We start from the raw sequence: 68,006 nt of genomic DNA, 5'->3' as shown, positions 1-68,006 counted from the left end.
CCCAGATTTAAGAGACGTGCTCATCCAGCGAGGGTTTCAGCTGGCTTTATTTGCTCTCCCTGCTCAGCAAGCAGTTTTGCATGGCAAATAAAGTAAAGACGACGTGAAGCTGCTTGCAGGGAGCCGGTATCTGGTGGGGGTGATGTGGTGACAGGCACGTGGTGGCAGTGCCCTGGCCCCAGATGTGGCATCACCTGCAAAGTGTCCCCACTGCCAGGCCAGGAGCTGAATGTCCCTGGGGAGATGTGCCCAGCACCGGGGGCAGCATGAGTGTGGGGGGGACACCAGGGAGGGAAAGGGAGCAGGGAATGACCCCCACACACACTCTGCCCTGTTGCCCTGCAGAATGTGAAGGACGACGGGCAGCACGCTTGGAGGCTGAAGCACTTCAAGAAGCCTGCCTACTGCAACTTCTGCCGCACCATGCTGCTGGGTGTCCGCAAGCAGGGCCTCTGCTGCTCCTGTAAGTCACGTCCCCAGGACCTCCCAGCACCCCATCCCTGCCGGCGCCCAGCAGGGCACTCAAGGCTCACACTCACCTCTTCCTTCCCTCCTGCCAGTCTGCAAATACACCGTCCACGAGAGGTGCGTGTCCAAAGAGATCGCCTCCTGCATCAGCACCTACGCCAAGTCCAAGAGAAACACCAATGTGAGTAGGTGGCTGGTGCACAGCACGTCTCTGGCCCTTCCATCTCCTGCCCCACGGTGTCCTGCATGTTTTGTTGTTTTGTTTTGTTTTGTTTTGTTTTCTCCCTGGGGTTTGCAGCTCTTGCACGTTCCCAACCTCGGGAGCCCCATCCCTGACATGGTTCTGCAGGGGAGCGGGTGCTTGGAGGGGGCTGGTGGCCCCGGTATGCTGCGCAGGGCAGCAGAGACCTGTTATAGCTGTGTCGGGGGGTGCTTTGGGAAGGGCAGTGCCAGCCAGCACCCCTGTGAGAAAGCCCCCCCAAATCCCAAATCCAGGAGGTAGCCACAGAGCCAGAGAGGAGGCTGGAGGGCTTGTGGCTGCCGCCTCGGCCCCCCCCCCCCCAGGTGATGCAGCACACCTGGATCGAGGGCAATTCCCCCGTCAAGTGTGACCGGTGCCACAAGAGCATCAAGTGCTACCAGGGCATCACTGGCCTGCACTGCGTCTGGTGCCAAGTCACTGTGAGTGGGCAGGGGCAGGCGGGCTGGTGGGCTGCACCATGATGCCACCTCCGTGACGCCGCTCCCTGCCTCCCAGCTTCACAACAAATGCGCCTCTCACGTGAAGCCAGAATGCGACGGGGGCCCGCTGCGGGACCACATCCTGCTGCCTTCCTACATCTGCCCGGCGGTCCTGGTATGTGGCCACCTGGCCCCACGGCCCCGCGCCCAGCCCGCTGCCCTGTCCCCACGGCCTCCCCACCCACCCCTCACCTCGTCCACCAGGACCGGCAGTCCCACTGTCGGAGGTCTGAGAGCGACTCCCCGGCTGGCACCAGCCCCGAGGACAGCCAGAGCTTCAAGTTCAATGCTACCACGGCGGATGGGCAAGGTCTGCAGGTAGGGTCCACCACCGGGCCACGGCCAGCCCTGCCGGGCCAGCCCCCACGGGGGCCAGGTGTTTGCAGCCTTCGTGCTTTCTTTCTGCCTCACAGATCAGCCCCAGGCCCGGGACGCACCCCCTGCTGGTGTTTGTGAACCCCAAGAGCGGAGGAAGGCAAGGGGAGCGGTAGGTGTGCCCCTGTCTGGGGACAGCATCCCTCCCTGGCCCCACCGCTGGGGTCTGTGTCCCATCAGGATGCCCCAGCCGCCAGATGTGGACTCTCCTCCGTGGCATCCCTCACTCTCTCTCTTTCCCCAGGGTCCTCCGAAAGTTTCACTACCTGCTCAACCCGCGGCAGGTGTACAACCTGGACCGTGGCGGGCCCACTCCCGGGTACGGAGGTGCTGCAGCCACCAGCAGCCGCCCCAACCCGCCCCGGCACCCCCCTGCCCTGCTCCGTGACCGCCTTTCTCTCTTCGCCCCATCCAGGCTGAGCTTTTTCCGGGACACTCCAGATTTCCGCATCCTGGCCTGCGGAGGGGATGGCACCGTGGGCTGGATCCTGGACTGCATAGGTTAGCAAGCAGCAGGGACACCATCTGATACATAGCCTGGCTCCTGCAGAGCATCCGTCCCCGTATCCCCCGCAAGAGCTGTGCCTGGGTCCTGCCACCTCAAACAGCCCCTGGGCTCTGCTGGCATGAGGAGGGACATCGAGAGGAGCAGGGAACAAGCCCAGCCTGGGTGCTGCCCCTCCAGCGCTGCCCCAGACCTCTTTCTCCTTGCTCTGCAGACAAGGCGAACCTGCTGAAGCACCCGCCGGTGGCTGTGCTGCCCCTGGGGACAGGCAATGACTTGGCCAGGTGCCTGCGCTGGGGAGGAGGTGAGGCTGTGTGAGCATTGCCCTGGAGGGGATTCAGCCCAGGGGTGCCCCCGCATGTGCCCATGGGGTGCCATCCCAGGGCAGCACCTCGCTGGTGCTCCCCCACCAGCTCCAGAGCCATGCAGCATGGCTCTGCTCCCCTTCGCCCTCCTCCATCCTCCTCCAAGGCCTCTTCTGTCCCGTCCAGGCTACGAAGGAGGCAGCCTGATGAAGGTCTTGAAGGACATCGAGCACAGCACTGAGGTGATGCTCGACCGCTGGCAGATAGATGTGATTCCCAGCGACAAGGAGGCCAACGGAGACCCTGTCCCCTACAGCATCATCAACAACTACTTCTCTATTGGGGTGGTGAGTAGCAGGGCCATGCGAACGAGGCTGGCCAGAGCAGGAGCCCAGCAGAGCGCCCCGGCACAGCCACAGCCCCCAACCTGCCTGGATCAGGGCTTTTGGGGTGATCCCGCCGCCCCTGGGAAATGCTCCTCATCTGGAGCGAGGCAGCCCAGGATGCCAGTTCCCACCACCTGTACCCCCCTACTCAACCCCAAAAAGCTCTGAGGCAGCTAAAAACCCCTCTGGTGCTTTGCTGCCCAGGTAGGGGCCCGGGGGAGCCACCGCCGGGTTGCCTGTGTGAGGGCACTGCTGGACCCAGGCTCCTCGCTGCGCCCAAAGGGACGGGAGTGCCATGCTCCCCAGAGCCCTGTGCCATCGTGGCCAGTCCCCAAAAGCCAAGCTGAGCACAACGTGGGAAAGCAGGAGCAGGGAGCAGGCATGAGCTTCCCATCGCCTCCTCCGCTCCTGGTGCCGGGTGGTGGGCAGGGAGGCTTTGGGTTGCAAATGGCCCCCGCGCTGGGTTCAACCTTGGGCTTCCCCGCATCCCCCCGCCCTCTCTTGGCAGCATTTCTACTTGGAGGCTCCATGAGGAGGGACGGAGGCCAAGTGTGCTAATTGTGCCTTGCTTAACGAGCCCATTCAAAGCTCTCTGAGCAGCCCTGGCTGAGGCTGCCGTCTCAGTTACATGGGAAGCGCCCGCAGAGGTCCTGAGCCCCTCTAACAAGCCGCCACCTCATGCGCTTCCAAGGCCCACGTGTGGCTCTGCAGCAGTGGTGGGCATTCCTTGTACACCCCCAAAATGGTGCCCGCTAGCCTCGGGAGCCTCATCCCAAAGCCAGGCCCCTTTGTCCTGCTGGAGCGGTGCCCGGCTCCATGCCGGGGCTGCACGGCCTCGGGTGGTGCGACTGGGGCTGCCCTGCAGAGAGCCACGTGCTGGGGGCAAAGCGCCGAGCTCCTGCATCCCATTGCGCACACGGGGAGGGGGGGGCTCTATTTCCCAGCCCTCTCACTACCGTGCCATGGGTATCTCTGCCCTCCTCTCTGTGCAGGATGCCTCCATTGCCCACCGCTTCCACGTCATGCGAGAAAAGCACCCTGAGAAATTCAACAGCAGGTAAGCGCTGCCCGGCTGCCCTGCCACCATCGTGGGGCTGCCCGGTGTCCCCCAGCGCTGAGGGGACGTGCTGGAGCCCCCTCCCCTTCCACCACCACCATGGGCAGGCTCCTCTCGCCCCTCTCCCCGTGGAACGGGGCAGTTCACATGGCAGGCTGCTCCAACTTGGCAGCGCGTCCACTTGCGTTCATAACGCTTTGTAATTAGCGAGGAATTCTGGACCAGCAGGAGCAAGCCGTGCGGCGAGGGCAGGGCAGGGAGCAGGTCACGGCTAGCCATGGTCCTGCCAGAGCTTCGCAGAAATGGTTCCACTGGGGGAGGCCAGGGGAGGCCGGGGTGGCTCATGTCCCCATCATGGTGGCTCCAGAAAGGGTCTTGCAGCCCCTCTCGCTTCTGGCTGCGGGGCGGGGGCGAGCTGGCACCCCCAAGAAGGTTGCTCACGCTGCTCCTTGCACCCCAGGATGAAGAACAAGCTGTGGTACTTCGAGTTCGGCACGTCAGAAACTTTCGCCGCCACCTGCAAGAAGCTCCACGACTACGTCGAGGTGGAGGTGAGTTTCCAGGAAGATGGGGCATTTCGGGAGGTTTCGCCGAGGTCTCTCAGTTGGTGTCTTTGGAGCTTCGGGGATAGGGTGCCAGGACAGCTCTGACACCCCGGGGTGGTGGCAGGACCTCGGTGTCCCCCTGTGGGACAGGTGTGTACAGCGCCCAAACCTCTGCAGCCCCTGCAGCCAGGCTGATAATGACCAAACTAATTAATTAATCAAATAATTCATCATTAAATTATCAAAGAGCAGGAGCAAGAGTTCCCGATTGTCCAAGCTGAAGCGTCCCACAGACCTGCCACCCACCTCAGCAGCCCCCTGTGCTGAGTCCCCTTGTCCCCTGCCCTCTTTGCTGGCACGCCGAGGGAGCAGCCCTCAGTGCTCCCGTGGGATGTGCTCAGCGGCAGCGTGTTGGGGAGGGTCTCCAGGGGCCGGGCACATCCAGGGAAGAATTTTGTTAAAGTCTGTGCGTCGGTGAGGCAGCCGCTCTTCAAACACAGCCCCACATCTCCAGCGAGGAGCTCGCTGCAAGGCCAGCCAGCTGCAGGCAGAAGAATAGCCCTGTATTTTTCCCCTTCCAGCTGAATTTGAGAGTGTGCCTGGAATATTCTCTCTGTAAACTCCGTGTCTGCTCACAGCCGTCTTTGGATTACATGGAAACAGCCTTTAATTAGAGGAGGGAGGAGGGACCGCTGCGTGCCAGCGGTTGCTAAGAGCTCTGTCATTTTGCAGTTTGCATTGGTGGGGTTTGTGCTGGGCTTTGCTGCAAACTTCCGGCTCGCCTTATCTCTGCATAAATGCCCCCTTTTAGAACTGATTCTTGAGGGCTACTGAAAAAAAAAAACAAAAAACAACAAAACAAAACAAAACAAACCACAACTGTTGCTGTTGTGGGTCTGGCCGTGCTGCACACGGAGCTGTTAGTGAGTGCAGCGTGGGCATCCCGGACGGCCAGGAGAGCTGCCGAGTGTGAGGAGCGTGTGAAGAGAGGTTTTGAAGCCTGTGTCTACACGGGAAGCTCCAGCCCCTCCTAAGTCCTTCAGAGCTCCAGCTCTGCCCTCCAGATGAGACGGGGCAGGAGCTCCTGCCCTGCACTGCCCCATCAGCTGCTACCGCCATGCATGCGGCTGCCTGGGAGGGTGAGACCCCAGCCCCAGGGCCAGGGGCTGCTGTAGGATGCCCCTGGTGCCTCTGCCGTGCCGGCAGGAAAGCGTTAACCCGGCAGCTTTTTAAGTTGAAAGTAGCAGCAGCCCGTCCTCCCTCCAGCTCCGAGGCAACTGTCATCCGTGCAGAGAAATGGCAGTTTTGTTTTGGAAATTGGCACTCGCTGCGGTACAGCTCCTGGAAATGAATTTGCTTTTTCCCCAGCTGCAAATTTCTACTTCCAGCGTCGCTGCCAGCACGCCGTCAGCTGCCCCAGCTCAAAGAGCCCATTGTAGCACGCTGGCATGCAAACAGAGGAGGGCTGCAGAGGGAGAAACTGCTTCTGCTCGCCGGCCCAGCGCCAGGGTGCGGGTGTGCGGCAGCGTGCCCGTGCCCGCAGCCCCACGGGACTGCACCCGTGGAGGTGCCTGTGCCATCCCCCAAGTCCTGCGATGGACTCGTGGAGGTGCCACTGCAGACGGGGTGCTCAAAGCCCCCGGGAATTAACGCCTGGGGTCGGGGAGGGGGCGAGGCTCTGCCCGGCCGGAGCACGGAGTGCGTCGTCCGCAGCGCTGCGAGGAATCATGGAGCGCTTGCTCAGCATCTGCTGCTCGAGGCACGAGTCCCACACATCGTGGTGTTATTAAAATGTGTTGGGAAATAAGTGAAACCCAGCCTCTGAGTGACATTTTTTTGCAAACCAGGAGATGATTCCTGCCTTTTGCTTTCACGGCAAGGCTAAAAATAAGATCACTGACTCGAGGGGAGGCAGAGGAGATCTGAACAAACAGAGATGCTCCCTTGTGTATGCGCCCATCTCTGCCGGCCAGCAAGCTCAGCTACTGAGGAGTGCTTATAGAAAGTGTATTAAAAATAAGCTTGAAGCCTTCCCTCAGCTCAAGCAAAACAACAGGAGTCAAAGCAGCACCGGGGTTTTATCAGCCAACTCACATTTCTCTTGGCAAAGCAACACAGGGAGCAGAAATTCCTTCACATCACCAAAATGCAGGGAAAAATGTGCCGGTGTTTGCTGAAGTGTAGCCTAGCAGGTAGGGAGCAGATGCTTGGAAAGAAATACAGATGCTTCAAGGAAAATACAGATGCTGTAGCAAAAATGGAGTTGAAAGTGAGAGACGGCTGCTTCCTACGGCAGTCCTGACTTCAGAGGGATGCAGACAGAAGAGCTCTTGTTTCTTCAGACCTAAGGCTCCATCCTTCCTGGTGGAGGACGAGGTAAATGCCATGTGCTGGGCGTCCTGAACAGACGACCTGCAGTGAAGGGCTGCGTTGCCACATCTGCTGCCCCCAGCTGTGCAGGGCAGCCACAGCCACCAGATATTTCACCCTTTTTAGGGTGCTTTCAAATCCATCAGTCTTGCCGTGTGAGCGTGAAGTGCCAGACACAGGCCTGTGCACCAAAACCTGACATTTTTCCTCTGTCACCTTTCTTGTAATTCCCCCCGGAGTCATTTCTAGTTTCTGACAAGGCGAACTGTTTGGAGCTAGCCTTGGGGCAGCCACACTCTGGGGTTTGCAGAGCTCGGGTGGAGCAGGGGGAAGGGGAAGGCTGGTGCTGGAGAAGCTCACGAGGTTTTTGTGGGGCCGGGCTGGGCTGGTGCTACTTGATCAGCTGTCTTGTGTCTGGCAGTGTGACGGGACCCTGCTGGACCTGAGCACCACTTCCCTGGAGGGCATCGCTGTCCTCAACATCCCGAGCATGTACGGCGGCTCCAACCTCTGGGGCGAGACCAAGAAGCAGCGCGGCTACAACCGGGTGAGCAAGAAGGCGCCAGAGAAGCTGCACGCCACGGTGGTCACCGACGCCAAGGAGCTCAAGTTCTGTGCGCAGGGTGAGCGGGGGTGCCCAGGGAGGGGTCCCTGCGAGCTGGGGAGGGCAGGGGGCTCTGCCCACCCCGGCCTCACATCTCCAGGGCCACTGGTGCCGAGGAGGGCAGGAAGCTGCAGAATTGGCACAAAAGGATTTTTTTTTAAGCTTTCCTCTGCCACAGTGCCATCAGCCTGGCTGGCTTCTTGCAGGAGCAGCTCATTAGCTGCGAGCTCCAGCTCCTGGAGCCAGGACACCTGCAAGTGGCAGAGGGAAAAAAGCAGCCCTGCAGTCCCCGGAGGCACCGTGCCCCCCTCATACCCCTGCCCAGCACCGTGCCTGTGCCCTGGCCAGCGTCTTGCAGCTTCTGCCTTGTTACACCCAGCACCAATGTGCAAAGGGCTGGCGGGGGGCTGGTGCTGGGACCCGGGTGCTGTTTCAGGCAGGGAGACTTACACTCTCAAGATTTTGTGGGAGCTGCCTGCCCGACACGGGGCACTGAGCCTATCGGCCAGGGGGGCTCGGGTGAGCTTGGGGGGATGGGTTGTGTGCGGGAGCCCTCAGGCTGCCCATGAATGAAAGCCAGACGGGTTCAGGCTGGAGAGCTCAGACTCGGACGGTTTCCTGGGCCGGAGGCAGCCTGCCAAACCCGTGGGACAAAGCAGGAGCTTTGCTGCAGGCTCTGCTCTGGAGCCAGACCCGGTATTTTGCTGCTGTAGGCAGATGGCTGACTGTGCCCTCCTCCGGCCAGCGCTGCCTGCTCACAGTCCAGCTCCAGAGGGGGGCTTTTTGGCACTGGGCTTGATGTTAAATCACTTTAAAAAAAAAACGAGCACGCTCTCACTAGCCACCTGGGGAGCATCCCGGGGAGGGGGGCGGGGGTGGTGCTGCCCCAGGGCCCCACCATCAGCCAAACAGGCGCAGAGGGGATGCCCCAAGCGGGGATGCAGGGATGTGACGGCTCGGCCCCAACTCATGCCCCTCTCTTGCAGACCTCAGCGACCACCTGCTGGAGGTGGTAGGGCTGGAGGGCGCGATGGAGATGGGGCAGATCTACACGGGGCTGAAGAGCGCAGGAAGGAGGTTGGCCCAGTGCTCGTCTGTCACCATCAGGTATTTGTCCCTGTCCCGGCAGAGCGCCCAGCAGGCAGCAAAAGCTGGCACCTGCGTGACCCTGCGCTCCCTCTTGCAGGACCTCCAAGCTGCTGCCCATGCAGGTGGATGGTGAGCCCTGGATGCAGCCCCCCTGCACCGTGAGTCCCTGGGGAAGGGGCAGAGGGGCTGGGGGTGGCTCAGCTCCTGGGGCTTGGTGCAGGGAGGCTCCGTGCCCCTGCTCCTGGGTGCTGAGCTGCTCCCTCTCGGGCTGGCTGGGGTTGCTCCGTGGCGCCCCCGAGCCGGGGGATGCTCGGTGCCCAGCCAGAGCATGACTCACCCCTCAGCTGGTTGGGAGCTGCTCGCCGATCTGTGCTCTTTGTTTATTTTTAGGTCAAAATTACACATAAAAGCCAAGTGCCAATGCTGCTGGGCCCTCCCCAGAAGAGCAGCTTCTTTTTCCTGAAGAGGAGAAACCGAACTCGAGACTAACCCATGCTCAAGGAGCTGCAGTCCAGAGGCACCCGGATGTCCCAGGCCTCCCGCGGGCTGGCAACCTTCATCTCCGCGCCTCTCCTGACCCCTCTCTCTGCTTTGGAAACGCCGCCTTGGAAAGCAGACCCAGGCTGCAAGGGGCAGGAGGGGCTCCTGCTCACCCCCAGCCCCCATGCCACGGTGGGGGGACGAAGCCACCCCAGCCCCGTGGGGATGCTTTGCCCTGGGAAGGGCTCTGCGGCTCCTTCCCAGCCACCGCGGGTGTTTTCCACAGCCGGGAGCGGAGCGATGGGCACCGGCAGCCGGGCGTGCAAGGAGCGCGTTCGCTGGAGCAGCGTTAGGACTGTGTTGTTTTGTTTTTTTTTTTCCCTTAATTTAAATAACTGCCCCCTTCCTCCTGCAGAACTGCAAACGAACGTGCTCCTGAGAAAAAAGCCAAGCTTCACTTATTTATTTGTAACCCTCTCGAAGGACACTTGGTGTTTTGCTGCACTGGCTTTCTGTCCACCAGACCTGCGCATCCGAGAAGTTATTTATTTTCATAGCCCAGGGGAGATGGCATCCTGACCCTTGCTTCCGTCGCTGCCACCAGAGCAGGCTTTCCATGCCTTCGGCTAGCTTTTCTGGGTTGTTTTGAAGCAGATGCAAATGCGGTGTTCGCTCTCAGCCCTGGAAGCTGCTTTGGAGCCCACAGCCTGTGGGGCAGGTTGTGCGGGGATAGACCTCATTTGGGACCTGGGATGAGCCCAGGGCAGAGAGAAGGAGCAGGCGTTGGGGTGTGGGAATGGCCAGGAGGGATCCCCTGGGGAGCTGCCAGCCCCCAGCAAACCCCAGCTCCGGGCTGGACTTTGCATCTGGGTTTGTATTTCTGTATTTATTTAACACACTTGGGGCAGGGGGGAGGCTCCAGGAGTCGCTTCCCTTTTATGAGGTGAGGTTGGACACGAATGCCACCCCCTTTCTTGCTGACCGTCCTGCCAGTGCCCTGGCATAGGCTGCATCCATGGTGCCTCCTGCCTCGCTCGGGGTGGCTCAGCGGGGAGCTTCCCATTGCCCCAAACCTCCCACTTGGAAGTGTCCCCTTTTTGCACGTCCCCAGCTGCTTTGCCAGGACAGTGCCCTCCCAGTGGGGACCAATGCTGGGTCCAACACTTGGACACTGCTGCGTTGCTGCAAGGAGCAGCGGGAACAGCTGGCCCTTGGTTTTGTCACAGCCACATCTCTCCCTGGGCCACCCCAAAGCCAAGGACGCAGACCTGAGGCCCAGCTCTTCTCCCAGAACGCAATGGGGACCAGACAGGGGACACGGCCATGGAGGATGCCATGGTCTGGGTGCATTCCCTGGCTCACAGTGGCAGGACCAAAGCCCAGGAAGGCTTGCTGCTTCACCTGTAGGCACCAGCTGCCCTGCACAGCGGAGCGTGGCTCCCCAAATCAGCCTCCCCTTCCCAGCAGCTCCCCCAGGCCTGGTGGGGTGCCCTGCTCTGCTGCCATCGTTAAGTTTCAGAGTTAACAGCGAGCTGAAAGGGAGTCGTTCGTCATCCTCCTCGGGTACAGATGCGGTGGCTGCAGGTCCCGTGCAAGCCCCTGGGTAGGAAGCGATGTCCAAGGGCAGCAGCCAGCGCACACGAGCGTGTCCCCCGCAGCTTGTAAATGTGCTCCCCCCCTGTAGCCAGGGCGGCCGTTAATGAGTAGCCAGGTGGCAGTGTACGGGATGCGCGCCAAAATAAACCCCAGTTCTCTTGAAAGTGAAGCCTCCATTTCTCCATGCCCCTCCTTGATGTTATCTGGGAATCTCAACACTGGCATCTGGGGAGGATTAAATCAAAAAACAACAGAAAAAAAAAAAAAAAAGAAGAAAAAAAGAAGAAAAAAAAAAAACACCAAAACCTCCGCCGGCAGCCTGGGCAACGGGCGGGCCCTGCTTGGTGTGCTGATGTGAGATCAGGGGCATTTGTAGAAGCAGATTTGGCTCCTTTTCCCTGCCCGCTTGGTCTGGACCTGTTTATGCCGTGGCTATGTGCCTGGAGGAGAGCAGCAGGTTTTTTCTCTGCAGACCTGATCCTTGCACCCGGTCCCGCTTCGCTGGGCTCATGCTCTGGGCAAAGAGCAGCACGCGGGCCGTCTGCTGGGCTCTTTTGCTGGCGGTGGCAGCGGAGCTGAGGCAGCGGTGCTCTTTTGGCTCCTGTGTCCCACAGGACACGATGAGCCTCCTGTGTCACTGCGATGGTGACGAACCAGCACCGGTCTGCCAGGGCTCTGCTGGGGACGACCTCTCCTGGTGGCAGCGAGGCGGTCCCCAAGGGGGCATCTGCCCCACAGCAGTGCTCCTGGGGTGTGCCTGAGCCCCAAGCCTGCCACCTCCTCCACAGGACGATGGCTTGGGTCTGCTCCCACTGCCATGCCAAGGACATGAAGCAATGGGGCCAGTGGCTGACCAGTGCCTGAGGCCAGCAGCACAAAGGTCTGCCCCTGGGGGCCCCGCAGGAACGGGGGCAGCAGCCCGCCTGTGGCAGCGCAGAGGAGGAACACACTGCTTGGCCCTTCGGGCCCCCAAACCCTCTGTCCCCCTCAGTGTCACCCCCATTGGTACCCCAAAGGCTGCAGGACACAGTGGGGTCCCTGCCCTCCCCCAGGGGAGCTCCAGCCCTGGGCTCCCACCACATCCGCAGCCCGCATGGAAGTAGCGTGGTGCTCGTAGCGGTGTGCGTGTTGCCGTGTTTGCCTGGCCTGCCGCGGGCTTCTGTCCAATAAAGCTGGTGACGAAGCACTGCCCGGTCCTGAACGTCATGTCCCCGGGGCCTGGCCAAGCGTGGGGGCCCCACTTTTGGGGAAGCAAAGGGGCTGTGCCCCACTGAGGGCACCCGTGTGGCGGGATTTCCTGCGGCACGACAGAGCTGCGCAGCTGAGCTGTGTTCGTCGGGAGGTGCGATGGGCTAAATCTGGAGCCTGTGATTTGTTTTGTTGTGTTTTGTTTGTTTGTTTGTTTCCTGAGTAGGTTCTAAATTTAGCAGGCACTGGTTACCATCCCTCTCTCGATCGGGGCTGCCCCAGGGGCTTCAGCTTTTCCCAAGGCACCACGAGGAGACCCCAGGGCACCCCGGCACCTGGCCCGGCTCGGGTGCAGCCGGGAGGGAAGGGCAGGGCCAGGTGGGCCCCCAGGGTGCTCCCCCTCCACTGCAGCAGCCACCAGGGCTGCCGGGGCTCCCAGTTCTGCCCATGTCTGCCTGCCTGCGACCCGGCTCATCCCCAGCAGCACAGCGTGCCGCCTGCCTGTGCTTTCGCTGCCTGCCCGACTGCACGTCAGCTGCTGGTTTTACCAGTGGTGATTGAATCCTTCTTGCCCATACGTGGGGGAAACATGAGAGCGCCGGCTCCTGCAGAACCCCCCAGGAGCACCCCCCACACGTGTCCCCAGCATGCAGGCACCTCGCTGCTGGGGCATCGTGGCAGCTCCCACGCAGGGCACGGAACAAGACAAAGCACCTGCAGCTCCCAGCATCATCCCTGGGGAGCAGTGGTGGCCCTGTAGGATTCCAGAAGCTCCCCAATATGCCAACAGCCACAGAAAGATTCCTGAGATGTGCTGGGCAGCCATCCCGGGGCACCTGCAATCCCGTGACCCCCTGAGGATTTCCAAGTGGCCAAGGCTACGCCGTGCGGAGAGGCACCCAAAGGTCTGGGCACCCTTCTGGGATGCAAGCAGGAGGCTCCACTCCTCCCCAGTCCAAGAGGGACGGCAGCTGCTGAGCTCTCCCTCCCTTTACCTTTCCCTATCGATAAGGGATTGTCTGTCTTGCTCTGCAACAACAGCGGACCCTCGCACAGGTCGTCAGGGGTTGCGGAGCGTAGCAGCAGATTGCTGTGCAAACGGCTAAGTCGAAATGGGGAAACTGAGGCACCTGGTCGGGAAATGCTGAGCCCACCCAGGTGGGAATTGCTTCCCACGGGCCCCTCCAAAGGCTCCTTCTCAAAGGCAGCCTTGGCTGCAGGCTGCCTGTATGGAAAAAAAAAAAAAAAAAAAAAAAAAAAAAAAAAAAAAAGCAAAAGCAGGCACTCGGAGTGGCTCAGGCCAGGCTCACGGGAGGGGGCTGGTAGGGGGACCCCTCCTGCAGGGAGAGCCCCCCGCAGAGCATCGCCCCCAGTGCGCGGGGGGCACACATGCAGTGTGAGGCCTGCAGCCCACCCAACCGCAGGGCTCTGCGGCAGGTGCTTGGGAACGAGCTATGGGCATCCCGGCTCCGGCCCCCGAGCTGTCTCACCGGCCCCCCACACCCCCGTGCCCCCCACTTCGCTCCCCACCCCCCACCCCGGGGCAGGCGGCGGCCCCTTTAAGCGCCGAGCTGCCCCCGCCCCGCCCGCCGGCCCCTTCCCCCTTTCTATTTTTTTATGAATGAAAAACGGCCTCGGCGGGGCCACGCAAATCGCGCCGCACCCATTGGCTGCCGCGCGCCCCTCCCACCCCGCCGGCCTCAATGGAGCCCTGGGAGCGGCGCGGGGGCGGGCTCTCGGACGCTCTCCGACCAATCGAAAGGCGAGGACGCCGGGGCGGCGGCGCCCCATTGGGCGGTGCCGAGGGTAAACAAGCGGCGCTGGGCGGGGCGTGGTGGGGGCCGCTCGCTCGGGGGCTGGGGGCCGGCGCAGAGCGGCAGCGAGGTGCCCGGTGCCCGGGCGAGGAGTGGCGCTTCCCGAGGCTCATTCCGGCCCCGGCCCCGGCCCCGGCCCCGGCCCCGCCTGCAACGGGTGAGCCCACGACGGCCCGTGCAGCTCCGCGGGGCCCGGCGCGGGGCGGGGGCGGTGTTTATGAATGGCGCGGGGTGAATGGCGGGGGGCGCGCGCCAGCGAGGGGAGGAGGGGGAGGGTAGGGAGGAGGAGGAGGAGGGGGAAGAAGGGGGGGGCGGAGTTTATGAATGGGGCGGCGTGGGAACGGGCCCGGCTGCGGCGCGGCCCTGCAGCGCCGAGCATCGGCGGGGCCGGGGGGAGCCAACGGGGGAGCGGCGGCGGCGGCGGCGGCGGAACCGGGAGCTTGGGGCCGCCCTGCCCGCGACGCGTGATGTCACGGCCGTCTCTATAGAAATCCGGTGACATCACGCAGCGGGGGGCTACGGCGGGCCCGCACCGGCCCCCGGCCAGCCCTGGGGGCGGCAGAGTCGGGAACGGGTCCTGAGATCTCCGCTTTCCCCCCCCCTTACCCCGCAGCCTCGCACCTGCCGGAGCCCAGGCGGGAGCCCCCTTCCCGGGCTGGTGTCGATGCTGAGCGTGCCGGGGGCACTGTCGGCCTGCCCCACACCATGGATGGCTTCTACGACCAGCAGGTTCCCTTCATGGGCCCCGGGGTAAGTTTGCCCCGTGCCCCCCTCCCCGGTCCCTGGGGGCTCCCGTGGCTGCCCCCCTCCCGGGCCGCTCACGCCCTCGTCCTTGCAGAAGTCGTGCACCGAGGAGGGCCGAGGCCGGCTGGGGTCCGACAGGAAAAGGAAATTTTTGGAGACCGACCTGGCCCACGATTCGGAAGGTGAGCAGGGCTGCCCGCGGGTCCCTGTGCCCTCGCTGAGTCCGTAGGAGACAGCTCTCCTTGGGCTTTGTTGGCTTAGAGAGATAATTCCGCAAATAGCGGCCGTTTTATTTATTTTTCTGTCGAGTGCCTAAGACTTTCACTCTGTTCCAGAGCTCTTCCAGGATCTCAGCCAGCTCCAAGAGGCCTGGCTAGCTGAAGGCAAGTCTTCACCTCCGCCTTTTGCCATGTAAAATCTCTGCACGAGCATTTTTTGAGAACCGAAAGTGCTATAAAACCTTTATTTTTTATTTTTTTAGCTCAGGTCCCCGACGACGAACAATTTGTCCCAGATTTCCAGTCTGACAACTGTAAGTACTGCTTACGGCTTTTGTTCTCGGGGGTGGAAGCGTCGAGGTGCCTGTGCAAAACATTGCGCTTGCGTTGGGGTCGCTTCCTTGGGGAGAGGCTGCTGCCGAATCTGAAACCCTGAAGCTCTCTGCCTTTGGGGAGAAAGTATGTGTGTCTGCGCTGCTTGGGCTCACGAAGACAAGGCTCGCAGTGCCCTGCATCTCATAACGGGGAAAACTATACCCAACTGCAGGGAAATATCTCTAACTGATATCTGGGCTCCTCTGAGACTCGCTGCTTGTTCCTAGTAACGTTGATTTGCTTATAAATGCTGCTTTTCCTTTTCAAGTGGATGGGAGAGCCTGTGCTGGGCTTGTTGGTTAGCCACAATCTCTGCAGTTTCTGGAGCTTTTTGCAGTCCTGGCCTAGCGCTGTTGGCAAGAGCAGACCTGAGCGGTGAAACTTGAGCTGCTTTAAGCAGCATTAATCTCTGGCAAGCAAGCACGTTTAAAAAAGGAGGCCAGTGAAAATGCAGTCCCTCTTGAATTGCATAATAGGGAGCGAGCTTTTTCCTAGTCGTGGTTCATTGCCCAAACCAGTCAGCGGCCAGGGCAGGGGCTGGTGTGCAGTTAATGGTGTGTCGGGCTTGCAGCAGGCTCGGTGCCGACAGTCCTGGCACTGAAGGCTTGAGGGGGGTCGGGATGTGTTCAGTTGTTACCTGGAGAGCAGAAGTAGCAGCCTAGTGTTCCTAGCTGCCTTCTGCTGCTGAACCAGACAGCCACAGAACTTAAAGGAAATCAAATTTAGCCTGCAGTCGAACAGATTTCTCATTCCAGCTTTGTCACAGCATGCAGCAGAGTATCTTATACTACAGTAAACGCATGTTAATTATTGCCCTTTGATTACTTCTGAGTGGGAAGCTTGCCATTAAACTGTTCCAGGCAGCCCAAGTTTCAGATGCGCTTTTTTTTTTTTTTTTTTTTTCTCCCCCCTTTTCTCCCCTGAGATAAAAGGCAAGCCCGGAGTCAGAAACGCGGCTCGCTGTTGACATCCTGGTGCAGCCCGTCAGCTCTTGCTCGGAGCAGTGCAAACTGCAGCGTGCGTGGGAGGGTGGCTCGGAGAGCTGGAGCTGTTTCCAGTGCCTTTTGGCAGTCTCTTGTTTCCTTGTAACCTGAAGAGCTCAGAGAGAGGAGACAAACTTTTCTGGGCGATGCAGGGAGGAAAAAGCATTTGGTCGAGGCTTTTAAACATTCTTTTAACCTGCTCGGCCTCTGCAGCCCCGGTGTGGAAATGATGTTGTCGCTTGGAAGGCGATGTCCCTGCGAGACTTCCCACTCCGATAACCTTCCTGAACTCTCCTGGGGAGATAAAGCAGACGTTTCCCTTGCTGTCGGGCCGGGGGGAGTTTGGCTGAGTGCTCCCACACACAGAGGCTTGTGGGGCTCAGCAGCAGCTCCTGGGGGGCCTGGTGGTGCCCTGCCAGGGAGACGGGGAGCCCAGCTCCTCTGAGTCCCTGACCAGTGCTGCAGCTCAGGGGGTGACAGTGCTTGAGAGCACCTGCAGCGGGGGCACTGCGAGGGACGGGTCCCGCTCAGCTCTGAGCCTGTGGCCCACGTGTGCTGGGCCGGGTACCGGCGGCGCTCCGAGCTGCAGCACTGCTCTCACCCTGCTGAACCCCCATGCAGTGCGCTGGCCGCCTGCTCGCGGGTTGGGGCTTTCTGCAGGAACGGGCTCGGAGCTGGGGTTTGGTACCAAGGCACACACGGGTGGCAGGCAGCACATCGTCGCCTGCAGCCCCTTGTGCTGGGGAAAAAACGTGTCTGTGGGGATTGGGAAAGCAGGGCTCCTTTGAATAAAGTGTGTGTTGCCTTTGGTGCCCTTGGTGGAGCTGCGAGAGGCTGGGTTTGGTGCTTTTTAAGCCACCCAGGAGATACAGGACTCCTCAGAACTGCCCTTTGGGTGCTGGGGCATCCAGGTGGAGGGGCAGCTCCTGTTCCTGGTGGGCAAAACCTCCCTGGCCAGGTGTAGGTAGGGGCTGGCATGCAGGCTAACACGTCCTGTGTCCCTTGTCCTCTGTCCTGTGTCCCTGTGTCCCTTGTCCTCATGCCCTGGCGAGAAGAATATGTGCATGGTGTACTATCTTGATCAGCTGTTAAGATAACCAGGGAGAGATAGGATTGTGGTGTGGAAAGCAAGCATTGAGAGGCTTCCCCCCCCCGCAGATGCAAGGTGTGAAGGTCTTGAGGGGTGTCCCTATTTTTTGGGGGTGGAAAGGTTGGTTTCTGGGGACTTTTGTCCCCCTGCAGGGATGGTTTGTAGCTAAAGTGGGTGAGCAGGGCGTGGAGTGGGTTTTCGTACACGCCGAAATTAAAGAAGGAGGCTTGTTTCCGAGGAAGGATTGTTTAAACAAAGGAGAGCAGGAGCACAGCTTCTATTTCTGGCTCCTCTCCTGGCGTGACCTTGGGTGCGTCCTGCTCCAGCAGTGCCTGGCGCGGTGGGACGGAGGGGCTGGCGGAGAGCTCCGTGCCCACGGCAATGGCAGGAGTGGGTGCCGAGGTCTCTGAGCCAGTGGCTGTGCTGGGAGTGGGGCTTCTTCACTTCCCATCTCCGTGGGCAGCGGGTGCTAGCAGCAGCAGAGCTGCTGTCCTCGAAGCTCACCGCGTGCCATCCAAATCAGTGCTCAAGGCTCAGAGCCCTGACAGCCCCAAACAGCTTTGGGGTGTCCCCTCCACATGGCCCAGTCCCGGAATGGGTGAGCCTCCGGGCGGCTCCCTCTGTTAGCTTTTTTAGCTTTTAATTGCAGCGAGGAGTGGAGGAACCAAGAGGTTCAGAGCGCTTGTGCTCCTGCCGTGCCTTTGCGGCACTGGGTGCTGGGGCAGGGTGTACCTTTCCCACTCAGCACCCAGAAAACCGAGATCAGTCATGGCGTGTTCTTCCTTGCCAGAACCAGAACTCAGATACCATACCCCGTGGGCTGCTTGGGCTCTGGGGCAGGAGAGCAGCTCCTGGCAGGGCCGGGGACCCGAAGGCAGCTCGGTGCGAGCCGTGGCTGCGTGACGCTTTCCCCGAGCGGCCGCCCGCGTTTATTTTGTCTTTCTCCTCGCTCCCCGCTCTCGCCGAAGGGCGTTCCGGCCCCAGCGCCTTGCACAATCGCCTGGGCTTTGAATGAACTTGGCGGAAAGGCAGCGTGGTGAGGAGCAGCGCGGGCCAGCCCCGCGGTGTTTGTGTAAGGAATCCAAACGTTGCACAAAGTCCGGGCTGCTCGGCGCAGCCAGCTGGTCTCTGTTATGATCTGAAGGATCGTTTCCCTTTTCGTGAATGGCAGTGCTAAGCTCTGGGGAAATTTTTCTTTCTTTTTTTTTTTTTTTTTTTTTTTTGTTTTTTTTTTTTTTCCCCAACCGCATGAATGGAGCGCTCCAAATTGTTTGTGAATGGAGGGTGGTGCCCGCGGAGAGGGTTTTTTTTTTTTCTTTTTTTTTTTTTCAATGAATAACCAGACCCCATTGTGCGGCTGGCGGAAAAACAACCCTGCTCGAACAACACGGAGACTGTTAGGGAGAAACATGCCCGTGATAGGCAGCTGGAGCCCTTCCAAAGCAAGTTTCCCCTCTGCTTTCCCGTGCCTCGCGGGGTGCCTGGGCTTCACAGCCTCTGCGCTGGCCCCGTTAACACCCGAAATGCCCGGGAGCAGCCCGGCCTTGCTCCCGGGGAGGGGCTGGGGGTTGAAATCTGTCTCCGGGGGGGGGGGGGGGTTCCAGGGAGCGTAGGGGCTGTGCTTGCTCAGCCTGGGCTTCGTGTTTCAAATACTCCCTGGAGTTTTTTATGCCCTTGGTACCAGCTGTGCTGGGCTGCCTGGGGGGGGAGGGGGGGCTGGGGGAGATCAGCAGCTCTTTAAAGGTTTTGACAAATTAGGGGAGCAGCTAATTACCTGGCAAGCTGTGAACAGTTGTCCTGGAGCTATTCGCTCCTCTATGGCGTAACTGGGCTGTGTTTAGACTTCTCACGAAGCTAATACTCTGCTTCCGATTCGTCTTGGCTCTCCGGTTCAGGCATGGTTTAGGTAAAGATCTCGGCCACGCTTTCCCTTTCCTAGAGTGCCCGCTTTTAGATTAAAGAGGTTAAGCATATATTGCCCCATTTGAAATGTGTATGGATAGTGAGCGGGCCTGGCGGTGCTGTGGGAGCGGATGTCTTGGAGTTTAACAGCCCATTTGCCCCTCGGACTCATAACACCCTGTCTCTCCTCCCCTGTCCCCTCGTGGTCCTGGGGCTGTGTCCCCTTGGTCATGAGGCTGCACCCAGGAGGTGTGGGGCTGCCAGCTGGCTGCTTGCCACTCCTTGCCACAGCTCTGCCTCGCTAGGTGGGAGCCAAGAGAGCTTGTGCCAGCTTTCCCTGCCTGCATCTCCCACTCAAACCACGAAGCTACCGAAGGTGCCGGTGGGAGCAGAGCTCGTGCTCGTTGCAGATGCAGCGTGCAGCAGCCGAGGGGATGGGCAGAGGGCAGCGTGATGCTGCACTGCAAGGCTCGTTGCCCCTCAAGGGAGGGGTTTGGGTCTCGATGCCCTCACTGTGGGGTTCGTGTGCTGGCAGCACCTCTGCCCTCCCAGCCACCACAGCTTGGTCCGCTGGCATGCATGGGTTGGGAGGACGGTCCTGCAGGGCCTCCAGCCAGCTGTGGTGTGATTATCTGATGCTCCCGGCCCCGAGGCTGTGCTGTCTGAGGGGGCATTGGCACCTGAACCCCCAGCACCCAAGAGGATGCTCCCCAGGGCTGGCAGCACCCATTGCCTGCTCCCGCTCTGGGTCAGAATCCGTGGTGGTGGAGCCAGGGCTGGGAAAATGTGGTGACTGTGTCCTCCTCTTCCTCCTCCTCCTCTCTCTTGTTCCAGTAGTCCTGCACGCCCCACCTCCGGCCAAGATCAAGCGGGAGCTGCACAGCCCTTCCTCAGAGCTGTCGGCCTGCAGCCACGAGCAGGCTCTCTGTGCCAGCTATGGAGACAAGTGCCTCTACAACTGCTGGTAGGTCGCCGGAGGCGAAACGCCTCCAGGCAGCACAGGCTGCTTCTGGCACCCTTTCAGAAGCCCAGAAGATGGGGCTGGGTGGCAGGGAGCATCCCATCTGCATGTGCCCCCCACAGCACTGGATGTCTGCACTGGAGCTGGCAGAAATTTGGGTCCCTTGTGGCACTGGGAACAGAGGGGGAGCCCCTTGTGGGTGGTTGAGCTATGGGTGCTGGGAGGGGGAGGCCTGTACTGAGGCTCCCTCAGGGATGCCACCCGTCCAGCCACATTAGCTTTACCTTGGAGCCACCAGCACCATCGTCACCGTCCCCTCTTGCACCCTGCAGTGCCTACGACAGGAAGCCCCCTGCTGGGTTCAAGCCATTAACGCCGCCCGCCACGCCGGTGTCCCCCACGCAGCCAGGATCCTCCCTGCCAGCCCCGGCAGTGCAGGCGGCTGCCCATGGCACCCCGGCGGCCCCGCTCCGCAGCGCTGTGCCCGCCCCGCGCCCGCTGCATGAGCAGAGGCAGCAAACCTTTGCGGTGCCGCGGCCGCCTCACCAGCCCATGCACATGCCAAAGATGATGTCGGAAAACCAATACCCTGCAGAGCACAGGTAAGGATCGGCAGCCTTCCAGCTGTGGGGAGGGAGGTGGGACACCCAGCCCCTCGTCCCCTTGCTGGGGTTGCAGTGTTTTGGGGCTCCTAGGAACCGGTGCCATGGGGCTGGGGGTACAGCCATTGCCCTGGTGCAGGGTGTGCGAGGTGCTCCGCACCAGGATGCGGCCGAGGAGCAAAAAACTGCTGCACCAGCAGCCCAGGGCACAGGTTGTGAATCCTCGGCTGAGATCTCCCGCCCCCCCAGTGGACTGGCTGGATTTGGGTGCCATCTTGGTGCAGGGGATTTCTTGTAATTTTTGCTCCCACCCGGGTTGGTGCTGCAGCCCCTCAGCCTCGTCAGTCAGGTGCAGGACGGGTGTTGTGTTGCCCTTTAAGGTGACTTGGAGAGGGGAGAAGAGGATTTGGGGGCTGCAAGGGAGACACCCTGCTTCCCCCTTCCTCATGAGCTGTGGCTTCATCCTGTGGCAGCACCATCAAGGTGTCCCCTCAGGGCATGCAGTGGGTGCCCAGGATGCGCATCCCTCCCCAAGCAAAGGGGGGCAGCAGCTGGCCCCAGCACGGAGCTCGGCTCCGGGCGACCTTCGAGCTATGCGGGGGGCTGGCCGTGACCCATCTGGAAGCGCCATACCATCACAGGGCTTGGGTTTCACTCAGGAAGGGCAGGGGGACGCGGGTCGGAAATGGAGTAATCCCAGCCCGTCAGCTGGGGGGGATCTGGTTACAAAGCCAAATGGTGCGCGGCGGCCCCGAAAGGACCGGGCGCGCGGAGATAGCCTTTCAAGGTGCTGGGCTGGGCAGGGGATGCAGCAGCAGCACCCCCTCGGGATGGTCCCGTACCCCCGTGGTAGCACAGAGCCTGGGCGGAGGGCACCGGTGCCTCTGGCTGAAAATAGTGCTCCCGCCGCCCAGCGCGAGGTTTAATCCCAGCAGATTAGCGGCCAGCTGGCTCTGCGGCGCTGCGCAGGGGATTTGGCTTTGCGTAAGCGCCTGCATGGCTGCAGCGTCCTCGGGCCCTGCGGCTCTGCCTCACCATGGTGCCGCCCCACTGCCTCCGGGCTGGGTTTATTTCTAATTAACGGGGGTTTGGTTTTGTTTACCGTGCTCTTATCCAAGCATCCTGTCAGTCCCTCACGTTACCTGATGGGTGTGGGGTGTGTCGGGGGTGGCCCCTGTGCCTTCCTGTTCACCCAGCTGAGGGTCCCCATCCCTTGGCCGGGGAACCCACAGCACTACTGCGTGATGCCCCCATCCCAGATGGGTGTCCCACTGGCCGAGCTGTCAGCGGTTGCCCCACGCACCCCAGGTGCCCCTGTGGTGCCCGCCACCACCCCTCTGTGACACTGTGTCCCTTTTCCCCCAGGTTTCAGAGGCAGATGTCTGAGCCCTGCCACCCCTTCCCGCCACAGCCCACTGTTCCTGGGGACGGCCGCCCCGTCTACCACCGGCAGCTGTCGGAGCCCGTCGGCCCTGCCGCCCCCCACCCCGCTCAGGGATTCAAGCAGGAGTACCACGACCCGCTCTATGAGCACGCCGGCCCCAGCCTGCCTGCCCCCCCCGGGCACAGCTTCCAGTCCCCCATGGGCATCAAGCAGGAGCCCAGGGACTACTGCATCGACTCAGGTGGGTGGCAAGTGGGGCGGGCTGTGACGTTGGATCTGTGCCCCGTGCAGGCAGGGAACAGCAGTCCTTCAGGGTTGTCTTTTTCATTTTTCCCCCTCTTTTCTTTAAAAGGGAGGGGGTGATGCAGGCATTCCCCAAATTATGTGCGCTGTGACTGTGCGCTCTGTGCTGCAGCAGGGGGGTGTCCCCAGGGCCTGTGCCCACCCTGCTGCAGTTTCTGGTGGCTGGTGCTGAACCCCACGAGCATCACGGAAAATCCTCTAAGCGCCTTAGGGCCTAAAAATACTGTGACCTCAGGCTGGCGGGAGGTGGTTCGGTGCAGCCGAGCAGATGGCAGGGGAGGGAGGCAGCCAGAAACCCTGCGCTACTCATGGGCTGTGGCTGCCTCCGTTAGCACATGGCCCAAATCATTTGGTGGAAACATGCACTGATGTGGACTGTGCCACCCGTGGTTGCTCAAGTGCCCCCCGCCCCTGTAAATTATACTGGTTTCTCCCCAAAGATAGGCGTGAGGTGCCACAAGGCAGTCTGGGGAGGGACAAGATGCCCAGGAGACAAGGTGCTGTGAGGCTTACCACTGCCTTTTCCTCCCTTGCAGAAGTGCCTAACTGCCAGTCCTCGTACATGAGGGGGGGCATCTTCCCCAGCAACAACGACGGTGAGTGTGCCTCATGGCCGGGGGCTGATAACTTCGGGATGGGTCCCATTGCCGTGTCCCTCCCCAGCCCTCCATCCTGTCCCTTGCAAGGGCCTTGGCAGGGTCTCTCTGTGCCCAGGGTTTTAGGGTTTTCCTTGTGCCAAGCCTCTCCCCACGAGCAGGGATGGGAGTGGGGTGAGGGCTCGCTCGGCTCCTGGGGACCCTGGTGCAGTCCAAGCATGGGCTCTGTCTCGGGGGCTGATTCAGTGGTGAGAAAGGTTCATGGCCACCCAGTAGCTAAGGACATGTCCCCAGCAGTGCTAGCAGACCCCGTGGCTCCTCTCCCACCACCCAATCAGGTCTGGCAGAGCCACGGGACACCCCAAAAATACCAAGAGCACCATGTCACCTGTGAGGGACATGATCCACCTCGCGCCCTGGCACCGGGAGTGCTCTGTGAGGGCATGGGAGCAACGCGCCGCCCCATGTAATCCGGGATAACATGCCCAATATAGCTGCTAAGAGGGTTTTGGTTATTCCAGCTCCTTGGGGTGAGGGGAGGACAGATCTGTGCTGTGCTCAGCTAGCCGGACGTGGCAACGAAGCCGACGGCGTGGCCAGAAATAACCACGGAGGGGGCAGCTCCCAGCCTTGGGATGCCAGGTCTCTGAGCTGGCTTGGGCCCAGCCAGGTGTCCTGAGGATGGGGCAGGGGCCCCATGCTAATGGGAGGGCTCTCTCCCCTAGGATTTTCGTATGAAAAGGACACACGATTGTACTTCGATGACACGTGTGTGGTACCGGAGAGACTGGAGGGTAAGCAGCCAGCCAAGGGGCGGCGGGGGCAGGCTCCGCACCCAGGGGTGCCCACAGAGGAGCCGTCGGGTGCAGAGGCCGCTCAGCGTCACTGCTGTGCCCTGGCGGTGCCTCTCCCGTGGGGCTGAGCGTGGCCCCATGTCCCGGGGCTGAGCCAGCCGTCTCGCTGTGGGCAGGTAAGGTGAAGCAGGAGCCCACCCTGTACCGTGAGGGCCCTCCCTACCAGCGGCGGGGGTCCCTGCAGCTCTGGCAGTTCCTCGTCACGCTCCTGGACGACCCCGCCAACGCTCACTTCATCGCCTGGACCGGCCGTGGCATGGAGTTCAAGCTGATCGAGCCCGAGGAGGTATGGGGTGGGGGGATGCAGAGGAAGAAGCTGTTTGGGAAGCAATTGAAAGCAGCTGCGGCAGCGAGCCGCATGCTGTGGGTAATTACCCGTAATGTCTGTTACGCCTTGCATGGAAATTGCGGTGGTGAAGCAGCTTTTCTGGCAGGCTCCCCCGAATCAAACGGCTTTTGATTAGGCCTCTGGTTCTGCGCCGGCTGCGTTGTGGCAGCAGGAACCACCCGAGTGCCCCTCGCATCCATCACCCATGGGCTGGGCTCAGGGGGGCCGGGGTGAGGCCGTGCCCTGGCTCCAGGCCCTGAGCAGCGTCCCGGGGCGGGCAGAGCCTGTGGGCTTCGGCTTTTGGGGGGGATCTGTGCCCAGACACGGGTTGGAGCTGTCACGGCTGTGGCCTTTTGCTCTCCAGGTGGCACGGCGCTGGGGTATCCAGAAGAACCGTCCGGCCATGAACTACGACAAGCTGAGCCGCTCCCTGCGCTACTACTACGAGAAGGGCATCATGCAGAAGGCAAGTGGCCCCGTGCCCAGCCGGGGGTGGCCGTCCCCAGCGTCACCCCCCCATCCTGGCATGCCACAGGAGGGGCACTGCCAGTACTGGCCTGGCCCAGCTTCTCGTTCCTGACCTCTGATGCTCGTTCTGCTTGCAGGTGGCCGGCGAGCGGTATGTCTACAAGTTCGTCTGCGACCCCGACGCCCTCTTCTCTATGGCCTACCCCGACAATCAGCGCCCCTTCCTGAAAGCGGAGCCCGACTGCCACGTGAACGAGGAGGACACGCTGCCGCTGACGCACTTCGAGGACAGCCCCGCGTACCTCCTGGAGGTGGATCACTGCGGCGGCCTTCCCTACGCGGAGGGCTTCGCCTACTGACTTGGCCGGCCGGCACAGCGACGAGCACTAGCACCTCTGCTTTGGGCAAATAAGGGCAATGGTTTTGTAAAGAATACTTTTTGCCATTTCTTAAAAAAAAAACAAAAAACAAAAAAGCAAACAAACAACGAAACACAAAAGGAGATGAAACGCGTGTGCGCACACACAGACTGGCCTTTACCTGTAAGCGCCGTTGGAGCAAGCTAAAAGCCCCGGTGTGTGTCAGCGCTGAGTCCACAACCTTACTGTCCAAGGGCTAGTGCGTAGGACTGCCCGTGGCTGGCACCTCCCGCCAGGCATCCCAGAGGTGTTTTGGGGAGAGGGGAGCTAAACACCAAGTCTCTGACCCGGGCCACGTTTCTCATGAGCAAGCGACGGCCGATGGCTTCAGCAGCGCCCGTGAGACTGGTCTAGACGGTGTGACTGTGTAGCGAATTGTCACGACAATCTGCTTTGCATCGATCACAATATGCGTAGCTGCCTTGTGTGTTGGAAAGGGCTTCGATTTGCACAGGCGAGGGGTGTCTGGGGGGGGCTCGGGCAGGGGACACACCGTGCCCATGCCCCAGGGCTGATGTGCATGGTGTCCCACCCCGAGCTGGAGCTGCCTTCTGCCTTCTTCCTGGACAACACCTCCCCGCCCCACCTCGTTCCCCTCGAGTGTTGCTCTCTGATGTAACAGTCCCTTAGCCTTCTCCCCCCCCCCCCTTTCCTGTGTCCCCCTAAATTCTCTTCCCCAGCTCAGGCTCTGTGCGATGGGTTTAATTTCAGGGGAGGAGACCATGACACTATCTATCTTCCTCCCTTTTTTTTTGGAATGTTTTAGGAAAAAAAAAAAAAGAATTTCTAAACTTTTTTTCTGTAGATTTTTTTTTTTTTTGTATTTTAAGGCAAAGCTCTTTTCTGCAGCCCTGCTGCTGTGCCCTGGGGCAGCTGGCAGTACATGGGGAGCTACCCCAGCTGTGCACGTGCCCCCACGGCACTGAAGTTTCTGGTCCACTCCATTTCACTGCTCGAGTCCTTGCTCCTGGGGGGGTCCAAGACTGAAAGGGCAAGAGCTCAGCCTCGTTCCCTTCTGAGCACAGTGGGGCTGGACTGTGGGGCCCCCCCACCCACTGCAGCTCTCCGCACTCCTCCACCTCTCATATACGCGTAACCCCACCGGCTACATGTTTTTGTTGTAAATGCTGTATAGGATTTTTTTTTCCTCCTCCTTAGTTAGCTTTGTTTGGATTTTTTTGGACTGAATCATTTTTTTTTTGGGGGGGGGGGGGGGGGGGCGGGAAGTATGAAGATTAACTCCCGGTAGGCTTGGTTGCTATCCCTGGGAGGTACCAAGTGGCCCATGCTATTGGGAAGCATTGGATCACGGGATCCACACCCTGGGGACAGCTGTAAGCATTTGCTCAGTGTGGCAGGTCTACGGTGCAGGAAGGGGTTAATCTGAGGACTGATTTCAAATAACCTTTACTTGAGCAGGGCTATGTATCTCCTGCAAAGCTGCATTACGTTCTGTACTGTGTACAATAAAGGATCTTGCTTTCTGTTCCTCCTGTCTGCTGGGGCTGCGCTTGGCATGCGCCGTGAGCTGGTGGCAGGGCCTCCGCTGCTGGGAGGACTGGGGCTTCCCAGGGAGGGGGGAAAAGGATGGGTGGGCTTCTCAACCTGCTTTTGAGGCAGAACCACATGTGGGGGCTGTGTGTGAAGCCCCTGGGACCACTTGGAGGTGTACAGGGCATGAGAGCTGAAACCCCCCATACCTGGCTCTCCTGCCCCATCCCCATCTCCAGGGCTCACAGCACCTTCACAAAGCCACGTCCAGCTAGGGGATCTGATCGAGCTGGGCCAATTCCTGCCTTGTAGGCACTGATTTAATACAGCCTGCTCCTGAGCACTGCCACAGGGGAGGTAAGGCAGTGTCTGTCCCCTTTGCTCACCCCCGGAAACCTGAGACCCCACCAAGGGCACCAGGAGCCGGAGCACACAGCTCTCTGTGCTTCTCCTTGGGCTTTTAGCAGCTTGCAAGCTGAGTAAGCTGCTCCATGTAAATCAAACCTGGGGCCTCTCATTTGTCACCTGAGGACTGGGATTTGTGATTTGCGTGGGTGCTGCAGGGCATGATGCCTCCCCCACGTCATCCATGCATAAAGCCACGTCTCCCACCCCAGCAGTGCTGGCCGAGGTGGCCCTGAGCTGACCGAAGTTAGCCAGCAAAACCAATGCAACCTGCACGAAGCCTTCCACAGAGTTAAATGGGCTGCTTAGTCCCTGAAGGCACCTCCTCTTGCTGCCTGGAGAGCTCCGTGGCACCAGCCTTGGTGTTTTAGCCTGCAAGTGCACTGTGGGATCCTCCAAGTGATGCTCAGCTGCAGCCGTCCAGACACGGGGAGACAGCCTGGAGGGAAGGAGCATCGGAAGGGCTTTAGTGCAAGCTACTAAATCAGATCTAATGTCAAAGCAGGCTGCTCCATGCTTCAGACAATGGGGGTGGGAAGGTGCAGGGCCAAGCTCCCTTCAGAGCCCCCACCTGCCTGGGGTCTGGTACACATCCCCCTCCCATCTCCAACAGGCTGAGACCCCTCCCGGAGGAGGCATTTGGCCACAAAGACCTGGGCAGGGGGGAATTTCTGTGTGCAGTACCTTTCCCTAAGGGCACAGACACCCACAGAGATGCACATACTCTTTGCCAAGCTGTGGAAAGCCAGCCTCCTGCTGAAAATCTCAGCTCCAGACGCCGATGCCCAGTAATCGCATTTTAACAGGGATTGCAGCAGACTGAGCGCTGGAGCTCGGGACAGAACAAGGGAAAACCAGGGCACGGGCAGCACTGCAGGCTGGGCAGCTGGGAAGCAGCTGGCCCCAGGAGGCAGGACCTCGACCCAGCAGCACAGTGAGCGAGTGAGTCCCACACGTGTCAGGATGTGACTACCAGGAAAGACTCCAGCAGCTTCCCACTGCTTCAGCAGCACTGGACCAGCTGCAGGAAGGGGTGCACCCGGCACTGACAATGGGGAGAGCACCGGACTGCACCCCATGGCTCTGAAGTCCCAGGTGTAAACACACAGAGAAGTGCAGATTCCGGTTTTCCAAGCTGCTGCCCCATCACATCTCCTGCTGTGATCCCACAGCATCCCCAGCGACATTCACCCCCAGGACTTGCCCCAGTGCCTCACTGCACCACCCGCCTCCCCCCACAGGGTAAGAGCTTGGTTTCACCAGGTAAAGAGCTCAAAAGCTGCTCAGATGTGAGGCGCGCACACATGATTTTTTGGAAAAGAGGGGGCCATACAGGGGAGAGCATCACTATGGCCCTACGCACATTCATAATTTACTGCGTGTGTTTTTGCTCTCCCCATCACTGATGGATATAGCTAGACTGGAATATGTTCAAAAAGCAATAGGGAAAGCCAAAGGTCTGCAATGTCTTTTATAGAAGGGCATATAAATAGGCTAGCACTTTTTTTTTTTTTTTTCCCCCTCAGGAACTTCACATTTAATAGCCCATAGCCCACAATGGAGTTTTCCATCCCTTACTGGAAAAGCATTTGCAGGAAGTGTTTCTGTGCCCTGGGAGAGGCCTCAGGGGCATGGTCCCCAGGGCCAGGTCCCCCCTAGGTGCTGTGCAGCCGGCAGCGGCTCCGCACCAGCGTGGAGGTGCACCTTCAGCCAGCTCCGAGCCTGGCTTTGCAGCTCGGGCGTGCAGCTGCCTGCTGGTGGCCCTGCCCGAGGCCACTTCCCCGGCAGCTCTTCTCTTCCCCAGCTCATCAAGCACTCGGTTTTAAAACGATTGCCTTCGCTTGGCTTTTAAGCACCTGCAGCAAAGTGAGCGGCGGCACTTGAGAAGTCAACTTCAAGGTGAGGAGCTCCGGGAAAAGAAAAAAAAAGAAAAAAAAAAAAAAAAAAAAAAAAAAAAAAAGCAATAATTTGAGTGAGGCGACTTGAGGAGCACACACCCCCAGGAGCATCCCCAGGGGTGAGGAGGGATGCGGCTCCATTTACATCGGTCTGGCACCACCTCGTGGATACCCATCCTCGGCTCCTGGCCCCTGTGGCACTGCGTGGACCCATAGCATAAAGTGACAGGGCAGCCAGAAAGACCTTTGGTCCCCAAAATGCGGCTGCATTTGTGCTCAGGTTTCCGGGCACACGGCAGCACCGTGCTGCAGAGCAGCAGCCGCAGCTGGACTGCGTTCAGGACGGAAAGCACCTCCTCCTGGGCTCGCACTGGGAAGAAAGTGAGGGCTTCTTGTCCCCACAGTGTGACTTTTTCCTCTCTGCATTGAAAAAGTTCAGGAAAAAATGCGAAGGCGCTTTGAAAAGGGGAGGAAGGGGCACCCACAGCCGCAGAAGGGGGCAGGGAGCCGGGGCCAGGCTGCCGGGACCCTTCCCGAGCCCTCGGTGCTTGTCTGCAGGGCTGCACGAGGAGCGGCTCCCCGGGGCGAGCTGCACCCCTGCTTGCAGGAATTTCTTTGGAAAAACTCAGCTTTTGGCTCGGCTGCAGCCTCGGAGCCAGGAGAGGGCAGCAGCAGCCCAGGCTGCCGCTCAGCGAGCCGCGCAGGCACTCGTCTTCAGCCCATGAAGCTCCGAAAAGGCTGAGAAAGAAAAGCAATGTGCGCAGGCAGCAAGCAGAGAGCAAAACCACGCTGGGCAGTCAAGCGGTACTCTCAAGGTGCTCAAAATGGCTTGGTTTTAAGGGGGAAAGAAAATGACCCTTTGAACTCAGTCTGGAAATGCGGAGGTTTCTGCAGCCTTTGCCAAAGCTGCTGCGGGTTTTTCACCAGCCCTGCTGCAGGGCCCTGTGCTGGAGCTCTTGTGGCTTCGCCCAGAGCACTGCAGCATCACGAGAGGCACTTAAAGCACTGCATGGTCAGGCTGGCTTCTCCTCTCTCAGCTTTCTGCCCCTGCAAGGACAGACCGGGGACGCTGGGGGATGCTTTGGCCCCCACTTTCCATTGGTCCCCCAGATGCAGGCTCCCACATTTCCCTCCTGGCCCAGCCTGAGGTTGGCAATTATACCACAGTGAAAATCCTCCTGCAGATTTCCACCCCAGCACCACCTTTTTACATCAGGACTTCCCCGTCTAGACTGGCCAGACTGGTAGCACCCTCCTGCTGCGGGGTGATATCACGGGGCGTGAAGGCTCCCTGTGCCCAGCCCTCTGAGGCGAGTCCCAGGGCTGGTGCGTGGCAGGAGGACATCCTTACGGCCGTGCTGAAACCCTCCCTGCTGCTCCCACGCGTGCCGCTCAACCAGCCCAGGTCCTGCTTCCTCTCTGCGTGCTTCCTGGTGCACGGGGACCACATCCCTCTCCTGGCTTCGGGCACAAGAATGATCCCACTGCTGCATGGCCTCTGCCATCAGCCAGGCTCACCCTACTTCAATTTTTGTTTTTCTTTTTTAGTTCACACCGTGTGCAATCACAGCAAAGTGTGAAGTTGTTGCTCGCTGAAGCTGTTCTCCTGAAATGAGTCACCAAAGAGGAGTCTCGTAAGGTTGCCAGACACATCCTGTTTGCCTCTCTCTGAGCGTAACGAGACATGAGACGGCGGTGCCAGCTGGGCCCCAGCCTGCCTGCCCCTTGGGGCTCACCCTCCGCCGGGACAGAGCAACCCCTCGCCATCCCCACCTCCTCTACCAGCCAGCTGACCAGCCCTTTTCACCCCAGGTTAGGATGGAAGCTCTGCGTGTCCATCAGCTGGCTCTGATGACAGTCCTTTTATTGAGCATGAAAGCAGGAGCTCCTGCGTTTCTGTGTTGGGCTTGGAGCGCCAAGCAGCTCCAGCAGGGAGGGCTGCAACGAAGATTTTGGGTGTTGGGAAAGCCTCCGTGAGCTTCTGAACTCGAAGCTTTGGGCTGATGAATGCAGTGGTTTTCCATGTTTGTAGGTGAGCTGCATTTGGTAGGTGCAACAACAGTTTGGTGATGCCATGCTTTATGCCAGGCTGGAAACTTGGTTCTGGAGGTACCAGACCTAGTTTACATCCAGCAAACTGTTTCACCAAACTCAGTGTCCATTTTTCCTTCCCATGGGCTGTGGGAGGAAGGAGCATCAATACCTTCAAAATCGTCACAGTTGGTGCTGCGGTCACACCAGCAACTGGCAGGCATTGCTGGACTTGCAGCAAGACTTCTGGACCAGCAAGGGCCACACGGTTTGTACACTACTGACATTTTTTTGTAAGTGATATAGAGTTTTCATCCACCAGGCAAGAGGATTTGACAAGCTCTGGCTGGATGGCTCGCTAATAATTTATTTTTTTCTTTAAAACTGCTGATGGTTTGCGGCGCAGCTGGGACACATCCTCAGCTGCACGCCTGCAGGCGGTGAAGGCTCACCAGCCTCAAAGCATGCCCACATTTCTGAGGGAGCGTTTCAAAATGATTTCATACCTTTGTTATGGAAAAGCCATAAATGGACAGGATCGGCAACGTGATCGTACTCAGAAGCACATGAGCCAGCCTCAGGGCGTCCTACGGTGAAAGCGGTACGGGACGAGCAGCAGAGGTGCCATACTGGAGGGGGCTGAAGACGGGGAGCACCACATCGTGTCCTGCAGCAGCCCTCAGGCTGCCAAAACGGCACCTGGACCTCCCTAGAGCCAAAAATCAAGAGCCAAATACCTGAGCATGGCATGGGCCATATACTAGTCAAAAGACATGCTGGCCATAAGACCAGCAAAAAGTCTCCCTCCATTTCGCCATGGCAGCAATTAGACAAAATGTTTAAGGAAATTGCTCTAGGAGAAACTGAAGGCAAATCTGGAGGACAAGATGCAATGTTAGCTACTGCTCAGTGCTAGCCTGGCAGCTGGTCAGCAGCGGGATGAACTGGAAAGTTTGTGGCTCTGAAAGCTGGAAAGGAAGAGCTGCAAGGCTGTGACAGGGTGCAAGAGATGCCCCGTGTTCCTGGTGCCTGGTTGTGACGGAGCTGTCAGCCAGGCACGCGGTATTTTTAGCCTGCTTTCCAAGAGAAACAAAGCTTCAGCAACCACATTCTGTCTCTCGATTCCCCTCTGTGACTTTATTGTGGTGGCTGCTTTCAAGTATATTTTTATTTTTTATTTTTTTTGGCAGGGAGATACAGCTAAAAAGCATCTGGCGCCCATAAACTTCATCAGAAGCATCCAGTGTCCTGCCCCTGGGTAGGGGTACGAACCTATTTCCTCCCAGGCTGATGGCGAAGCTGCCTCTTGAACAAGGTGTCCTCAGCCCTTGCGCTGCAGAAGCCCCATTCACACTCACGTCTCCTCTGGCTCCATGCTCCACGTGCACAACCCCAGACACACGGGCTGCGAGGAGCTCCTGCAGCCCCAGCACGGCCCATCCCTCCCCCTGCGTCTTGTGCACAGACGTAGCCAGCTGCCAGCAGGAGGAGAAACTTGTGGATTTGCCCCCAGAGTAAAACTTGTGGATTTTGCCCCCTTCTTTTTGCAGCAGAGAGCTGGGTGGGCTCAGTGATGTCATTTTTGTTCACATGCAACATTTCTTGCCTGTGGTACGGATGAGCGAGCACGCAGCTGTAATGGCTGGCGGGGAGCGACCAAGTATCTGAGCCTTTACTTCTGAGGGAAAAGAAATCTGTTCTGCTGTTGCCCCCAGCAAGCAACATATGAAAAAGGCCAGCTTTGCAGATGGAAAAAGAAAGGTGACATTGAGAAATGGCCGTGTCTGGGACAGAGGGCAGCCCCTGCAGGAGACCCCAGAGCTATGGGGTATCTTGAGCCTGAGCATAAATAGCTGAGCCTGACTACCAGCACAAGCTGTGCATAAAAGGGGCCTGCCTTTTTACACAGTTACGTCTTCTAACCTTGAAATATTATTCTACTGCTGCCTAAAGCACTGATGTATCCAGACACAGAGATTTTCTTTTTAACCCTGCATTCATTATCCAACTACTCTGGCTGATCATGTGTTCGAATAAAGTACCATTTCCTCTGGGACAAGTCCAAGCTAAACGCAGTGGGGTTTTTGCAGCAACACAGAATTTTTTGTAACCAGATTCCATGCACCCATCCAGACCAGAAATGTAGAATCGTCCACATCCACCCTGATAGCAATAAGGCGGTCACCACCGGTGCCCAAGGACCCACCTGGTGTCCTCCTGACTCGGCGGTGCGGCTGGAAGAGTAGTGCTGCTGGGTGAGCAGCCTGGCATCACTCTCCAGTGCTGTTTCACCATGATACAGAAAACTGCTCTAAAGGCTCCATCCCCATAGCTCAGCAGTGGTTTTTCTTCCCCTTTATGACACTGGCAAGCTCATCTCCAGAGCCCCATGCTTCCCAGTGTGGTTACATGCATTTGCCCAGGCCATGTGGCTCACTTGCTTTCCAACCAGGGGAAAGGACTATAAATCAGAACAGCACTCGTGGGAGATGTGACGGGTTCTCCTCTCCTAAAATGATACATCGGTATTTGCAGAGATAGTTCATAAACCAAAAAAACAAACAAACAAACAAAAAACTCAGCATGCAACAAGAATTGCCATCAGAATAGAGGCTGGAGTTCTTCTGGCAGCAGCTGGCAGGAGGTCAGTGGCACTCACATCACTTTTGCTGTACCCTGCTCTGCATGCCTGGTCCGACATGCACGAGTACAGCCCTGAGCCTTCTGTAAACCTTCACCAAACCTCAGTGGAGACCTCTGTTTTGGCTCCCAAACTAGGAAAATTCAGTTCAGCAGTTTTGTGGGCACAAAGGACGGGCTTTCCTCTGCCAGGCTCTGCTCCCTTTTGTTTGAGCTCTACCTGTCTCTAGGCCCTTCCACTTCTGCTCTGCAAAGAAGCCCTAGCAAACAACCTTTTGGGGTTATTTTTGTACTTTTTGTGTCTCTGAACAAATTCAAACTGGAAAATTCCCTGCAGGCTGCTTTCGTGTAGGACATATTGCAGCTGCACAGGTCCAAGAACAAGCTCTGATTCTTGCACTTTAAACTCCAGGCCTGACCTCATAACTATAGGAATGCGGTCACTTTTATGGGCATGTCTTTTATTTTTTTATTATTTGATATGGATATTTTATTTTGTTTAGCTTTTTACTGGGTTTTGGGTCTGCCCTTCAAAGGCGACCACAGCAATAATTGAAAAATCCTGGCAGACTTTAAACATAAAATAAAATAGAACAAAACAATAATAATAATTAAAAATAAAATAAAATAATAATAATAATAATAATAAAGATTTCTGGGATTTCCTCATAGCTTCCCAAGGTTTAGCCAAGCAATTATGCTGCCTCGCTGCCCTCACGCAGGTGTCCCTCCTGTGCCTTTGAGCACCTCGGCAGCTAGCTAACTTTCCAGGGCACCCATGTGAGAGATTATTTAACCAGGTCAGGGGGAAAGACAGTAAAATAGGTTATGTCTCTTAATTGTGAGGGTTTGTTACTTTAGAAATGAAGAATCAGTTGATGTCCTTTGTGCCTTGCTTATGCACAAAAGTGCCATGTAGAAAGCTCCTTTGGGGTTGCACACTCGCTTTTATGTGACTTGTACATGCAGAACTGCTCCTCGCTGAGCCCCAGGGCCACAAGCCACCCCCAGCACCTCTTTTCTTACTATAATGCTGTCTTTGCTCTGCTGAGCCCGCCTGCCTTGCTGGCTTCCAATGTATGCTCTAACTTGAGCAGGATTCAGACTTGGTGCTCTAGGATCACGAACTCTCCCATGCTTTCCCAAAGCCCCCTTTATTTAATGGCTTTATTTAAGGGTTTTGTTTTTAATGAATTATAGGACAGACGTCGCTGCTGACGGAGCTCTTAATTACAAACATTTTGAAGGTAAATGAGCCATCTCGCCATGCGTGGGTCCGCTCGGCATCCCTGCTGCTACCCGGAGGGCAGCGCTGAGGAGCAAGAGGGGACATCAGGGGGACATCAGTGGCCTGGCCCCGAGGGCTGATCCTTACCCCCTGTGGGAGGCGGTGTGTCCGTGAGCATGCATTGTGCTGGCACCTGCCCACCACTGCAGCCCCTGATATTCAGACAGGGTCTCAGTGCTGCCTGTGCTTCCCAGAGAAAGTCAGAGTCAAAAAGCCTCAGCCAGCTCCTAGTCAGATGGTGCTAATCCCTGAAAAGCTTTTGTTCTGTACCACGCTGCTTAAAACCTCTTTTATTTTGCCTTTTTATATCTTTTTTCCAGCACTGTTGTAGCAGTAAGAGGCCAAAGTGACGTACCTCCTTGCAAACACCCCAGCCGAATTCCCACAAAACCACAGCAAGTCAGCAGTCCCACAGGCCAGCCACCAAAGAGTAGATAAACAATATTTAGGTCCTGTGACAGCTTTTAGCTAACACATTTTCAGGAGGTTGAGCGGTTGCTAAACAAGGAGAGGAAGGTGTCAGGTTTATTTCCAAACACACAGTTTATGTTCTCCCATGAGTGCCTGGAGAACAGGCACACTTTCAAATATTTTCACTCTTCTGAGCCGCTCTTCTCCATCTTCTGTGCACCCTTGATGCTCCTGGAAAGCAGGTCCAGGAAGCCATGGCTGTGACCCCCCTTGTCTGTCTCATCCCATTCACAAAACAGCACAGCTACATCACAGGAGGCATGGGATGTAAATGGAGTAAATGTGCTCCCATCTCAAGGTTTTTCTTGGGTCAAAGCCGCAAGCTGTTTCTCAAAGTGTTTTAAACACGCACCCGAGTAAAATTATTTGTTCTCACCGTGGTGTATAGCAAAGATGACGAAATGTTGACTCATGAGTTGTTTTAGCTGGCCTCTCGGGAGAGCTGCAGAAAGCCCGAGGGAGTCACAAAGCCATGTGAGGGGCTGGCTGCAGTTTGAAGGAAAGAAGCAGCTCAGAAGTCCAAGGGTGGGACATGCAGGACCCTGCCAACCCCCTGCTTTCAGTAGTTTTCCCTTCACACCATGTATCCAGACAAATTGCCCTAACTTCATCAGCCTGAGGTATCCATTAGCTACAAAAAAAAAAAAAAGAGGAATTTTTTTGAATGAACCTCTCCTTTATTTCCTCTTAATTCTACCAGTCCTTCCAGCGTTCCTTTGCGAGGGATTATGGTTTTCCGAGTGTGGCTGAGCCCCAAGGCTTATCTCACTGGCACGGGGGGGGTTATACCCACAGCACCCATCCTTTAAGCACCCTATGTTTGCCCTGCACGCACGGAGGAAGGCAGGCGAGTCGGCTTGCCGGCCCCATCAGAGAGCGTAACCCGGAGGCTTGGGGCCGCGGTGCTCCCATGGGACCTGCGAGGAAGCACGTGGTGGGACAAGCTGCTCCCTCCAGCTCCCAGGGGAAGTGGTGTTGGGCAGCGAGAAGGGATGCAGGAGGACGGATGCGGGATGCCCAACCAGCACCTTAGGAAGTGCTGCAAGCGCTCGGATGTCTGAGACCCTGCCTCTTGCCTCTGCTGCTGCCCGGCAGTGCTGCACTGGCACCAGAGGTCTTGAGGGGCTGCTTAGAACATTTAACAAGTGCTTAAAGCTGTTGTTGCATTTCCTTAAATTAAACTTCCAAGTGGGATAAGGCACGGGGACTTCGTTTGCATGCAGTCCTGCTGCTGGCCCTGCAGCTAGACTCGGGCAAAGAGGTCGAGGCTGCAGGGATGAAGGCATGATGTTCCCCGCTGCCTTAGGGAGGGGGACGCTGGGGCAGAGCGTGTCACTCATGGACAGGACCTGGAGGGACTTACAGAGAGACAGGAGAGACAACAGTCCCTCGCGCCTCTGGCAGAGACAAGGACAATGGTGCTGCATCAGGGAAACAACAGCTCAGGTACAGGGAGCAAGTTCTGAAATTTCTGCTGCAGAAAGTCCAGGTGACAGGTCTGGGGAGCCTGGGGACAAGGCGTCTGTCACGCAAAGACCTCCAGCTCACCACAGCTACCTTTCAAAACGTTTTCTTGAGAAAAGCCACTCGGTATTTCACTTCTTCAAGGCCTGTGAGGGCTTGGAGAAGTTGCTGCAGTAGAATGGAAACACTTTGCTTAGTCTTTTAAGTGTAAAATAGCAGGATTAAATTCAGCTTTTGATGTCAGCCTCAGCTCCATCTTCAAGGGCAGTGCCGAGTCCCCTCCAGCCCTGCCTGGTGCCTCCGTGCTGAATCACTCCGATGCTAATGTAAATACAGCTCTTTGAAAAAGGGCAAATGTTTTCTCAGCTGCTCTTCTTCCTTTTAAAAGACGGGGTGATTGGAATTTTTATGTCTGCAGACATAAATACGGACAACCAACAAATGCTTCTCGGTAAGAAGCTATCTTCGCAAGATAACTGCTTTTTGGAAAGCACATCGTGAATCCCTGGGCACTCTTGGAAAACACTGTTCTCCTCGGGCCTTCTAATTCTCCTTTCCTTCAGTGCCCTACATTCCGTGAACTCCTAAATGAGCTGATCAAAGCAACTACAAATTAATCTTGCTTAGCACGTTGTCACTTCAGGCTCCCGATGTCCCCAGGACCTCGCTTCTGCTCAGCCTCACGGCTGTGCTCGGCAGCAGCAGGCACCAGCAGCTCCTCAGGGCACCATGGGGGGTGTCTGGAGGGCTGAGGCACTGGGGCCATGCTTGGTTGCCCTCTGCAGCAGCAGGGAACAAGAGCTGGAGCTGGGCAGTGACGGGGCAGCCTTCCTGCTGCCCGTGTGTACTGGACTCGGGAGGTCTGGCCGCTGGGAACCACAGCTCTGCTCTCCTCTGCCTTCATTGGGAACTAGACTTGGGCACTCACCCCCCCAGATCCCAGGTTTTCCAGCCTGAGAAGCCAGGCCGGCCCCATCCTGAGGCTGTGCAATGCAGATGGGCTCACAGCCTGCCCTGCTGGAGGGCTGGCGTTGGTGCTTGCAGGTGGTGGTCCCTGGGCCACCCCTCCAGGCCGTGGGTTAAAGCCCACTCTTCCCCCGTGCTCTTTCTCTTGATGGCTCACAGGGTGGTAGCATGGCTTTGAAGGATGCCTTGGAAATGTCCCCAAGCCTGAGGCATCCTCCTCAGAGGACAACCCATCCCGACCAGCTTGGATGTTTGTCCCTGGATGCAGCACTCATGGCCATGTCTCTTACCTCCCCTTACGTGGCCTTCTTGGCACCAGCCAGGTCCCCATTTCACAGCAGCTCACTGCAGCAGAAATTGGTGTGCTTATCACAGAGACCTCCCACTCGGCCACCCCACACAGCGTCCTCATTTCCACCAGCCATCACTCCTACAGAAAACCTCAAGAATGTGAACACGATGTCAAAATAACACTGGGGATGCTACGGACAGCACTTATTTTTTTCTTAATTAATCTGCTTAAATTTAAGCAAAGCTGCCGTGCTGTTTTTGCAGTTTTCCCACCGACATGATGCAGACTGTGTGAAGGATGGCTCCTAATTTAGATCCAGATAGCTACAGACTCCAGTAGGTTTACTGCTTGTAATAATATACAGCCTTGGCTTCGCTTAGTGTCTCCACTGCTCTCCCTCAGAGATAAAATGCTATATTGACCGTGTAAGTATTTTTAGCAGTGCTGTTCTTCTCCAGTTAAGCCATAAAAACCAAGGGTGCAGACACTGGAAGTAATGTCTGTAATTTACCATGAACCACAGCCCCCTGGCTCACAGCAGCCCGCTAATACCAGCCAGGGACCAGCAGTGTGTGCTGAAACCCCGAGGGCAGGCACTGCTCAGCAGGCAGGAGAGGCTCTGAACACAACACACTGCTTTCCCTGTTGTTTGCTCCCTTCCCAATTCCCGTCCTGCTCTCTCCTTTCTCACTCTATATGAATGCATGCTGCTGGCCCTAATAAAGGGCCTAAAATGTGCTGCCTCATGGGGCCATGGCTTCAATACTGAGCTGTGAGGAGTGTCCAGCTCTTCCGCAGCACTGATTGCTTTGGGGAGAGTTGCCTCCTCTGGGAGAGAAAACAACCTGCTGAGGTACTGGGGTGGCCACGGGGGCCAGACACCCTTTCCTGGGAGCTCTGGCAGCAAACTCGCACCTAAAGCACCAACAAGGACAGGAATTTCACGCGTAGAGGCTTGCCAGGCTTCAGAAGGGCACTTGGGCTGCCTCCTGGCTGAGAAACTGTGAGCAACGTCCTAGGAACTTACCGATGATGTGATTTTTCTTTTGAAGTGCCAAGGAGATCAAAAGAAAAGGCTTTTTTTTTTTTTTTTTTTTTTTTTTTTTTTAATCTTCAGATTACCAGCAAATTCAGGCTTAATTCTGGTGGGAAAGAAAGAAATCCACCTGTGTGGTGAGGCACCGACACGAGAGGGTTTCACCCTCGCCCTTCTGGTCCCTCTCTGGGCACGCAGCACCACAGCAGGGGGCTGAGCCCTGAAGGCATCAGGGAGCACCAGGCTGGGGACGGCAAGGGGCACCAAGAGCTGCCGGGGGCCTGCTCCTGCCCAGGGCCCATCCTCTCAGCTCCCAGCAGGGTGGTGACAGTGAAAGCACCCGGTGTCCTCTGGCATGCAAACAGGGTGCCCTTCAGCTGGCCAAAAGGGACTTGGGAACACAGCCAGGGCGACTCACGGCCCAGCACAGGGTGGGGAGTTCTGGAGGTGGAAACACTTTTATCGAGCTTCAGCATGGAATAATGCAAGCACAAGTGAAGGTCATGAGATAGGGCTTGTCGTGGAAACTTTAAACAACAGGGGACTCGTTTCTTCAGCATTTTTTTCAGAGCTCCACAATTCAGGATTTGACATAAGGAGAGATATAGCAGCAAGTCCTCCTGCAGTGATGGAGAACAAAAGCTCCAGCGTCTTCTAGCAGGTGGGCAGAGAAACAAGAGGAAGTTTATTCAGAGCTTAAAGTCCCAAATATGCTTGTAAGGAAGCTGGAAATTCCCTTCCCGGCAAGCACTTTTTATTTTTGCTTTTTCTTCTTCTTCCTCTCCTTTTTCTCCTTCTTCTTCTTCTTTTCTTTATCTTTTTCTTTTTTTTTTTCTTTTTCTCTTTCTTTTTCTTTTTCTTTTCTTTTTCTTTTTCTTCTCCTTCTTCTTCTTCTACTACTTCTTCTACTACTACTTCCTCTACTACTTCCTCTACTACTACTTCTTCTTCTCTTTCTTTTTCTCTCTTTTTCTCTCTCTTTTTCCTCTCTTTTTATTTTTTTTGGAAGGGGAAAGTTTTTTTCATATGACCTCACCCGGACATCCACTGCATGTCGTGTGATTGACCCAGGAGCACTCTATTTCCCACAGCCTCTGGTTGAACGTGCAATTCACTTCCAGGTCCTGGATAGTGGTATAAAGTTCAACAGAGCTCTGCTACGGGATCATAATCCCAGTGGGTCAAGACGTTTAGAGTTGAAGAGGTTACAGGCTTTTCTGAGGAAGTATTTAAACTCCATCTGTCAAATCACTTGGATAGAAGAAATTCATAGACACAGCCAGCAGTACATTAAGTTCCTGTTTCCTTGTCTTCATTTTAGTGATGTGTTTTGTTTTCATGCTGCTCTAAGAAAATAATTAAACCGTGGTGATTTATAGCTATGAAAAAATGATAAAATCTAGATTGAAAAAACAACAACAGGGAAGAAATTCAAGGAGCCACATGCAGAAGAGAGCCACATGAAGAAAGCTCTTTTCAAGATCATTGGAAATCCTCAGTGGTCCGATCTTTCCAGAAAGCCCTCTAAGAAACATGAGATGCTTCATTTTCAGTTTAATAACACACAAAAGCCACTCTCAGACCTTGCATGTTAAAAGAAGAATAACAAAAAGGGAGGCAGAGCTTTTTCTCAGTACCTAAACAACAGGATTGAAAATGAGGAAGTTTGGTATTGCAATTTTCCAGGAAACCTTAACATTGCTCCCTGACTCTATTGTTTTGTTCTTCAGTATATAATCCAGATGCAAGCCTGATAAATTAGGGGTTTCACAAATTGTTTGTTTTCCATTTACAAGAGAAAAGGCAGTGCGGGAACACGTGGCATCTGCTGAGAGACTTGGAGACCAGTTAGGTTTCTCTATTTGCTTTGAAGAAGGCAAACTGACTACCAGGGTTTGACAAGGGAGCGGTGTAGGTGAGGCTGAGGGTGAGCAACATCAGGTCTAGGACACGATAAGCATTTCTCAAATGCCTGTCTTTGAAACACCCAAGCGAAGGCAGCTTTTCTGCTCCCTTCCTTTTTGATAAAGCAAATATTTCCACTGAATGAATGTAGTTCATTTACCAAGAATCTGAAAACAGAGACAGCACAGAGAGGCAGGGATAATTCCTACTGGGACAAGCTCTTCTGTGAACAAAGCAAAGCTCAGGTTCCTGCAGGCTCCTCTCTCTGACCTTGATGTTCCCTGCTGTAATAATGCACAGCCCACTCATTTGCAAAGTACTCTATATCCACTGAAATATTTAAGATGCCATTTCCCCCCTCCAGTCCTTTCTTCCTCCTCCCACTATTCCCTAGGCATCTCCCCTGCCTCCGTTGCAATAGCCCCAGCTCCCTGCTGTGCCTCAGCCTGTCTGGGGCTGACAGCAAAGCAAGAGGCAGAAGCTTCACGGGATTTTATGTGAGCTGAGGGACTGCTGGCTAGCAGGGTGAAGGGCAGCCCCATTGCCACATTCCCCAGTTCTTCGTTGCCCAGCATCAGAAATATGGTTTTCTTTTTCTTTAGCAGCTACATAAATTAGACAGGCTCCCAGGACCTTCACTAACTATATAAAAAGGAAAATGTTTTCTTGGGTGATAAACAGCCAACCCGATGTCTCCCATCAGGTAGGACTGGCTGGAACAGAAGAAGGAAAAGTCATAGACCCATAGAGTTGTTGAGATTGTAAAGCACCTCTGGAAGTACTCCGAAATGCCTAAATATTACAACGGCATAAATACTTGACTGAGTCAGGCTCAGGATTGTTGCTTCCCAAGTGCACTACGGTGTGTGCAGTTCTGCTCGCTGTTTATTTTGGTAGCAAGACTGGTGTCGATGTGGTTATTGCACAAGGAGTGAGAGGTTGGGTGGGAGCAGATGCAGAAACACAACTGCAGCTCCAAAATCTCAGGCCAAGATAGGAAGGCTGCTATGGCACGAGAGCCTCTAGCTTAAGGCTCTCTCTCCAGCAGCACACTGCATGGGTTTTCCACAAGGTGAGCCCATGGGGCGAGCAGGCTGAAAGCATCACCCCAGTTTTACAGCTGCCCGAGCTCCTGTCTCGGCTGTCTCTTGTGCATTCGACTCTTAAAGAACACAAGTGATATAATCGTGAACCCTGCATCCTCCCGGCACCCAGGCTGCCTGAGGGGCACTGTATTTTGGGTGCAGGTGAAGGGCTGAAACCTGCTCATGGGGATCTCCACCACGGGGATCTTCCCTATAAGCAGTTTCCAGCCTGAAACTTTGCCTGTGTGTGCAACCCCCTTCCCACCCACACACATTCCTTTCTAGCAATGCTGCTTTATTTGGCTTATCATTCTTATCTTTTTGTTAAACTGACTTAATTGGTGCATTTAACTCTTTATGGTCTTTAATAGTCTCTCTGATATCACTTACTTACACAAAAAGCAGTCGTAGTCTTACATTTCAAAACAGCATTTAAATTGAGAAAGGTCTTTACAGCTGCAGTGTACAACTGTGCTAGCTCCATCACTTCTCACACACCTCATCAAACACGCGGCATGGCAAGGCAAGCTGCATCTCACCAGCTGCTGAACTGTCCAAGTCACGACAGGGGTACCTCCAGATAGCAGAAATCTTCTCATATTTTTTTCAGAAGCTTTTTTACGACTTCGAAGCCACATCCCCCCAGTATGCTGCTTTTACTGCATGTTACGGCTCTGAGGGAATCCTGTCCGTGCTGCTCAAATGGTGGTTAGCTGAGCTCACTGTGTGCACTATACTCGGGCTGTTTGTACAGCCAGGTCCATCAGGAATCTACAGGAGAAAATCCCAAGTGGGAGAGGTGCCAGCAAAACCCCTAGTGCCAAAAGGATTATGTCAGCATGGAAGAAAAAAGTCCTTAGGCAGCTCGGTTTTATCTGGGGAACTGCTGCAAGCTTTACCCAGACAAAAATGCACCCACCTCAGGGCAACATCGGCTGTATCCATGAGAAGAACTCCACCAGCAGAAACCCCCCCAGATTTCAGTAGCATGGCCAAAGTTGTCTAGGCAGCACCCAGCCTTGGTACAGCAGGGGAGTGCTCCTGGGGACTGGGGATGCAGGGCCACGTTATCTTCTAGGGGTTTCCCTGCATCAGGATTACTTTATTACTGAAAAAGTAGCAGTGAAGTGAGCTGGTAAAGCACTCTTCACTACGGGCACAGTGAAACAGGCAAAGCCCTGTACTCATGTTGTCAGGGGAGCAGCACATGTGCAAAAGGCTAGAGCAGTAAAAAGAAATGTCTAGACCAGTAAAAGGCAGGACTGCGCAATGCCATGAACACCCCCACACCTCAGCTGGCAGCTCTGTTGGTCAGAGCATGGCACTACTCACAGGAATCCGTCCTGACAAGTAAATGCCTTGCTCTATTTTCATACCCATTCATAATTTCTGGAAGAAAACTGTGAAGTCCCTCCAAATGCAGGGTGTGGGGAGGGAAATCAGGAAAAAAATAAATAACAGCAAGAACTCCTATAATGCCCCGTGTTGTTCATGCAGAGCAATATTCTTCTGAGAGGCTGTGCTCCTGGGAGCAAGGCACCGAGCAGGGTGCCTCCCGTGGCAGGAAGCATGACAGGGGAGCAACACGGGTTAAGGTCCGAGCAGGAACCAGGGGAGTTGTAGTTTTAACACGTTAACACATTATACTAGGGAAAAAGCTGGAGTATTTTTAGCATGGCCTAAGTATTTGTCTCAGCACTGTTTTGGCCTTTTTTGGAATTTTTAACTCTGGAAACAAATACAATACCCTTTTCAATAGTGAAACACCACCTATTTTCTTTTATTTTTTGCCACAAAGAAGACTGCAGGTTTCACTTCCAACAACATTAAAGGAGAAACATATACCAGTTGCTTTTGACACAGCTTTCCCCCTTCACAACATCAGGCAGCTCACTTACTCTTTCCCTAATTTCTGACCACTTCCCCCAGCCTTTCCTACTCACACATTTAGCTATGTCTTCGTTGTAAAATCCAAACCCAAGCTGTTGCTTGAAGGCATTGTCCCTCTCTCCTGTTTCAAACGTTGCGTGTGAGCGCAGCAGGAGAGGTCAGGGCAAAACCCTTACCAGTTCATCACACACCCTCTGGTCCTGCCCCACACACAGCCACAAAACGCCATTTCCAAGGTGTGTCAGGGGGAGAAGCATCTCACGACAGACATTTGTTTCATCCCATGAAGAACCCGCTGCTGAATGATCCCCTGTGGCACACGGTGCATGGGGAGAGCCCAACAAGCCAGAGGCAGGCTGAAGGAGGAGGTGGAGTTCAAACACGAGTGCAACAACAAGAACTGACACAAGGCGAGTCTGAGCACCAAGAAGAGAATCGCATGCAGTGAGGGAGGGATGCTCCCCCTCTCTTATTTCTATTCCATTTCAAATACTAGCCCCTTCCTCCTCCCCTCTGCCTGGCACTAGCATAAGCATGCAACACGGTCGTAAGGAACAGGACAGTGCCGCAGTCGGCGTACCCACAAGTCACCCAGGGAAATGAGTCTCTTGAAAGGATAAGGGTGAGAGAGGCTCCTGCGGCTGCCAGAAGGAGACTGTGGTCGGTCGGCTGCTGCCAGCTGAAGGGAGAGGAGAACAAGCCCTTTGTTTGTCCTGGTTCTTCTCTTCCTCCTCTTCAGAGGCTGCCATTTCCACTGCTTCTGGAGTGGGGGAGGAGATGGGGCAAGGGGCTGCTGCGGGCAGCTCGGGTTCATCTCTCAGGCAGCAGCACGAAGAAGATCGCCTTGAGGAAGTGCCCAAAGCTGCAAACAGCAGACACGAGCCAGTGGGAGCGAAGGCTGGGGTCGGTATTCACAACACACTTCGTGATGTCTGCCTAAGGAAGAGGGAGCAGAGATCATCAGAGATGCCCAGAACTGCATCAGCAACCAGATACTCCCACACCAACACGCTGCTTTGCACCACTTTGCCACGCTGTGAACAGCCACAGCCACTTGCCCTGACACCTTCTATGCACAGCAGGTTACTAGATCAGGCTCGAGAGCTCTGTGAAAGGCACTTCCTACATCAACAAGGCAAAGTGTCCGCTTCTCGGCCATGCCTGGGGAAAGAAATGCTACAGGTATATTGTCAAGCATTTTCCATTCTCAGTAATGAAATAAAAGAAACTTTCCTCTCCTTTTCAAAAAAGGTAGAAAGCTTTGGCAATAGCAGCACTCTCATCCTTTTCTGTAAAGCAAGATGCTTCCCGGAGGTTGTCCTGTTTAATATCAGCTCAAGTTGCTTGCACTTTTTCTCTTGCCTTAATGTTTTATTTGGAACTCATTCAAGTAAGCCAACCCGCAATTTAAATCTCAAGCAATGCAAGCTTTGTTTGTGGAAATGTGTCTGCTGGCAGAGATGCCTCCCCAGCACATGGGCCAGATTTAAAGATCGTTTGGGCAGCTGGTTTCAAGTATTAACAGGAATGGAAGCTGGCCTGCAAGGAACAAAGAACAACAACCCAGCAAATCATGAAGACACAATCTCACTGGGAGGAGAAGGTGTAAAATATCTGGAGAGAAAAGTGAACAGGACAGAGATAGATAGAAAATCACATCCTTCCAACCCAACCCATTCTGTGATTCTCTTATTCTATAACCAGAAAGCAGGAGGGGGACTGAAGGGACACATTCCTGTATCCAGTTACTGAATGCAGCTGCATTGATTCCCCTGTCTTCTACAGACCGAAGTCTGCTGCTAGCAGCCTCACCAGCCATCCACACAGTGCCGGTGGTTCCTCCCTCCCAGGAAAGCCTGAGGGGCTGGCATGCTGCACCACTACACTGCTGCTCTCCGGGGAGCGTTAGGAGACACCGAGGTCCCAAATACCTGATGAGCAGAGACTGCAGGCAGTCATGGACGGGACAAACAGGAGGACAGGAGGAAGCCGAATCAGCACAAGGGGTGTTTCCAAAGGTGAACAACAAGGCACAGAAATGCTGCTGCCTGCAGCTATAAAAGCACAGGCAAACATCGCAAGCAGCCGTGCCAGCGCACAGCAGAAGATGCTGCAACGTAGCGCGAGTGGTTACAGGCATTTTACCTGTACTGTGGCCTAAACTTTTCAGTGACAGCTTAGCAAACTTGCTGTGCTTTGCCTGAACAGATTCAGCCTGGATCAGGGACTAGAACGGTGTTAAATTTAAAACACAGCTGTGCCAAGCTGCCTCTTCCATCAGAAAGACAGGTCCCTGTGCCTGCCTGAGCGTGTATCCAGACGTCAGCGCAGCTGATGGCTCTCCACGAACTGAATGGCTCCTGGCTTTAGTGCCTTACATCTTCTGCAAAGCCAGGTAGGCACACCTGGTGGGTGACAGCCACTGGGATGCGAAAGTGCAACCCCCTTGAAGCTGTGCCATGCCTGCCAAAGGCAAGGACCTCACCGGGGCTAGCCGTGAGGAGCTGCAGTCAGAAGCACTTACAAGCCCGTGTGGCGCTTGCTTAGATAAACAAAATAGCTCAGCTGTTTAACAATTGTCTCGGCTGTTGTGATCCAAAAAAAGAATGCCAGATAAGGCACTGGAACTGAAAATTTCAAAGCTTCTCGATTAAATAGGTCTTTTGGTCTTGTGAGGCACCGATAAGCTGTTGTAGTGACAGTTTGATCTTTGCCTGTTAATTATTCATTGAACAAGTTTGAGTCTCAAGCTCAGAAAACATACATAGCTGCTAAATCTTCCTGTTCTACTGTAAAGCCACTGCCAAAGCTGCACACGCCCCCCAGGGAGAGATGATACCTGCAGGGGTGAATGTTTCCTGTTTCTCCTAAGAGGTTTTGCATTTGTTTTGTGTAGGGCTGTGGCAAGTGGAGGCTTTCTCCACCCTACAAAACAGAAGCACAAGGCTAGGGATTCCTGGAACGGAGGCGTGTGGGAAACTACTGCTGAGCGGGGACTTCCGAACACCTTCCCAAGGTCTCTGCAGTGGCTTTCCCAAAACAGCTCAGAGCGTGGTGGTTCCTCTTGGCATGGTTCATGAGCTGATTTATAAGAGGTAGGGGCCCTGTGTACAGAGGAAACACAGACTCCAGGCCAAGACAAACTAACAACCAGCTAGGTCAGGTGCCAAACGAAAGGGTCTCCAGTACACAGCCATTTTGTCTGGCCCATTTGTGAACCCAGGCTGGGCAATTTCACACCACAGTGCCTAGATCAAAAGGAGGAACACTCAGGAAAACACGGCACACGATGGAAAAAGGATTTGGAGCCTTCCCCCAGGCTGAAGGAACCATGTGTTTCTAGAGGGAAGATATCTCCTTTCCGCAGCCCAAAGTTGTTGATAAGGCTGCAATCAGCACAGCCCAGCAGCTTTTACAGTCATTTTGTCCAAGCGGGGGCAGTGACATTGGCTTCCCTTTCCTAGAGCCAGAGCCTGAGAGAGAGCAGCGTAGCTTCAAGGAAAATGTAATGGCTATGCGAAGAGGAATGATTGGCACAAGCAGCTAGCAGTGGACAGGGCTTATCTCCCCAGATGGCGAGAAGCAGCTCTGGTCAGGGGGTGGGTTCTGTGCCTTGTTTGCTATGCAACAAACTTTCCAAAAATATCCCTTTGGAACTATGAAAACATTTTGTTTAGAAGTCTAATAACGCAAAACAAAAATTAAAACAAGATGTTAACTTACAAGAACATGTATGGTTTACCAAAACAAAGAAACAAGTTAGCTGGAGACTAGGAGGAGACACATTCCTGTGCAACATTCCAATTTTAATGAAACATTTTTTTTTTTTTTTTCCAAAGGAAAAAGTTGTTTCAGAGAAAACATTTCAACCAGCCCCAGCAGGTACCCTGTTAAAAGTAAGCCCCACCAAGGATGTTGAGGCAGGGATTTCACATGCAGGAACAGTGGAACTTGATGAATTGCTTTCACAGGTTATCCTCTGCAGTATCTTAGCACAATTATGTGTGCAGATACAAAATGAAACAAATCTGGGCATGCAAATCAATGGTCCCTAAATCAAAATGGTTCCTAAACCAAATCAATGGAAAAAGATCCCCTCTCTGGGCCGGAGATGGGTGGGGAGCCTGCCCCTGTCCTGGCAGCTCAGGAAGAAATGTCACCTCTTGGGAAGGAAGGACTGTGCCACTGCAGCTCAGCCTTGAAGGAGTGCATGCCTTGGGAACAAGATGTCTCCTGAGCTATGTGGTGGAACATTTAACTCCAGACAGCATCTGCCAGGCAGTACCAAAGGGATTTTGGCCGTACCTTTCCAAGAAGTGTCTATATCCCTGCCAGACTGGCACAGAGACCCAGAGAGAGACGTACATCGCGCAGCTGCCAACCCTGACCCTAGCTGACCACTCGTCTCAGGCTTCTGGGGAACTTGCTAGAAAGGTGTCTGGCTATTCCACAGCACCTAAATAAAGCTCTTACTCTAACCAGTGCTCCACTGCAGTGCATTTTATTTCCCATGGGTTATAGAGAAGAAATCAAGTGGGTATAGCCAACTGGTGCTTGTACCACACTCTAACACAACACTGCCGTAACCACAGTTTCAGGGCAGGCCAGTGAAAGCCATGAGCCCTCCCACTGCCAGCTCTATCAATGAGTGTTAGCAGTGCCCTTCAAAGCATAAGTGCACTACAGCTTGAGCTACATCAGAAGTTAATCACGGAGCACCACCAGGTCAGGGAATGGCACGAACTACCAGGTTTTAATAACCCTCTAAATTTCCTCACGGTGTTACATTAGTATATAATCTTTGACTTGGGGAACTGTGGGGCAGGTGCAATGGGAAATAAGCTGTCAGGCCTCATTTATTCAGTTTCAAGAAAACAGCTGCCCAAGAGGATGGCTCCTATTTGCAGTCTCCAACTACAACTGGCTGGCAGCTCCAGACAAGTTCGAGACAGGAACAGAACAGCAGTGGGTCAGGATTGAATTAGTCCAGCACAGACACGCAGGAGGCTGAGGACCACAACAGCGGGTGCTGTCACGGACAGGACCAGGAGGCAGTGACAGAGCTCTATGGAGCCTAGCACAGGTGTAGGACAGTGGTGGCCCCGGGGCCGTGGCAGAACCTCACTCAGTGTTTTTCTGCATAAAGCTGCAGTGGGGGCACTTTCACTTCCTTTAACTGGGATATTTTCTGGTGTGCATGTGTGGAAGCAAAGACCATACAGCCTCTCTTACCCAGCCTCCTCGCCTTTTCAGCCATGTCACCAAGGTCTTGCGGACGAACTCTCCCAGGCAGTCGACGATGGTGTGAACCATGGCTGGCTGTGCATGCCGCACGCAGTCCACCGCCAGCCCTGCCGCCACCGCGTAGAGAGACACCACCTTGCCCCATGTTATGCCTAGGAAAAGAAGAGAGGTCATTCAGCTTCACACGTGCATGCCACTCAGTCTCTAATAATCAAAGGGAAAGCCCCCAGGAGACTGGCGTTAGGCAAAACTCCCCCCGAAGAGCTGCAAAAGGAAGTGGTCTGACTTGAGCATGTGCCTCTCAGCACTGGGTGTGCAGCTTTGGAGCAAGCAGCCCAGCGCTATCACTGATGCAGGGACGATGCACACTGCAGTGGCTGACATTGCCATTAACTCTCAGCCATGCACAGGCTGCAGAGGAGGCAATCAGATTCAAAAAGTTTGAGCAACCTGTTTGTTTTTTTCACCAGCATGACTCCTAAACACCCTTAACACAAAAGTATCCCTACTTTTTTTCTAGCTCAGACGAGCCTGTTCCAATGTGACAGGAAAAGCACGTAAGAGATGAGCATCCACACAGTCAGTTCTACCGTGACACAAGAACAAAAGTGGGAGACAAAGCTACAGAGACGAGGAGGTTGGGGTGCTCTGAGAGGCTAGGGGCCTCTCTCAGCCAGCACCAACAACCAGGCAGCTTCAAGAGTTTGAGGCCCCTGCCTGCAATATTTGACACCGCATATCCCATCCAACTGAGAGCAGTGCAGGGATGGGAGTATCTGTCAGTCATCTAATTTCCCCTAAAGCAGAGCATCCTGCCAGGCTGACCTGCCATCGGTGAGCGCTCTGTGGAGGTTGCCCCAGCAGCAGCCATCTTCCTGTTCATACTGAAGAAACGCACTGAAGCCCAGCTCTGGGCACCAGCCAGCCTCCCTGGGGCTCCCCTGCACTTTGCCAGCACCACTGGGTATAATCCTCCGTGCTCACACACTGCAGCCAGCAGTCCCTGATCAGACTTCTATCAGGGCCAGTGACCTGGAAATGCAACCCTTTTGCATGCATGGAGAAGAACTGCCGCTACCAGGTGGGTTTCCTTTGGCTCTGCTGGGAAGTTTACTACCCCCCTTAATTTATGATCTGGAACACCGTATTTGACAAGCATTTTGGGAAGTATTTTACAGTGAGACATCTCTGTGGAGCCTTTCCAAGGTCTGTCCCAAATGTAGACAGAGGCCAGGTGAAGTTTTAGTTGTTTAAAAAACAAACAAACCAAGAAAACAAACAAACAAAATCATTCTTGCAGGGTTGCAACAAGAAAGAAAACAGGTATGAGGGAGGAAAGGCAGATAGTTGTTTAGCCACTAGATCTAGGCACCAGAAGGGGTTAAACAAATGGCCGAGAAACTGGATGTGCTCAGCAATCTATCAGCTAAGAAAGCCTTTAATGTAATTTAAATTTGAAAGACCCTTCCTCTTTCCTTTACTGCCATCCCAGGCCCCCAGGCATCCTGAACATCTCTCTAGGATGGGGCCTGAAAGTCCTGGTTTCTGCTCACACTGCAGCAGAGCACATCTCTTTAACATATGTGCAGGTGTGAGAGCATTTCTGGGGTTCTTCCACTTGATGCCTCAAAAGCAACACTCACACTAACACTTTTAGGAATTACTTTTTTATTTATTAAAAATGTGCAAAACTTTACAGAGAAACTATTCAAATATCAGCCATAGGAATGGCTTGTTAGACTGGAGAAAATCCATTTACTGTTCCAAAAAAAAAAAAGCCATTTTTCTACTTACGACTGATGCAAGATCAAAATCTCCAGCAGATCCTTTTGCAAGGCATGGTAACAAGGCACGGGGTAACAGTAACCCCGTGGTCAGAATCAGAGGTCAGAGTCTGCTGTGATCCTTCACCAGCACTATCCGCAGGATCAGAGGAAGTTATTAATGTAGCTATACTGGCTGTTATTTGTATTCTGATTTTATTTTCTTGAGTCGGCTCTGCAGGTCCCCTCCCCAGAGCTGTCACTCAGGAAGTTCACTGCCTGTGTGGTATTGACACTATTTATCTCTCTTTCTCACATTGTGTCACCATGACAGCCAGCAAAACAAGCCAGGAAGAGGCTATAAAACCACATGAGAAAACACGAGGCTGAGGGTTTCTCCTAGCAAGGCAGAGGCTGTCCTGAGGCAGGCCGGTACCTCTCCACCCAAAGAAAGAGGCTTTAGGAGGTTACCTGTCACCATCCATGACCTCCCGGACCTGCATCTCAGCTGGCTTATAACCAGTTTTATGTCAGCCTCTTACTGCCATCCTCTGTCCCCACGGAAATGTGGCTCCTTGCTTTTTGAGGTACATGAACCGAAGTTACCCAAAAATGCAGGGAGGAGTTCAGTGGCTTATTCCCAAGCTTTTACTGACACTCTTCACTCCTAAATATCTAAAGCAAGTTCACTGGTTTCGGGACATTTACACAGCAGTAACCAAGACTAGAGCTCTAGTCACCCCAGTAGGGAAAGGTAGCTTTAACTTCGTTTTAAACCCAACTATCTAACAGGAAAAAAAAAAAAAAAAAAAAAAAAAAAAAAAAAAAAAAAAGTCCTTCCACACCCTAAGAAAGACGTATTAGACCTCTGATTTCCCTAATACCCAGCAAACCAGCTTGCTCTGTGGGTATGCTGGTCCAGCTACCTCCTTCCGAGGAGGATAGAAGGAAAGCCCCTTCAGCTCTTGTGTTCTCTGTCAAGGTTGCTACATAGTGGTGTAGGGTGACAAATTCTTGGATTCTTAATATTTCTCAACAAGGGCCTGCACGACCCCCCTCAGCACACGGATGGAGCACCCTCTCCTTTCACACAGAGGCACCCCCTGCCTCGGGAGGGCTCCAGCAGCCTGCAGCCCCAGGAGCAGCCCACCCACAGCAGGCCCCGACCTGCGCTCCCGCGGGACTCCAGCTTCATCTGCTTTTCTTTCGAGGATTGCCTTGTTTGTGGCAATGTGTGGAGTTGTATCTGTCCAGTGCCTGAGCAAGGAGCCTTGCTCCAAATTCCTCAGAAGGCCTGGCTGCCATCCACAGGGGCTGCTCGTCCCCAGGTGCTGCTGAGGGACGAGCAATTCGCATCTCCCTGCTGTGTGTGAGAGAGTGGAAAAGCAGTCCTTAACGCAGTGATTAAAACAGAGATTGCCCTAAAACTTCTGTCCACAGAGGTGGAACAAAAGGACGCAGAACATGTTAAAAGATGCTTAGAAGGAATCTTTAAAAATAAGTAATACAAGTCACAGACTTAAGGCCAGCCGTGGAGCTGGAGGCATGTAAACACTGGCGAGCCCAGGGGAAAATGAATTAGCAGGAAAGAACTACGCTTGAAACTGTTCCCACTGCGTATCAGCTTGTCTGCCCCAGGGGGAGCAAAAAGAGCCATAAGACACGACTGTGCAGTCTCCAAGCTCCATGCTATCCAAGGTTACCCAAATAAATTTCCCTCTGCTCCACTCAGCATCAACGTCTAACTTGCAAATCAGGCCTAAGAGTAATATGATCAAGTGCTACATTTCAACAGCTGGGAGAATACGGTCAGACACAATATACTTCCCTCTGGTGAAGAGAACGATGCCAAGAGGGATGTGTACAAGGCAGGAAGTTCATCTCATAAAGCCTAAGTGATGTGGCAGCAGTGAGATGCTGCAGGGGAAAGCGTTTTCTCATGACAACCCGTTAACCACACATCCCTGTTCCTCATCATACAGGGTTCACTTCAGCCAAAGCACTCTAGATTGAAAACTTACCAGCACCCATATAAAACCAGGACAAGACCTCTTTTAGAGAGCCCTGGTACCTAGCAGTGCTTACTGACTGGGAAACTGTTTCCTTTAGGAAAGGAAAATGCATCTTCCTTTTCTTCTTCTGTCCTTCCACCAAGTGACCCCTTCCTTCAGGGATTCATTTAAACAGTTATTGTAAATGCCAGCTCAGCCAGGCCCCAGTCCAAGACCTGTTAAAGTCAGTGGAAAATCTCCTGCTGGCTCCAGAGCAGCTTTGGACCACCCAGCAGAACCAGCTGTACTGTCCCCGAAGATGAGTAAGTCTCTGAGTGTGCTCAGAGGGGATTAACTCGTGAAGTGATGCTACTGCAGATCCCTCAACATCCAAAACAGGTCAGGGCTCTGCCATGCCAGGCTCTGCACAGACAGGCTCTCCTTGACTTGGATAACTAACAGCTTGTTAGAAACAGGGAAGGAAAATACAGCTTGAACGTTACCACGCTCTGTGACCTGCTCACTTTCTGCCTATAGTCTCAGCTGTCAATCTTGCTGTAATTGGGATTTGAGCTGTCCATGCTACACCAGAGGAAAGACCAACTGGAGATCAGTGGAACAGACAATGCTGTAAAGTTGACTACGGCACAAGCACCCATGCAGAGGCATCAACCAGGGAGCCAAATGTCCTCAGTCTTCCTTCTTGAGATGTCCACCCAGAGCTTCTTTGTCCAGATGCGTAGACAGTGGGGATAGCACATAAGCACTGCCAGAGGTACAGTGTGAAGATTTGAAACCTCTCCAGCAAGACAGGGTCAAAATCCCCCACTCCCTTGCTGGATAGGCATTGCATGTCACTAATGGGGCTCTTCAGACTGTCTAGGCCTGGCAGTGTCAGACTGACTGTTTTCTTAATAAACTGGACAGTGAAAAACAGGGTCAGATGCTTTAGCCATTGGTAATTGGCTTGAAAATTCAGACTGTATTGAGCTCTCTGGTTTCCTTTGCTTGGTAAGAGCCTCTTTCCTCAGAAATATGAAAAAAAAAAAAAAAGGAATGAATGTCTGGCTGCCACAGCCAACTCTGATTTGCTGGATTTAGCACTAAATGTTGAGTCTTGAGACTGCAACTAGGACTCGGGAATGTTAAAATCAGCAAACTATTCCCCTTCTGCAACCCAGCAGCAACAGAAATTACAATAATTAATTGATAAAAGTGATTGAACACAGAACCCCCGCTTCATACTCACAAGTTTTCTTGGTAGTTGGTATGAGGCAAAGATGGGAAAGGGGAGAAAACAGATGACACAGAGCACCAGGGAGGTTTGAAACCATTTCCTGCACAGCCAGCCATCTGCCAGCAATTTATGCAGAACAGTGTCCCCAGATGAAGGGCAGCACTGGCTGCAGAGCTTTAGTCTTCATGTCTAAAATGCTCCCAAAGTTTCTGGTATTGCCAGCCTCAAAAGGCTGAGTCTGGATCCCATTCTCACCATTCTGAAAACCCCATGGTTAAAGCCAAGATTTAAAATTTCTAGCTTTACTTTCAACAGAAAACATTTTACGCCGCCCAAAATTTTCACCCAGCTCCTGAGCTGGGAACTTGAAGAGCAAAAAACGCAGCTCTCGATGTGTCTGTCAATACACACTGGCAAGGGCACGGCTCCCCGAATCCAGCAGGGATTTCTCCCCAGCATCATGTTTATGCAGCACAGCAGCACACACAGTCTGCACCACCTGCACCCATTCTGCTTTCTGGCTTAATTCCCTCTGTCACTTGGGCTGATGCAGTCAGCAATACTCATCTAAGAAGATAAACTACTTACCTCCACAAACACCCAAGCCTGCAAACCTGACCTCTGTTTTTTCTGTAAGCCTTGATGTAAAATAAAGCTCAGCGCTGAAAGGACAAGAAAGGGCACCTGTACTTCGAGCACAGCCACACTCAGACATTCCTGCTGTGTTTGCCTGGCTCTTGCTTTCCGAGCCCACACTGCCTACCAGGCCAGGCTAGGGCAAAGGCAACCTGCATTCCAGGAAGGCTCTGAAAGGACACTGAGGGCTACACGAGCTACAAAATCCAAATCTATCAATTTCTTATGACACAATTTCTATTTCCCTGATCCAAGGAGTAAATCTGCCTTGCTAAACCTGACAGGAGCCCGGCTTTAGCATTCCCTCTCAGATCTCTGTTGCCATCTGTTGCTGTTCCGGAGAGGATCTGCACTCCACATCACAACACACTTCAGATCCGAAGTTCAGGATGTCAGCACAGGGCTTCTCTGGTGTGTCAGTGGCTCCCGTGCAGTTTATGCACCTAAAAATGTATAGCTGACTGTGAAGATAAAAAGGTTTTGAGCATGGAAGCCTGCTTGGAAGTACAGCAGAAACTGTTTTCAGGGGAGGCCAAGGCTCCCTCGCAGGAACGCAGCACGGAGTGTAGTTTTGCTTTTGTCAGTAACCTCCAGGAGCAAACAGAAGCAGAACACTGATGCCTAGGCAATGGAAAAGCTCAGACCACCTGCTTGTGGGGAACAGCTAGCCACAAGGACCAAGGTCCCGTCTCTGGCTCTGAGGAAGGAGAAGCAGCAACTGAAAGCAGCAGACTCCATTGCAGCTCTGGCTATTGCTGAGGGAAAGGAAGCCAGGAAGAGGGGAACTCCCTTGTGATGAGCTGGTTCTGGCTCTAACAGCAGCAGCATGAGCTGGAACAAGGGAGACTCCCATGTAATGAACCTTCTCTGGCTGCCAGTGGTGAGCGAAGCAGCTTGGAATGAGTGACATCCCTGTGCAATGAGGTAACACCACCTCCTCAGGAGGAAGGGCAGGAGATGGCTTCTCGAATGAATGAGAACCTGCCAGAAGGATGTACAAAATAGGGCATTTCCCTGCCAGAACAACAGAGCACGGAGGAGCCCTCATTAAATCATTACAGCAGGGCAGGCTGCCAAACTGCCCGCAGCTCTTTCAGAAAGCAGGCCCCACCTTGCAGACCATCCCAGAAACATGCTTTCTCCAAGAGAGGCAGCCCCATCCCATCCCTTTCCGCCCCGGTCCTGTCTGCGTATCCGTCTGTGCGTGGTACCTGCTGTGAAAATCTGCGCCGCTACAGCCAGGAAGGCGTCCGTCACCACCGTCTCCGAGTGCAGCGAGATGTTCAGCTGGCGGGCGATATTCCGGTAGACGTTGGGGCGAATGTATTCCAGCTCGTCTCCTGGAAGCAAGCAGTCAGGAGTCAACGCACAGGGCACTAGGCCCATGCCAGAATTGCAGCTGGGGTCATCCCTCGTGTCCCTCTGGCCAGAGACAGAGCCCCAGCTCCACCTTGCTTTAAACAGGCAGCTGAGTTCTTAGGGTCATTTAGAGGCAACCCCCTGCATCTCCCTTCTTCCCTAGTACCCTTTGTGCCCGGGACATCTAAATGGAGTGGTACCAGTGGTGTGGCTGCAGCAATCCCTGATACAAATGATGTTCCCAGGCTGGCTGTCAAAGTCAGAACCCAGCGAGTGCCTGCCTTTACCCCACTACAGGAGACAAGCCTGAGAGAAACAAAGCCATCCCAAATTTCTTTCAGAAATGAGAAGGAGGCATGTCCACCTGTGTAAGCTTTTCAGAGATACGCCCTTTCTCAGCCTGTACAAAAATGCCTTATGATGAGCATGACTCAAGAATTCTGGAGGCTGATGAGAGCCAAGAATCCACCCAGAGCCACACAACATGAAGTGAGCAAAGAGAAGCCCAGCTCAGCTACTTCGTGCTACCACACCATAGGCAGAGAGCATGGACCTGGAGTTCCTTCTCTCCTCCAAAGGGATCCTTTGCCTGCCTGGGTCCTTCAGCAGCAAGGTTCCTGACACAGACAGCAGATGTGCTTTCAGCTCCAGGTTGTTTTTTCCCCCAGCTGGGAAATGGTTGAAGGTGTTACCTCTCATGGCTATTTAACGAGGGTGGCCGAGATGCTGTGGGAGCATTACGTGACGCAAATACTGCAGGGGACTGAGGCTCTGTGTGTGTGGAGGTTCCTATTTGGTGATCTAGATTGAAAAGGATGCTCCTTGTCCTTCTGCATGGGCATGCCCTGGAGCACCCAGGGGAAGAGGAGAGCTGTCACAGCCCCCTGCCATTCCCCTGCAGCACCCAGGTGCCTGTCCCAGGCAGAGGGCAGCTGGTCCCCCTGAAAATTTCACTACATGGGAGCTGGAAAGAAAAGACATCACCAGCACCAGGAGCTTGCTACACAGGCATTAGCTGCTCAACCTGAATTCATTTAACCGGTCACTGGCGCTCAGCCCAGCATGGGCAAAGCCCGGCTTTGCAGAAGTCCACAAAGGAACTGTGCCAGCCCTTTGTGCCCATGGGATTGTTGCACACAATCTGATTGCGAGAGGAAACCCTGAACATGTGTGGCCAGCCCTGATAAGACGAACCATTTGACAGATGTTCTCGCCCTGCAGGGAGCTCGTAGGCTTCCCTGTGGCTGCAAGAAGCCTTGCCCTGAGCCCCGCGGGGCAGATGGGGAGCAGGACAGGCTGGGATCAGCACTTGGTAGCCTGCCACTGTGAGAGCTTCTAACAAGCAGCAACTGGAGGACTGAGATGAGATCAGGGCCCCTTTGGGTTGGAAGCACACAGCCCTGCCCCACAGCGATACACAGAGCAGCGGGGGAAGGAAAATGTGTGGCAAAGAAGTCCCAGGATCACTGCTGGTATCCTTCAGGGTCTGTTACTGACTGGCTGCACAATTTGCAACATTTAGAGCAATTTCTGTGCTTCTTCTCCTTCCTGCAGCAATCTTGGAAGGGCAAGCTGGACAGCAGCAGTTTCCACGTGCAGGAGCTCAGTTCAGAGGAGAAAAGGCACTTGTCCGGGTTTTGCCCACAGGAGAGAGGAGTTTGGATAAACCAGACCTATGTCATGTATGGTAGGTGGCTCTGAGGTGTCTCATTTGGCCATACCATTAGGTTTTCCCACACATGATCAGTTAATTGCACCGGCCGGTTGCTAAGCCTCACTGAGCTGATGCTGCCCAAGACTTTGCAGCTGCACAGCCTGTGGCCAGCACCTCTGTTGGGCCACCAGCCAGTTCACCGGGCCTTGCTGCCTTGCCATGTACAAGAGGAGTTGGAAATCCCTTGAGTTCTCATCTCCACAGGCTTCTCAGCACTAGCACAAAGCAAAAACTGCTCCATCCAGTAAGCAGCCGCAACCTACAGCTCCTGGTAGGAGTCAGATACCACATGGCCTTGTGTTGGTTGCGGCCACAAAGGGAAAAGGAAGGGACAGCCATGTGGCAGGTGGCGTTTCTGAACAAAAAAGGGTGGGAGCTACTTGGTATCCTAACAAGCAGGACTGTTCCCCTTCTCGTTGCATGGGTACCATGGCTCTCCACAAACAGATTTGCTCAGAGAAGGCGCCAAGTTCCCAGGATCATCAGCCAAATCTTTCCATCTGGACATGAATAAGTAACAGGAGAGTCACCCAGGAGACGCCTTCGGATCCAGTCTGCCACCTGCTTGCCCTTTAGCATGCTCCTGGCCACCCACAGACCTGCCTGAAAGCAGCCCCCAGCCCAGGCAAAGAACTGGGGAGACAAAAGGGCCACCAAACTGACAGAAAAACACACACACAAACAAACAAAAATAGAAAAGTCAGCTTCGGAGAGGAAAAATTGTAAAAGAATAGTAATAAAAAGGCCACGCAGAAGAAGAACAGCTATGCCTTAAAAATAAATTTGGGATAACATCAAACAGAAGAGGAAAGAAAGAGGAGAAAGTGGAGAAACCAGTCTGGTCCTGAGCTGGTTAGGCCCAGTTAAAGGTTGCTTCACCAGACTTATTTGAACTTTGGCGTAATTAAATCAGATGCAAATGCTAATGGTAGCTTCCAAGCCAGATGTGAACTGATATTCCAGCCTGCAGGCAAAGAGGGATGTTGGAAGCCACCTCCAAGAAGCAGAGTGCTGGGTCTTGCTGAATAAGTAAGGTAAACAACAGCAAATGAAACATGCCGTCAACGCACTGTCACTGGAAAGCAGCTTTTGTGAAATCTCCAGTGCGCGCAGTCTAAGCAATTACCCCCAAATTAAACAGCCCTGCAGTTAGGAGAGCTGCTGCTGAAGCCCAGGTGTGGAGCCACCAGCGCTCTACCAGACGCCAGGCTGGGTTGTGTCATGGCAGCCAAGTCACCAGTGCCTGGAGAAAACACTGCAAGCCCTGTTTAAAATGCAAAGCTGACAAAAACTGCTGAAAGAACTAAAACTCTTACACAGCTGCAGTCTTGTGCAGATAAAATTGGTTTGTTGTTGGGTTTTGTTGGACTGCATCATACTTCTTAGCTGTCGCAAGTCCTCAGAAAATGCAGCTCTGCAGAACCAGGGTGCTGAGCAATGCCCCGAGGAACTAAGGAAATGCAAGGAGCTGTTGAGGGAAATCACCAAAAGCAAATCCCAGAGCTCACAGCAGAGAACAAAAGCCTCTATATTATCACACAGAAAGCCTCTTGGCACTCATCAGTCCCAGAAACCACAGGCCCCTTCCTAGTCTGGTCTGAACTGCTCCACGCAGGACTCGCTTCACACCTGTGCCCGCAGGGACTTACCCAGCCGCAGCAGTATGGTGGACACCTCGGCCAGCTTACCGCCAGGCACGGGCGCGTTGCACTCGGGTTTGCTCCAGCTGACACCTGCTCGAACCAGCCTCGAATTTATGTAGTCTCTGCAGAGAGCCTTAGCTTGGGACACAAGCTCCTTGTCAGTGGGAGACCTGTCGAACACCTCCATCACCTCTGCAGCGAAGACTGAGGATCGGCGAAGCACTTCCATCCTCCGCTGCTGCACCCACGCCCCTGCATGCACTCGCTGGGAGGCTGACCCGATGCCTTAGGGTCTGCAGGAGCTGCGTGGCAATGCACAGCTCTCCTGATCCATCACAGCTTCCAGCAGCTATTCTCAAAAAGCCGGTCTTTCATTTTACCTGCCGAATAAGAGCATCTGTAAGTCCTCTAGGGCCACAAAGATGCAAATCAGAAACCCAAGTATTATACTGTACAGCTAAGCTACGGTCAGTAGTATTGCCCTTCAAAAAGATCTGTCTCAGTGAATCTCACAGACAAGTGTCCAAGTCTTCTTCCTTCAGCTACTCTGACTTCCACCGGCAGCGTGGCCCGCAGGGGGCTGCAGTTGTGCACTACCTATGTGTTTTCTCTTTCCCCTTTCAGATTCAGCAGCCCTAGAATTACACTTCAGAGGGACGGGATGGTCAGGACATGGAAACAATTCACAGAATGTGTAGACAACCTCAGCTTGTTTCAATTAATCTATGAAAAAGAATGAATCCTAAATACCAGCTACAGTAACCTCAACCAGATGCAGACAGGCATTCCAGCTCAGTAGGTCCTGGATGTTTCTGAAGAAATGGCCCTCATGAACTGCAGGAACATGGGTACGGGAGCATTTCAAAGGTCTTACTAGCCCTTAACTCCAATAGAAGACCAGGTCTTTACCACGGTCAGTTTTTGGTTCTGCAGCTTTTCTTTCTTTTTCTATTTTTTTTTAAAGCAACATACATATTACTACTCAAAATACTTTAGCAACAGCAGAGAGAGTGAAACAGAAAGCAGATTCCAAAGAAAGTTTCCAAGTGTGAATGCCTAAAGAGAAAATTCAAAATTTCTTCAGTCACCTGAATTCATCTGTTGATCTTTTTAACCTAGTGCAGCTTTTGAAATCAGTCAGACCAAAACCTTTATTCAGACAATATTTTAAATCCCCAGTTTTAGACATCAACGTGCCTTAATGAATTTCCAGCTACACAAAGCCCATTCCTTTTGTCCTTCTCCACAACAACAAAAATGCATTTACCTCTCACGTTGCGCTTTTTCCCCCTCAGTGATTGCTTTTGGGGTTTGGATCCGTGCTTGCTGGGAGGATGGGGACCAAGGAGCCCTGGACGATGCTCCGAGGCCACTGTCACAGCGCTGTGCCAACAGGCAGGCAGTGCCACTCAGCCTCCCAGGGCTTCGAGGCCACTGTCACAGTGTGGTGGCACCAGACGGGCAGTGCCACCCAGCCTCGCACCCTCCTGCACTCACCGGGAGCCCTGGGGCTTGCCCTGCTGCTTTTAAGGGACCCAGAGGCAGAGGAAAGCTGCTGGCTTTAGCCTTGTAAGGAAGATGAAATAACCAGGAGGTGGGGTTGCTGAACAGCTTTCTCCTCCCCTCGCTTCTCTCTTAAGGAGGTTCGCTGGCAGCCTTGGATGCTCTGCTGAGATGTGAAGACAAGCCACTGGTGAGTCCAAAACACTGGAGGAGCCACGACGTGGGGCTACGCAAGTGACGCTTACCTTCCACAGAGCCAGGAGCAGCCAGGTTAAACAAAATCGAAGCAACTTTGCCAGTGGAAAATAGTTTGTCGGGACTGAAATGCTTTGCAGGAACGTGCCCATTTCATTTCATTGTGTTAAAAAAGCTAGCATACAAAGTTTAAGGAAAACATTCCAATTTGTTCCAACATATTCCGAAGTTATTCTCAACATCAGCTTCTTGTTGCATGACCATTGTATTAACGCCACGATTCTCAGCTTTGTTCCTCTGGTCGTGTGATACCATTTCACCTCAATAGACCGTGTACAAATGTTGGCTTTTTTGTTGCTGTCAGGAACAAAGGAAGTTTCAGAAACAGAAGTTTCCTGCAGAAAAATAGGTCCTACCAACCCAAACACAAATGTTCCCCAAGAAATACGAAGCTGTAGACTGGTAACTGAGAACATGGCATGTTCACAACGCTTCCTTCCCAAAAGGAGGTCAGAAGCAAGAGGTAACCACTACCATCTCTCCCCTGTCGCCTTTGAGAAAAGACAGAGGCACCTCTCGAGGAGCTGATTGCCTAACACAAGCACAACCTGCACCACTGCTGGTCTCGAAGGAACAACCAACCTGTATGTAAAACCTTGCTGTATGATGTATCGAGCACCTCGCCTAGCAGGGTCAATTTGATGTACACGTATGCAGCAGCAGCTAGCTCAGAACCCCTGCCTTGCCTTGACATGAAGTACCAGAAGTAGTTGCCCAAAGGTTCTCTCTGAAGATTGTGTTTTTATCTTCTTGCCTTCCTCAAATTTAAATGTAATCACTGCAGGTTGAGATCCGTCCCATGAAAATTGAGACCCTGTGCTGCTGCCCGTCCCTAACACACACCTTTGCAGCAAGCAGCCCATGGTCTCCTGGAAAATCATACTTCTGCCTTTGCAATTCTGGTGGCTGAGGGATCGTTGCAATTATGTCTAAGCCTCCTGTGGCAGCTGACAGCTTGAAACTGAAGTCTTATTTAAACTGCTCCTATTCAGCAGAGCTCTGAAACAAAGATGAGTGCTTAAATATCAGGATTGCTTATCTAATGACAATGCTTGCCAGAGCTCTGGCAGACATGAGTGCCACAGAGCCTCCCAGCTCTCCGCAATGCCAAACCCGTCCCACATGTTCCCTGCCCGAATGTCACAGCATCCTGCACCCCCTCAACTTCCACCGTGTGATGTGAGTCTAAGATAAAAAACTAGAAACACAAAGGCTGTGTATAATAAACCATACTTTGTATCAAAAAACACAAACAAATCCATTGCATGCTATTCTACTTTTATTATTTACACACTAAAATATAGCTTCACCCCTCTGTAAGGAAAAACACCTGAAGCTGCAGCACATGGTGCTTAGCTGACCACAAAGGAGCAGTGCTACAAGCCAAGGAGCTGCCAGCATAATGTGAGCTCCTTTTTCCATAGTGTGTGTAGGCTACAACATTTAGAGGCTAGATCTATGCTGGAAAATCTTTTGCAGCAAAGGAGTATCAGGAAATGGTTCAGAAACACTCATATCACCCCAAAACACTCTTCCCAGTGAAGGTATTGCTGGCATGACAGTGTTTTGGCTCCAACAGGCTCCAAAGCGCAGCTCCTGCCTATCTGGGATTACCTGATCAAAAGGACTTGGAGCACTCATTTCGTAAAACAAGAGCACAGAAGAGATATGACTACATCTTTTAAAAACAGCAAGTGGAAGTGAACCCTGGAGAAACCACAGCAGTAAGAAGGCAGCAACAGTCTAAATATATTTATGGACAGCTTACGCTCAATATTAAATAGTTCAGCCATCAGAGATGCAAGTCTCTAGAAGGAACTTAAAAAAACACAGTGGAGGAGAAATAGGCAGACAAACCCTGGGTGGCCTAGGAGGCCATTTCCAGTCTTGTGTTCATAAAGCCTGGTCTCTCTCAGACGGATTGCTTTGTTTTACCTCTCAGTGCTGATCCCATCCACTTTCCCAGATGCCTACAATTCCAGCAGAAATGCAGGGCCGATGTTTTACCCTGCAGAACGAGGGCTCAGGAGAAGCAGAGGGATGCTGAAGAGCTGCCCAGAAAGCCTGGGAACCAAGCCAGTTAACAAAAGATTTCCCTTTGTAGAGGTGATCTGGCAAAACACTGGCACCGTAACAGACCAAAGCCTTCTACCAAATCATCCCTGAACCTTCTGCATTATCTCAGCCCGTTGTAACATACCATCCTTCCCCCCTCTGCTTCCTTGTGCCTGATTTTTGGCAGCAATACTTAAATCAGTGTTTGTGAAGGGATCATTTATCACTGTGAAAGCACCAACGGTGTCAGGCTTCAGGCTGCAGTGCCACACAGGGAACCAACAGGAGGAGCAGGAGGTTGGAAGCAGCAGTTCTTTTTCCACAAAAATATTTTGCCGGCTGCCAAACAATACATGGAAGTAGCAGCATAATGGAGCCCAAGCCAAATGCTGAGTGCTTTTGACCCTTCCTCTCAATTCTGAAGGGCTTGATTCAAAGCCTCCTGAAAGCCAGGCAGCTATTTATATCACTCATGGGATGGGAGCACCCTGGAGTACCTCTCCCGGAGCAGCATGTGGCAGTGCCAGGTGTCATGTGCCAGAACAAAGGGACTGTGCCCAGTGAATGCTATCTTCCGCAGCCTTTAGACGGTTCATCTTCTCAGGCATACAGGGCTAGAGGCTTAAACCCATCTAGTTTAGTAATCAGTCCGTTACGTAGGATTATGACATTGATTATCACTAACACCCAACATTTCCTTCTCTGAATTGACTGTCATGCTCACTCCCGGTGTCTGTAGTCCCACCTCCCATGCTATATGTGTTTTGACAAAGGCAGAGCAAAGATGCACTGAGAACTGAGGTACTGAACCCAGAACCGAGGTACTGAACAGGGAACTAGCATGGATTTAACATTAACGCGCAACGCTCTGAGTTGAATCACAGAACAAGGAATCATAGAATCATAGAATGGCTTGGGTTGGAAGGAACCTTTAAAGGTTTAACCTTTTAAGATGATCTTTTTATCATCTAACTCCAGCCTTCTTTTCTCCAGGCCGAACAACCCCAGCTATCTCAGCTTGTCTTCAGAGCAGAGGTGCCCCAGCCCTCTGATCATCCTTGTGGCTTGCTTTGGGCCCTCTCCAACAGCTCCCTGTCCTTCTTGTGCTGGGGTCCCAGAGCTGAATGCAGGGCTCCAGGTGGGGTCTCATGAGAGCAGAGCAGAGAGGAACAATTCCCTCCCTCGCCCTGCTGCCCACACTGCTTTTGGTGCAGCCCAGGGTACAGGTGGCTCTCTGGGCTGCAGACACACCTTGCCAGACTGTAATGCCTCCATCTCCACCTGTGTTCCTGCACCTTATTCTGGAAGTGTTTCCCGAGAAGTGTGCAACCAACCATTGCTACTCAGGAATCAAGCCAGCAGCTGTCCACTGTAAAAGAGCAGCTTGTAGCTGTTGTTCAACATATATAGCTTCATTATTTATTTATTTATTTATTTATTTATTTATTTATTTATTTATTTTTTAAGCAAATAAAATACTTACATACCATACCACTAAAACAGAAAAAGCAGAAAACACCTAATGAGCTGCTGTGGTTTAACCTGGCCAGCAGCTCAGCACCATGCAGCCGTTCACTCACCCGCCCCCCTCCCTCCCTGGAAAATGAAGCCTGTGGGTTGAGATAAGAGACAGTTTATTAGGACAGAAAAGAAAGGATAATAATGATAATAATAACAATAGTACTACTACTAATAATGTGTACAAAACAGGTGATGCACAATGCAATTGCTCACCACCTGCTGACCGATGCCCAGCCCAGCCCCAAGCAGCCGGTCCCCCCACCCCGGGCAGCCCCCCATATAATTGTCCAGCATGACCCCATAGGGTGAGGAATACCCCCTTGGCCAGCTGGGGTCAGCTGTCCTGACTCTGTCCCCTCCCAGCTCCTGCTGCACCCCAGCCTGCCTGCCGGCAGGACAGAACAAGAAGCTGAAACGTCCTTGGCTTGGTGTAAGCACTGCTCTGCTACAATTAAACATCAGTGTGGTATCAACATTATTCTCATCCTAAAACCCAAACACAGCACCATACCAGTTACTAGGAGGAAAATTAACTCCCAACCTAACTGAAATGATGATGAGCTCACTATCCCCAAGAGATCAGTGAGGATGTTTTCTTTTCAAACTCTAAGCCCCAAAAGCAGCGGATGAGCCTTTGTCTCATTCCAGCAGTCGATCACCCGTGAGGTTTGGGAATCACTTCACGCTTCCATGCAAGGATAGGCACGCATACACGGACAGGTGAAGACAAGCAGGTAACTCTGTCTGCAATGACCCTGAAATCTCAAGAGCTTGAGGTGGGTGCAGGCACTGCTGCACTAGTTCAGCAACATCTATGAGCTCTGACACATTTATCTGCTGCTTAAAGGCATGTGCTGGGGCACAGGCATGTCCTACACAGGCAGATGGGTTGCTGGATCTGATAAGCACAAATTGGGAGTCTCTGCCCTGAACACATCTGCATGACCTAAGCATGCCCCAAAGGATTTTTGCATATCCAGGATGTAGCCCTGCTCTGAATTAAGCCATTGCTGACTCCCAGAAAGGCTTAGGCTGTTCAGTCTTAGCCTCTAGTGCTGGACAGGGCATCAACTCGGCTTTCAAAACTCTGCCTTTCCACCTACTTGCACAAAGGGGGTAGGCTGATGTCGCTGGTCTGCACAGACCAAATTTGGAGAACGACTGCTTCAGTTGGTTACACCGTGCCTCATTTAGCCATCAGGACACGCAGCTCCGTGCTGACTGCCAGCAAAGCATTTCTACACACCAGGTGCACCCTGAGAGCTTGTGGGACTCCATGCTGCCAATGGTTTTCTTGCAGACTGCTTTGGCTAGCAAGATTTACCTCTCAGACAGAAAGGCTGTTTCTTTTTTTCAGGAGCAGCTAGAGTAAACTTAGAGCAGCTTGTTCCCTTCCCAGATCGTCCCCCCTCATTGCGCTGCTCAGTTCTGTGTGTGCTGGCACTGTGAGCTGGTTCAGGAGAGTGACTGGTTATATTTCACCTGGATGAGATAAATCTCCCTAAAGCAGCCCTGCAGACAGAGCTGTGTCAGTACAGCAAAGGTAGCTACAAGCAGGAGGGAAACATCTCAGCTTTGCCATCAAGACAAGTGTCCATGAAACCATATCCCTAGTACTGTTTACATATAAAAAGGCAGCTGTGGTGATGTGGAGCTTCCTACTCCACTGTACAAGGCAGAAATCTGCTGACAGAAGGTAATTGTCAGATTCTTATGCAAGATCAGCTGCTGCTCGCCGTGTGTGCTCACCAGCACATTTAAGATTATAGCTTTCGTGAGGCATGATAGGAAAGATTTTAACTGAAAGAACAGAAACAAAGAAAAGAGATGGTAACTTCTTGTTACTTGATGTTGAGATATCCAAATCAGGAGTGTACAAAATTGAGCCTGGACAAAAGTGAATCCTTCTCTTTGGAAGAATCAGAGAATCATAGAATGCTTTGGGTTGGAAGGGACCTTAATAATACTCTAATTCCAGCCCCTGCCCTGGGCAGGGACCCTCCACCAGCCCAAGCTGCCCCCAGCCCCATCCAGCCTGGTCTTGTCACTGCCAGGGATGGGGCAGCCACAGCTGCTCCAGGCAGCCTGGGCCAGGGCCTCACCACCCTATGAGTGAAGAATTTCTTCCAAATATCTAATCTAAACCTACCCTTTTTAGTTTAAAGCCATTTCCCCTTGTCCTGTCACTGCATTCCCACTGCACTCTACCCCCCGACACAGTCCCTCCCCAGCTCTCCTGCAGCCCCTTCAGGCCCTGGCAGACTGCTGTGAGGTCTCCCCAGAGCTTTCTCCTCTCCAGGCTGAACTTGTGGCTTCCTCTGGACCCACTCCAACAGCTTTTGAAGACACCCCTCCACTACCCTTAGTGGTCCCCTCCTGGGCTCCACAGCACACCGTGGTCACTGCCAGGCTCAGTGGCAGGAGCTGCCACGTGCCCTGCACCGGCGGTTCAGCAGCAGCCGGGAAGATCGCAGAGCCCTGCTTCTCACCCAGCCCTTTAGAGACGTTCAGGGTGGGCCCACTTCAGTCAAAGTGATTCAAATCAATTTTAATCGTATTTGAGAATCAGCAAGCAGGAAATCTTGTTTGAGGTCCTTGATTTTAATCTGCTTTTATATTGGTTTCTCTGAGAGGGTGAGTCTCAGAGACTCACAGGAATGAAGACCTGTCTATTTGCACCTGAGCACAGCTCAATGTTTTCCTTCTTAGCAATAAAGGAGTAAAATTATGTGTACTTAAGCAATTCTACAGCTGATACAAATGAGAAATCTGAATGCATCCAGGATGTCAAACATATCGTTTCTACTTAGTAGGTTATTTGTTGCTTGTGTACATCCCCTTAAAGGGTGATCCAAATGCAATTAGAGATAAAGAGAAAAAAGAATGATGTCTTTATTTGCTAAATTAAATGAATAAACATGGCTTGAACAGGCTTTTAGAATGCATAAAGGCACATGAGGCAAAACAACAACAACAAAAAAAGGAAAATAAAACTTTATTCTGCTGAACTGAATCAACTGTTGAATTCAATATGCAGTTTGGGGACAAACAGCATTTTCTGGGTATAAAGTCAAAAATTCAGAGACGTCTTTCTTATCGACCTAGTTCAGTTTGTAACTTCATTATGAGGAACCAGTCAGGTAGGGGGAAAAAATCTACTGCTTATTGTCTAGGAGAATCACTTTTCACACAAAACCTGTAGAACAACCTCAGCATAGCAATGCTGGGTGCCTGTATTTTGCCAAGCGTGCACTATCCATCACTTCCAAATTTCAACAGATGTTCACAGATTTAATACTTTTGTTTTACAGCAGACAAAGGGCTTAAAGATTCTCTTACCTACTCTACATTAAAACTGGCACTAAAAGTTCCCTTTAGAATTCCAGAAATTTCACCTTTGAGTGCAGTATCCCACAGCTTGTGCGGGTTAAAAACACCAGCAGTACGCCAGCCAACTCAAATCTGAAGCCACC

General features: G+C 53.9%; 3 protein-coding genes across 6 annotated transcripts in view; 2 read left to right on the top strand and 1 right to left on the bottom strand.

The window, feature by feature from the left end:
• LOC118157674 (diacylglycerol kinase beta-like) overlaps nt 1–9,449 on the top strand; it is a 14,970-nt gene extending 5,521 nt beyond the window's left edge. The window contains exons 8-23 of one of the 2 annotated variants that reach the window (XM_035312096.1): nt 346–463; nt 561–649; nt 1,033–1,149; nt 1,226–1,324; nt 1,414–1,527; nt 1,623–1,696; nt 1,829–1,903; nt 2,000–2,085; nt 2,304–2,393; nt 2,581–2,741; nt 3,773–3,837; nt 4,298–4,388; nt 7,174–7,375; nt 8,343–8,463; nt 8,543–8,603; nt 8,836–9,449. In XM_035312096.1, coding sequence (XP_035167987.1) covers nt 346–463; nt 561–649; nt 1,033–1,149; nt 1,226–1,324; nt 1,414–1,527; nt 1,623–1,696; nt 1,829–1,903; nt 2,000–2,085; nt 2,304–2,393; nt 2,581–2,741; nt 3,773–3,837; nt 4,298–4,388; nt 7,174–7,375; nt 8,343–8,463; nt 8,543–8,603; nt 8,836–8,934 — 1,662 coding nt within the window. In that variant the 3' untranslated portion in view covers nt 8,935–9,449. The remainder of the gene's footprint in view (nt 1–345; nt 464–560; nt 650–1,032; nt 1,150–1,225; nt 1,325–1,413; nt 1,528–1,622; nt 1,697–1,828; nt 1,904–1,999; nt 2,086–2,303; nt 2,394–2,580; nt 2,742–3,772; nt 3,838–4,297; nt 4,389–7,173; nt 7,376–8,342; nt 8,464–8,542; nt 8,604–8,835) is intronic. The other variant, XM_035312097.1, reaches the window with a different exon arrangement.
• A 4,070-nt stretch (nt 9,450–13,519) lies between these two features.
• On the top strand, nt 13,520–25,272 carry LOC118157673 (ETS translocation variant 5-like). Of its 2 annotated transcripts, none has more exons than XM_035312095.1 (13): nt 13,520–13,680; nt 14,137–14,273; nt 14,362–14,449; nt 14,603–14,650; nt 14,749–14,799; nt 19,673–19,799; nt 20,129–20,398; nt 21,764–22,023; nt 22,622–22,681; nt 23,407–23,475; nt 23,652–23,821; nt 24,228–24,329; nt 24,469–25,272. In XM_035312095.1, exons 2-13 carry the CDS (start codon nt 14,229–14,231, stop codon nt 24,688–24,690), a joined length of 1,512 nt encoding a protein of 503 aa, XP_035167986.1. In that variant the 5' UTR covers nt 13,520–13,680; nt 14,137–14,228; the 3' UTR covers nt 24,691–25,272. The 2 variants fall into 2 exon arrangements, with proteins under 2 accessions (XP_035167986.1, XP_035167985.1); XM_035312094.1 differs by having other exon boundaries at nt 19,670–19,799.
• Nucleotides 25,273–43,471: 18,199 nt separating this feature from the next.
• LOC118157672 (bcl-2-related ovarian killer protein) lies at nt 43,472–60,780 on the bottom strand. Of its 2 annotated transcripts, none has more exons than XM_035312092.1 (5): nt 60,467–60,780; nt 59,206–59,579; nt 55,695–55,823; nt 48,845–49,008; nt 43,472–44,548 (listed from the first exon to the last, which is right to left on the bottom strand). In XM_035312092.1, exons 2-5 carry the CDS (start codon nt 59,426–59,428, stop codon nt 44,423–44,425), a joined length of 642 nt encoding a protein of 213 aa, XP_035167983.1. In that variant the 5' UTR covers nt 59,429–59,579; nt 60,467–60,780; the 3' UTR covers nt 43,472–44,422. The 2 variants fall into 2 exon arrangements, with proteins under 2 accessions (XP_035167983.1, XP_035167984.1); XM_035312093.1 differs by having other exon boundaries at nt 43,472–44,544.
• Nucleotides 60,781–68,006: the final 7,226 nt, after the last annotated feature.

Source organism: Oxyura jamaicensis (assembly GCF_011077185.1).
Source record: "Oxyura jamaicensis isolate SHBP4307 breed ruddy duck chromosome 9 unlocalized genomic scaffold, BPBGC_Ojam_1.0 oxy9_random_OJ106419, whole genome shotgun sequence".
NCBI lineage: Eukaryota > Metazoa > Chordata > Aves > Anseriformes > Anatidae > Oxyura > Oxyura jamaicensis.
This window is presented reverse-complemented; position numbering and strand designations above follow the sequence as displayed.

Coding starts and splice junctions, on each gene's coding strand:
- LOC118157672 (XM_035312092.1), bottom strand. CDS start 59,428: ATGGAAGTGCTTCGCCGATCCTCAGTCTTCGCTGCAGAGGTGATGGAG. Junction 55,824..59,205: donor CACCATACTGCTGCGGCTGG/GTAAGTCCCTGC, acceptor GCTTGCTTCCAG/GAGACGAGCTGGAATACATT. Junction 49,009..55,694: donor GGCGCAGATTTTCACAGCAG/GTACCACGCACA, acceptor TTCTTTTCCTAG/GCATAACATGGGGCAAGGTG.
- LOC118157673 (XM_035312094.1), top strand. CDS start 14,229: ATGGATGGCTTCTACGACCAGCAGGTTCCCTTCATGGGCCCCGGG. Junction 22,024..22,621: donor GGACTACTGCATCGACTCAG/GTGGGTGGCAAG, acceptor CCTCCCTTGCAG/AAGTGCCTAACTGCCAGTCC. Junction 22,682..23,406: donor CTTCCCCAGCAACAACGACG/GTGAGTGTGCCT, acceptor TCTCTCCCCTAG/GATTTTCGTATGAAAAGGAC.